Below are 72,089 nucleotides of genomic sequence, written 5' to 3'. Positions count from 1 at the left end.
TAGAATAGATATGTACAAGTAAAATAAAGTAATAAATCCGTACAAACATATATACATATACACAGGTGCTGAGGGGAAGGGAAGGAGGTAAGGCAGGGGGGGATGGAGAGGGGGAGGAGGGGGAGAGGAAGGAGGGGACTCAGTATGGGAAGGCCTCCTGGAGGAGGTGACTTCACTTCTCTGTGCCTCAGTTACCTCATCTGGAAAATGGGGATTAAGACTGTGAGCCCCACGTGGGGCAACCTGATCACCTTGTAACCTCCCCAGCGCTTAGAACAGTGCTTTGCACATAGTAAGCGCTTAATAAATGCGATTATTATTATTATTATTCTAGAGGTGGAGACAGACACTGATATAGATAAATTACAGATGGAGGTACAGCGAGAAGGTTGGCATAAGAGGAGCAAAATATGCAGGCTGGGTTAGGGTGGGAGGTAGGAGGGGGCAAGGTGATTAAGAGCTTTAATGTCGATGGTGAGGAGTTTCTCACTGATGCAGAATTGGCCCTGGAGTTCATTTGATTGGCAGGCGCTCCCAAAGGTTACTCTAATCTCACCCGTGATCAAGTTCCCAATACTGGGCCATAAGCTCCCTCTAGACTCTAAGCTTGCTGTGGACAGGAAATGATGATGAGGGCATTTATTAAGCACTTACTATGTGCAAAGCACTGTTCTGAGCACTGGGGAGGTTACAAGGTGATCGGGTTGTCCCACGGGGGGTTCACAATTTTAATCCCCATTTTACAAATGAGGTCACTGAGGCACAGCGAAGTTAAGTGACTTGCCCAGAGTCACACAGCTGACAATTGGCGGAGCTGGGATTTGAACCCATGACCTCTGACTCCAAAGCCCGTGCTCTTTCCGCTGAGCTGCACTATTTATTTATTTATGTATTTATGTATTTATTTATTCTACTTGTACATACCTATTCTATTTTATTTTGTTAATATGTTTGGTTTTGTTCTCTGTCTCCCCCTTCTAGACTGTGAGCCCACTGTTGGGTAGGGACTGTCTCTACATGTTGCCAAGTTGTACTTCCCAAGCGCTTAGTACAGTGCTCTGCACACAGTAAGCGCTCAATAAATACAATTGATTGATTGATTCTCAGCGCTTAGTACTGTGCTCTGCCCTCAGGAAACACTTATTAAACTCTCCCCCTTCTAGACTGTGAGCCCACTGTTGGGTAGGGACCGTCTCTATATGTTGCCAACTTGGACTTCCCAAGCACTTAGTCCAGTGCTCTGCACACAGTAAGCGCTCAATAAATACGATTGATTGATTATTAAAAAAACATTGATGGATATGGCCCATTTGCTTTATGTAATGACCCTGAGCAGGTGTGCAGTGGAAAGCAAAGAGGCTTCTGGTCGATCGGAAATAAGTTCTAACTGGAGAGTTCCATCATCATCATCATCAATCGTATTTATTTCCAGTTCCATTAGCATCACCTGGAGATTTAGGACCAAACCAGGTCCGTTCTCTACCTACTAGGCCACACTGCTTCTGGTCCCAACTCCCTCACTGTCCCCCTCTCATCAAGGAATGTGTCTGCCAGCTCCGTCCTAAGCCAAGCGCTTAGGACAGTGTCCTGCACGTAGTCAGCGCTCAATAAATACCATTGATTGATTGGCCTAATGTGTGACCTTGGGCAAATCCTTGGACTCCTCAACACTCTTTTCCCAATCAGTAAAACTGGAATAATGATATCCACCTTTGCCTACCTCTTAAAAATATTGTGAAGAGAAAAAGATTTTGGACAAAGTTTATCAGTAATAATTCAGCAGATGGTAACATCCCTGTTTGCAACTGCTGAGAAGCTTTTTATTTTTTTTTTGGAAAGTTGGAAAAAAAACATGCTTCCACTCTTAGAAAATGAAATCATGCTCCTTTGATTATTAATTGCGTTGTGACTTTGAAGTGTCCACATGCATTTTCTGTACCATCTGTACTCCCTTTATTTTCCTGTTTGCCTGTACTTCTTTTGAAAAATAGGATTAATATGGATGGCAGACCCAACTGGGTTTGGGATGAATTAAATGAGTTAAAACTTTTTTCTGACACCTTGCATTTAGCAAACACGAACCAGATTTTTCTGAACATTGTGTTCTTCAAATGCTCTTGAAATTATGTACTTCAAGTGAAATACAGACCAGATTCTCTTAATTTATAATTAACTCAGAAGATATTATTTTATAGGACTGTTGACATTCAAGAAATATTAGAATTGGTATACATACACGTGTGTGTGTATCCAGCGCTTCAAACACTGCTTGACACATAGTAAGTGCTTAAATACCATTATAATTATTATTATTATTATGAGCAAGTGATATTTCTCAAAGTTAAAATTTCCAATGCCCAAATATTTGGATATTGTTTCAAAACTCAAGATCTTAGAAGCTTGGCTGGGAAAAAATGCATTCTCCCCTGAAATGCCGAATTCTGCTTCTAACTTTGTGTTTAAGAACAAACTATAATTTGACTCAAAGCCACTCCTCAGTAAACTGATGGAAAGCACCATTGCGTGTACTTAAAGCATGAGCTAAAATCGTTTGGATATTGCTGAGATATCTGTCTCTAAAAGAGATGAGTGAGGTCCTTACATGCAGCAATATGAGGAAAAAAAAGAGGCCTCTTGGGTCAGTCAGGCCCAATTGTATTGAGTGTTTATTGTGTGCAGACCACTGTACTAAGTGCTGCAACATGTGATTGGAAAGAGCATAGGCCAGGGTAACTTCATTCATTCATTCACTCAGTCATATTTATTGAGCACTTGCTGTGTGCAGAGCATTCATTCATTAATTCAATCGTATTTACTGAGCGCTTACTGTGTGCAGAGCTCTCTACTAAGCGCTTGGGAAGTACAAGTTGGCAACATATAGAGACGGTCCCTACCCAACAACGGGCTCACAGTCAAAAGGGGGAGACAGACAACAAAACCAAACATATTAACAAAATAAAATAAATAGAATAGTAAATATGTACAAGTAAAATAGAGTAATAAATCTGTACAAACATATATACAGGTGCTGTGGGGAGGGGAAGGAGGTAGGGCGGGGAGGATTCATTCATTCATTCAGTCATATTTATTGAGCGCTTACTGTGTGCAGAGCACTGGACTAAGCGCTTGGGAATTACAAGTTGGCAACATACAGAGACGGTCCCTACCCAACAGCGGGTTCACAGTCTAGAAGGGGGAGACAGACAACAAAGCAAAACATATTAACTAAAGAAAATAAGTAGAATAAATATGTACAACTAAAATAAATAAATAGAGTAATAAATATGTACAAACATATATACATATACAGGTGCTGTGGGGAGGGGAAGAAGGTGAGGCGGGGCTGATGGGGAGGGGGAGGAGGGGGAAAGGAAGGAGGGGGCTCAGTCTGGGACATGCCCAAAGTCACACACTTCTCTGATGGGTGGCTTTGGACAAGTCACTTCACTTCTCTATGCCTCATTTCTCTCGTCTGCATATTGGGGATTCAAACTGTGAGCCCCATGTCGCGCAGGGTCTGTGTCCAGCCTGATTTGCTTGTCTTCACCCCGGTGCTTAGTATAGTGCCTGGCACAAAGCGAGCGCTTAACAAGTACCACAATTATTATTATAACTAGAATTATTATTATTACATAGTAAACATTTAACAAATGACATTAGAAATAAAGGGAAGCACTCAATAAATACCGTTGTTTGATTGATTGATTGGTTGCTGGGGGCCATTTGTATTTGATGAGAGAGGGAAGGGCAATGAGATGGGGCTTTTCCCGCCATGCCTGGTCTCACTTATCTTTTCCAGAGATTCTGATCGCACCATTGCCAGAGTTTGTTGGGAAACTCATGAGTTTATCATTATTTCTCTCTCTAATCTCGTGTTCCGTCAGTAGAATTCAGTAAACACGAAACAGTTGATTTCATTCCTGCATTTGTTTTGTATCAGGATGTGGTCTGTTATCAGTTCCAACATTTCTTAAGGGAAAAAAAAATATAAACATGTTTCATTAGGTTCACGGAAATACTAAGATGATTTCATTAGCCATGAACTGAAGAGTTTGCTGGTGCTGGGCCTCCAACAAGCCAACGGATGGGTGGGCAAATCCCTTGGGCTGGAGAGAGTCATGGTATTTTGGCTTTCACCTTTCATATGCTTCCAATTTGCCTGGGCGACTGACAGGAAATGAGCAAGTGTTTAAAACCGTTGGTGAAATGTTTCTCCCACTCCCGTAATTCCACTTACCTGAAGACACATTGCAACCAGAGCGTAAGCCGGCAAGACCCCGCCTGGCAGGGAAATAGCACTGGGATTTCAGGAAATCCTGAATAGTCTGAGGGCTGGGGCGGGCCGCAAAAATCGCCCGGTTCTTTCTCTTGGGCGTCTGGACGTTTCTCATCCGCGTATTTGAATCGCTTTGAGGGGAGTACGTTTCTCTGTTTCAGTGAATGCAAATGAAGCCGTGTGTGTGTTGTATTTCACTGAAGTTTTTACTCTCATAGATCCTGTGTAGGACCTGAGAAAGTGGGTGGTTTCTAGTGATCTACAGCTCACAGACAAGCACTGAGAGAAGCAACATGGTCTAATGATCTAGCACAAGACAAGCAAGCAGGGAATCTGCTGGTTACCTGCTCTGTAACTTTAGGAAAGTTATTTCACTCCTGCTTGCCTCAGTGTCCTCATCTGTATTATGAGGATTGAGACTGTGAGCCCCATGAGGGACAAGGTCTGTTCTTCTCCCTTATAACTCTGGGTCCCAGGACCATGTCTGATGTGAATATCTTGTATCCGTCATAGTTCTTGGTACAGAATGAGTGTTTAATAAGTATTATTATCAACATTGTTTTTATTAATGGGACAGGAAGGAAAGCTGTAATTCAAAGAACACCAAATGGGGAGAAAGGGCAACTGTATGTGATAGCAATAATAATAATATTAATAATGATTTAAAAAGTGGTATCTGTTAAGCGCTTACTATGTGCCAGGCACTATTCTAAGCTCTGGGGTGGATACGGGCAAATCGGTTGGACACAGTCCCTTCCTAACATAGGGTTCCCAGTCTTATCTCTAGACCATGAGCTCATTCTGGGCAGGGAACATGTGTGCAAATTCTGTTGTGTTGTGCTCTCCCAAGTGCTTAGTACAGTGCTTTGCACACAGTAGGCACTCAATAAATACGATTGAATGAATGAATGTGCAGAGCACTGACCTAAGCACTTCCATCAGAGTTGGTAGACACATTCCTTGCCCACATGAGCTTACAGTCCAGAGCGGAGAAACAGACATTAATAGAAATAAATGATAGATGTGGACATAAGCACTGTGGGGCTGAGGGAAGGGTGATTAAGGGTACAATTTCAAGTGCAAAGGTGATGCAGAGGGGAGTGGGGGAAGAGGAAATGAGGATTTAATTGGGGAAGACCTCTTAGAGATGTGCTTTTAATAAGGCTAGAGTACCTAGATACCATACCTAGATATCTGTTCAGAACTCTTAAACAAAGAGAAGTAAATGCAAATTGCCAAATTTATGTAAGACATTCCATTCTTATGACCTGGGGTCAGAATTAGTCAAACATTCATCTTATAGAGTACTTGCGGGAAGTGATTAAATCAAGTAACCACCAAGAAGAACGTTGCGCTCTCTCCATTCCTGATTTGTGGTGATCTAATTTGGGAATTATGTTCTCTAATCCAGATGTTTCCTCTGTGAAGAGAAGGTTTAGAAACCTTCACCAAGCTGAAAGGGGGCGTTTGGATGACAGAGTTGCCTGCTTTCTTCCGACTGGGGACTTAGGAGCTGGGTGGTCATTACCTGTCTGTGATTTTATTCCATCCCTTATTTCACTTCTATATGTTTGACTTCTCCAGAAAGGCATTATTGACTAGGTGGGGTTATCCTCAAACAGAATAATAATTGTGGTACTTGTTCAACACTTATTATGGTGTAGGTACAAGACCGTCAGGTCAGGTAAGCTCTGTCCCTCCTGGGGCTCACAATCTAAATATGAGGTATTGACGTTTTACAGATAAAGAAACTGATGCCAGAGAAGTTAACTGACTTGCCCAAGGCCACACAGCAGTCAAGTGGCAGAGCCGGGATAAGAACCCAGGTTCTCAAACTCTCAGGGTGTGCTCTTTCCACTAGGCAACCTGCTTGTTCATTTCCTGCTTTTCTGGTAAGATCCATAGAAGATAGTCCTTCAACGACAACCCTCAATGTTGCATTTCCATGTAAACCGTTTTTAGAAATTATTTGACAGACCCACTCAATCGTTAGGATGGTGAATTCCTGGAGTAAAAATGACATTCACATTCCAATGGGCTCACTGTCACAACGTGGTTCAGACATGACACAGGTCTTCTTTTTTTTCTTTAATGTTATTTGTTACACACTTAACTATGTGCCGCACACTGTACTGAGTGCTGGAGTAGATAGAAGGCAGTCAGGTTGGAGAGTTCCTGTCCCACATAAGGCTCCCAGTCTTAATCCCCATTTTACAGATGAGGGAACTGAGGCATAGTGAGGTCACTTGCCCAAAGTCACCCAGCAGGCAAGCGGCAGAGCCAGAATTCAAACCCAGGTCCTCTGAATCCCAGGCCCTGGCTCTTTCCACTTGGCCACATTGTTTCTCACTAAATTTCTCATTACATAGGGACCCACCTCTCCCCTGTGGCTCCTGTCTTTCATCAGTCAACCTCCAGAGCATCTGGCTCTCTTCTCGGGCCTTAATGTCAGTTGTTACGACCATCTTCTGCTCACTATAGTTTTCTCCAGTTGCATTTGCTGGAAGAGAAGCCTGGAGCCCCCCACCCCATCTGTATCCTCTGCTTTTAAATCATCAAGATTAGCACTGATGCAGACTCTTCCTTCCCTCTGCTCCCAAACTAATCAGGCAAGCATCACACTCTTTTTCTTTGGAAAAGCCTGGGTAAAACATGTTCTTTGATCACATAAAAGTTATTAGTGCGTGGAAGCAAGCTTCAGAGGCTGCTATAAATACCCGGCGACTAAATTTAGCTCACTCTGCTCCGTCCAATTTCCCATTATTATTTTCCTCCCTGCTATTCTTCCCATTTGCCTCCATAGCTGGAATATGGAGTTCCTCGGTTGGGCATGTGTGAGTGGATGATGGGATGCGATTTTTCCACGTCTTTGTACTCAGTTACCCTGTCTACCCGTGGTTGATTTTAGCATCTGCCTGCACTGCTAGATTGTTTTAAGCTCCTTGAGGGCAGGGATCTTTTATCCCAAGAGCTTAGAACAGTGCTCTGCACACAGTGAGCATCATAAATTAATACTAATACTAATAATAATGGCACTTATTAAGCACTTAATATGTGCAAAGCACTGTACTAAGTGCTGGGGAGATTACACAGTGATCAGGTTATCCCATGGGGGGGCTCACAGTCTTAATCCCCACTTTACAGATGAGGTAACTGAGGCACAGAGAAGTGAAGTGACTGGCCCGTAGTCACACAGCTGATAATTGGTGGAGCTCAGATTTGAACCCCTGATCTCTGACTCCAAAGCCCGGGCTCTTTCCACTGAGCAACACTGCTTCCTCGTACTCTTCCAAGCACTTAGTACAATGCTCTGCAGGTAGTAAGCATACAATAAATACCATTGATTGATGTCGGTCTCAATAAACTGTGAGCTCTTTGTGGGCAGGTGTTGTATTTACCAACTCTGAAAACACTTAGTATGGTGCTCTGCACACAATAACTGCTCAATAAATACAATTGAATTGATAGTGATGTGCACATGAGGGGGATATGGGATTGACCTTGGGAAGAAATCAAGGTGGTTAAAGTTCTGGGGTGGCTAAGAATGATCAGTGGAATTCATTCATTCATTGAATCGTATTGAGCGCTTACTGTATGCAGAGCACTGTACTAAGCGCTTGGGAAGTACAAGTCGGGGGATATGGGATTGACGTTGGGAAGAAATCGAGGTGGTTAAAGTTCTGGGGTGGCTAAGAATGATCAGTGGAATTCATTCATTCATTCAATCATATTGAGCGCTTACTGTGTGCAGAGCACTGTACTAAGCGCTTGGGAAGTACAAGTCTGCAACATACAGAGATGGTCCCTACCCAACAACGTGCTCACAGTCTAGAAGGGGGAGACAGACAACAATACAAAACATGTGGACAGGTGTCAAGTCGTCAGAACAAATAGAATTAAAGCTAAATGCACATTATTAACAAAATAAATAGAATCGTAAATATGCACAAGTAAAATAAATAGAGTAATAAATCTGTACAAACATATATACAGGTGCTGTGGGGAGGGGAAGGAGGTAGGGCTGGGGGGGGATGGGGAGAAGGAGAGGAAAAAAGGGGCTTAGTCTGGGAAGGCCTCCTGGAGGAGGTGTCTGTTCTGTTGTACTGTCCCAAGCACTTAGAACAATTCTCCGCACACCGTAAGTGCTTAATAAATAGGATTGATTGAGGGCTGTGGAAGTGGGCTGGTTTGGGAAACTGCAAGGCTGGAAATGGTTCTTTCAGGGTCCTTTCGGAAATGCGGTCCTTTGGTAATGGGCATCCCATTCGGTGCTCAACCTTACCCCAAGTTTTGAAATAACTGATTGCCTCCTTGCATCGTGCTCAATCAATACGATTGAATTGATATCGATGTGCACATGAGGGGGACATGGGATTGACATTGGGAAGAAATCAAGGTGGTTAAAGTTCTGGGGTTGCTAAGAATGGTCAGTGTCCCCTTGCATCCTGCCACGCAGTATTTACAAGGAGCCGGAAAAGGGCCACTCTTGGCCCTTCTTCCTTCAGTTGCCAAGTTAATGGGAAAACGTACGCTTCTTTCAAAGGTTTTTCCATCATCCCGGTAAATAACAGATATACATGTGGACGTGGAAATGTAATCCAGATGCCTGTTTATGCCTCCTACATGTGACGCTAATGTGTCCTGATTAACAGTGCCTCTGCACTGGTACACATGCATGTGATTCTTTTCAGTGAACCCAAAACAGTGGTTTCAAAGCGTTTGGCAGGCGACACGGCACGTCGCCTTAAAGCACATTCTATACAGTTACATGTGTGTGCCATTACCACGTGGAAAAAAAAATCCATTTGTTTTTCTTATTGACTTAGGTTTAATTAGCACTTTCCAATTCAAAATGTGCAGCGAGTGTTTCCAGACTGTGAGCCCGTTGTTGGGTAGGGACCGCCTCTATATGTTGCCAACTTGTACTTCCCAAGCGCTTAGTACAGTGCTCTGCACACAATAAGTGCTCAATAAATACGACTGAATGAATTAACGAATAAAGAAGGATGCATGCTCTCCCAAGCGCATAGTGCAGTCTTCTGCACATAGTAAGTGCTCAATAAATACGATTGATCGATTTGAAACTCCTTTGATGAGTTTGAAATCTCAGGCACCCCTGCTTTCTCCGAAGCTAGAGGGGAACAAGGGGATGGAGTTGAAGACCAGGAAATTCAGATAAAAGTTCTGACCCAGGACCACAGGGGTTGGTATTTACTCCAACGGGGTAATGACCAGTTACCGCTCCCCAGCACAGGGGAGTTTTGACTTGTAGCAGATTGCCTTCCACTCTCTGTGCCCAAGCTAGGAATGGAATGGGTAGGCCTCTGCTTGACTCTCCCTCCTGTAGCCGAGACTGGTAGAGGACGGGAAACTCTCCAGGTGTGACCCTGAGAGGGTACTACGGGTCTAGCACTGTTTTAAACCCTTGGATTAAAACAGATTAATCAGGTTGGGGCTCACTTTCTAAGTAGGAGGGAGTAGGATTCAGCCCCCATTCTACAGCTGAGGAAACTGAGCCCCAGAGAAGTGAAGTGACTTGACCAGGGTCACACAATGAGCAATTAATAGAGCCAGGATGAAAATTCAGGTCCTCTGGTTCACGGACCCCGGCTTTTTCCGCTAGGACATGCTACTTTTCATTATGGGCAGGGACTGTCTGTTATATTGTATTCTCCCAAGCGCTTAATACACTGTTCTGTACACAGTAAGCGCTCAATAAGTACGATTGACTGACCGATTAGTATGCACAGAAAGATAAGCCAGGTAGCCACAATGTATGGCAAGTAAATAGGCTTCTGGGAGGAGATGTGATTTTCATAGGCCTTTGAAGATGGGGAGAGCGGTAGTCTGTCGCATGTGAGCCCACTGTTGGGTAGGGACTGTCTCTATATGTTGCCAATTTGTACTTCCCAAGCGCTTAGTACAGTGCTCTGCACACAGTAAGTGCTCAATAAATATGATTGATGATGATGATGATGATGGGAAGGGGAGAGAGAGCTCCCAGCAGGAGGGAGGATGTGAGCAAGGGGTCAAATATGAATACTTATCAATTGTGGAAAACCTAACAATAATAATAATTATTAGTATTATGTTATTTGATAAGTGTGTACTATGTGCAAGGCACTGGAGTGGACACAAGCAAATCGGGTTGGACACAACCCCCGTCCCACGTGGGGCTCACAGTCTTCATCCCCATTTTACAGATGAGGTAACTGAGGCCCGGAGAAGTGAAGTGATTTGCCCAAGGTCACACAGCAGACGAGTGGCAGAGTCGGGATTGGAACCCACTGGACTCAAAAGCCCCGTGCTCTATCCACTAGGCCATTCTGCTTCTCTTAAAACCAGAAGGAAAGTATGTTCCTAATTCTGCGGAAAATGGACGCATCTTCTCAGTTGATATGGCTTTGCACATCAAATGCCTATTTCCATCTTTTCATCTATACTGGAATTGGCCCACATATGTGGCAATTAAGCAAGATCCCAGAATAGAAGTGAGAACATTCCCGTCTGTGGTTCATGCCGAGGCAAGCAGACCCCAAAATAACCTTCTCCACGATTTCCCCATTCGATCACAGTCTCTCCACACAGATGGGGAAATCCACGAAAGAAAATGCGGTTAGAAAAAAGAGGCAACACTCATTGGCTTTACTGTTCTTCCCTTTGATTTGGAACACATTTGCTTTTTGCATTTGGAACTTGGCCAGATAGCCTCACTCCCTTCTCATGTGTGCTCGTGGCAGGGAAGAGAGAATCAACTTTTCTGAGGTATTTCTAACCTACCACTTCCCAAAGCCTAAAGAAGCTAATGGACCTTTCCTCCCCAAGAGCAACAGTAATGAGTAGTGCGGCCTACTGGAAAGAGCTCGGGCTTGGGATCCAGAGGACCTGGGTTCTAATCCCGACTCCACCGCTTGTCTGCTGTGTGACAAGTCGCTTCACTTCTCCGTGCCTCAGTCTCCTCGTCCGTAAAATGGCGATGAAAACCGGGAACCCTATGTGGAACAGAAAATGTGTCCAACCCGACTGTCTTGTGTCTACCCCAGTGCGTATTACAGTGCCACCGCCTAGTAAGTGCTTAGCAAATACCAACATAAATAAATTAAAAAATAAACGAGTAACAGGCAGTATTCCTTGTTCATTCATTCAATCGTATGTATTGAGCGCTTACTGTGTGCAGAGCACTGTACTAAGCGCTTGGGAAGTACAAGTTGGCAACATATAGAGACAGTCCCTACCCAAAAGCGGGCTCACAGTTTAAGTGCTTGGGAGAGTACAATATAACAATGAGCCCCCAAGGAGCTTACAGTCTATACATCCATTTCTATCGTTGGAATGCTCTTTTTAAAATGCCTAATTTTTCCCTCCACTAATTCAAGCATGATCACCCTTCAATGTGTTTTCCTCAGATATGTGAAAGAAGACTGACTTTAGTGAAATCAGATAAACGAAACCCCCTACAGCTTCAGTTGAGCTCTCAGAACCAGGGTGGGGACAAATACTGAAAGAAGAAAAATCGCAGTTTATGTATTTTTTGTCTTTCATCGACCAAATCAAGTGAAAACCTGTTAAAACCGATAAGTAATGTCATCTTACTCCATTATTAGTGGTGGCTCTGGAGGGCCAAGATGGAGCTCGCTGAGCTGAGCTGGGATGCCTAATGGTTAGTGCTGCAGTGAGCCCAACTTGATTCCCTGGGTAATCAATCAATGGTATTCATTGAGCACTTACTGTGTGCAGAGCACTGTACCAAGCAAGACAATACAATAGAGTTAGTAGGCAAATTCCCCGCCCACAACGAGCTTACAGTCTAGAGGTCAGATAATAATTAATAAAAATAATTGTGGTATTTGTTAAGTGCTTACTCTATGCCAAGCACTGTTCTAAACTCTGGGGCAGATAATAATCATAATGGTATTTGTTAAACCGAGCACTGTTCTAAGCGCTGGGGAGGATACAAGGTGATCAGGTTGTCCCACGTGGAGCTCACAGTCTTAGTCCCCATTTTACAGATGAGGGAACTGAGGCACAGAGTAGTGAAGTGACTTGCCCAAAGTCACACAGCTGACAAGTGGCGGAGCCGGGATTAGATAATTCATTCATTCAATCATCCATTCAGTCATATTTATTGAGTGCTTACTGTGTGCGGAGCACTGTACTAAGCAATAATTTGATTGGACATAGTAAGTGTACCGCCAGAGAAGTGAAGTGACTTTCTCAAGATGAGAACAGATTGTCTGAAGTCGTGAAAGGGGTGCTGATGGGTTTTTGGAGGAGTGAGCAGAGAATATACACCTCTCTCCTCCCCACACTGTACGACAGTTAGTCTGTTGTATTTACTGAGTGCTTACTGTGTGCAGAGCACTGTACTCAGTCCCTGGGAGAGTGCAGTACAACAATAAAACAGAAACATTCCCTACCTACAATGAGCTTACAACAACCATCTGTCTCCTCCTGCAATGCCTGTGCCCCACCCTCAATCAGTCGATCGACCAATCAGTGGTATCTATTGGACGGTTACTGTGTGCAGTGCACTGTACTAAGCGCTTGGGATAGGACAGTATAACAGTAAACGGACTGGTCCCCTGCCCACAACGAGCTCACAGTCCAGAGGGGAAGGCAGACAATAATAAAAATAAATAAATTCCAGATATGGACATAAGTGCTGTGGGGCTGGGGTAATTCGCCTTGTTCTTTGTGGCTCATCTCCCCAGCTTAGATTGTGAGCCCCTTATGGGTGTGGAATCTGGTTTACTTTATTTGTAATCTCTTCAAGACTTTAATTCAGGGCCTGGCACATTAGAAGAGCTCAATAGATGTTAGCTCTTAATAATAATAATCATGTGTGAAAACTGCACTGGGGGAGGTCATGTTCAATTTACATGTCAACTTGTCCAAGGGAGAGAAGAAAAATGATCTCTTGGTTGCTCTTTAGTGGAGGAATTGACACCACTGTCCAACTTGGGTCTGAACAGAGGTCCACCCCATCCTGAAGCAGAAGGATTCTCCCCTTTGAACTGAGCTGCCCTAAATCAGAGATGACTTAGTCTCTAGCCGGTAAGTTGAATTCCTCTCAGAGGAGGTTCCCAGCTGTCAGAATCCAAGCCGGGTGGGTCCTGGGGGTGGAGGGGAGGGAGAGAGGGGGAGAGAGAGACAGAAATAGAGAGAGAGAGAGAGAGAGAGAGAGAGAGAGAGAGAGAGAGAGAGAGAGAGAGATCCTCCTCTTACTTGAAGACTATGGTCCCCACCGAGAGGAGTCTGTTAAAATAATAATAATTGTAGTATTTGTTAAGCACTTACTATGTTTCAAACACTGTTTTAAGCGCTGGGGAAGATACAGGATAATCAGGTCAGACACAGTCTCTGTTCCACCCAGGGCCCACATTGTAAGTAGGAGGGAGAACGGGTATTGAATCCCCTTTTTACAGATGAGATAACTGAGGCCCAGAGAAGTGAAGTGACTTGCCCAAGTTCACACAGCGGGCACAAGGCGAAGCCGGGGTAGAACCCAGTTCCTCTGACTCCCAGCCCCGGTCTCTTTCCACTAGGCCACGCTCCTCCTCTTTGAAACTCTCTTTGTGTGCGATTGAGCCCATATGGCATTGCGAAAATAAAGGGAGCCGAACATATAATTCGTCCAGTTTTTTCAGTCAAGACTCTACTTAGCTCATTCCAGAAAAATAGCCATTTCCAGGTAAGGAGTCTCTCCGACTTCCTCTGCCTCAGGGAAACTCAGTAGCATTCAAGGAAAGAGAGATTTGCCAACAGGACCTACATTTATAGTCAAATAGGTATTTTGTCCGCAGATAAACTCACCTTAACCCCGTTCATCTACCCGTCGGCCAATACAGAATTGTTGAGAATACTAACTAAACATTCTGGAGTGGGAAGGAGTGTGGCCCAGTGGAAAGCTCCTGGGGTTGGGAGTCCTGCTGTGTGACCTCGGGAAAGTCGGGTACCTTCTCTGGGCCTTGGTTTCCCCATCTGTAAAATGGGGGTGAAATGCTTGTTCTCCCTGCTTCTTAAGCTGGGGACTGGTATGTGCGTATTTATTACTCTATTTATTTTATTTGTACATATTTATTTATTTTATTTTGTTAATATGTTTTGTTGTCTGTCTACCCCTTCTAGACTGTGAGCTCGCTGTTGGGTAGGGACTTGGACTTGGACTTCCTAAGCGCTTAGTACAGTGCTCTGCACACAGTAAGCGCTCAATAAATACGATTGAATGAATGAATGAATGTAATTAACTCCCTGTAGTTAGTGTTTATCTGCAGTGACCAAACAGCATTTGCCGGCGCTAGTCATCCCAGTTGCTGACTCTACCGCCTGAAGGAGGAATGAGGGCTTAATAGACTGAACTGCCCAATACTTTCCTTTAGCTTCATTTAGAAACTGTGAGTCACCGAAGTCGTTTCCATTCCTCCAAGATGGGTAATAAAGTTTTAGTGGGATATTGTTTATAACTTTGACTTTTAAAACCCTCTGACTCACTTGGAGAACCACATGGTTAGGGCTGAACCATGTAAAGGAACTCAACTACCAAAGGAGCAGCAGTATGGCCGAGTGGATAGAGCTCAGAAGGACCGGGGATCTAATGTCGGCTCCCCCTCTTGTCTGCTCTGTGACCCTGGGCAGTCACTTCACTTTTCCAGGCCTCAGTTAACTCATCTGGAAAATGGGGATTAAGACTGGGAGCCCCATGTGGGACAGGGACTGTGCCCAACGTGATTAACGTCTATCTACCCCAGCGCTTAGTACAGTGCCTGGCAATCAATCAATCAATCGATCATATTTATTGAGTGCTTACTGTGTGCAGAGCACTGTACTAAGCGCTTGGGAAGTACAAGTTGGCAACATATAGAGATAGTCCCTACCCAACAGTGGGCTCACAGTCTAGAAGGTGTTAAGCACATAGTAAGTGCTTAACAAATACCATAAAAAAGGTAAATTCTTCCCAGTCTCACAAAATTATTATTAAGTCACCATGTGCACACTCTTTCTCACACACAGCTGATTCGTGTACACTGCTCTGCACAAAGTAAGCTGTCAAATTTGATTGATATGGTGTTTTTATTAGAGAGTAGTGTTTTTACTGGAATATCTGTGGCCTCTTCCAAGGCCCTCAGTGTGAACTCCCTCTAAACTGTAAGCTCATTGTGGGCAGGGAATGTGTCTTTTTATTGTTGAGCTGTACGCTCCCAACTGCTTAGTACGGTGCTCTGCACACATTAAGTGCTACATAAATATGATGGAGTGAATGAACTCATCTGTTCCTCGGCGGCAGAAGTAGCTTTTTGGAGTCTGCACAGTGGCTCGCCCGCATCGTCTCTTTCTCTCTTCGGTCCTGGCCTATCGGTCAATCGATCAGTGGTGTTTTTTGATCACTGCAGAGCACTGTACTATGAGCACTCAGGAGCGTGTCATCCAGGAGAGTCGGTAGCCACATCCCCTGCCCTCAAGAAGCCCACAGTCTAGAGGGGGAGCTCCAAATCAATCTGGGATATCAATCAGTGGTTTTTATTGAGGGCTTTCGGTGTGCAGAGCTGCGTACAAAGTGCTTGGGAGGGGACAGTCGATGGGAAAAGGTAGACACTTTCCCTGCCTTCAAGGAGCTGCCATCAGCCTTTTCAGACTGTCTCTCTGGCCCAGCAATGGGGGGTTCCAAACCAGGTTTTTACAGGCCCAGAAACTGCCTTGACAGCAGGCATAAGTGAGAGGATGTCTTGTCCTGGTCACCATGTGGGAGGTGTGAGTGGTGAAAGCAGGCAGTATATACACACACGCAAACACACATGCATTCTCTCTCTCTGTTTCCCCTCCGCCCCCCGAGCTGGAAAAATGTCCACTCCCGGTCACTCTGTGGGAGGTCACACAGCAGACATGTGGCAGGGCTGGAATTAGAACCCAGGTTCTTCTGATTCCCAGGTCAGTGCTCTATCCTTACTACTGCTAATAATAATAATACCGGCATTTATTAAGCACTTACTACGTGCAAAGCACTGTTCTAAGCCCTGGGGAAGTTACAAAGTGATCAGGTTGTCCCACGGGGGGCTCACAGTCTTAATCCGCATTTGACAGATGAGGTAATAATGGTATTTGTTAAGCTCTTACTATGTGCAAGGCACTGTTCTAAGCACTGGGGGGGATACAAGGTGATCAGGTTGTCCCACGTGGGGCTCACAGTCTTCATCCCCATTTTACAGATGAGGGAACTGAGGCCCAGAGAAGTGAAGTAAGCCCGCTGCTGGGTAGGGACCGTCTCTATATGTTGCCAACTTGTACTTCCCAAGTGCTTAGTGCAGTGCTCTGAACACAGTAAGTGCTCAATAAATATGATTGATTGATTGATTGATTGATTCATCCCCATTTTACAGATGAGGTCACTGAGGCACGGAGAAGTGAAGTGACTTGCCCAAAGTCACACAGCTGACAATTGGCGGACCCGAGATTTGAACCCATGACCTCTGACTCCAAAGCCCGGGCTCTTTCCACTGAGCCACGCGGCTTCTCTTCTACTACTACTACATAAGTTTCCATCAAAATGTGCCTAAAAGAGATATGGTTGCATAGCCAGTTCATTCATTCATTCCATCGTATTTATTGAGCACTTACTGTGTGTAGAGCACTGTACTAAGAGCTTGGGAAGTCCAAGTTGACAACATATAGAGACGGTCCCTACCCAACAGTGGGCTCACAGTCTAGAAGGGGGAGACAGAGAACAAAACCAAACATATCAACAAAATAAAATAAATAGAATAAATGTGTACAAATAAAATAAATGAATAAATGGAGTAATAAATGCGTGAAAACATATATACATATATACAGGTGCTGTGGGGAGGGGAAGGAGGTAAGGTGGGGAGGGGAGAGGAAGGAGGGGGCTCCATCTGGGAAGGCCTCCTGGAGGAGGTGAGCTCTCAGTAGGGCCTTGCTAGTTGCTTAAAGCTATTTCAAAGTAGTGGGTGGCTAATCCACTTGACATTAAAGGGACCCAAGATGTCTCGGCCGAGTTGATGAGGAGGAGCTTAGGGCAGGAATATGTAGCTGGCATTTAACAAAGAGGCAGCTGAATATCAAGAATGGAGCAAACTGTTTGTTGTTTCACTCCATCATCATCATCATCATCATCAATCGTATTTATTGAGCACTTACTGTGTGCAGAGCACTGTACTAAGCGCTTGGGAAGTCCAAGTTGGCAACATATAGAGACAGTCCCTACCCAACAGTGGGCTCACAGTCTAAAAGGGGGAGACAGAGAACAAAACCAAACATACTAACAAAATAAAATAAATAGAATAGATATGTACAAGTAAAATAAATAAATACATAAATAGAGTAACAAATATGTACAAACATATATACATATATACAGGTGCAGTGGGGAAGGGAAGGAGGTAAGATGGGGGGAATGGAGAGGGGGACGAAGGGGAGAGGAAGGAAGGGGCTCCACTGCAACACACACAATGTGGGCAAGTAGCAGGGAGCACATAAAGAGCATTTTGGGCCAAATCAAACAGTCGGCTCAGCTACTCCGATCCCGGCTCCGCCACTTGTTCGCTGCGTGGCCTTGGACAAGTCACTTCACTTGTCTGTCCCTCAGTTATCTGTAAAATAATAATAATAATAATGGCATTTGTTAAGCGCTTACTATGTGCAAAGCACTGTTCTGAGCACTGGGGAGGTTACAAGGTGATCAGGTTGTCCCAAGGGGGGGCTCACAGTCTTAATCCCCATTTTCCAGATGAGGTAACAGAGGCCCAGAGAAGTTAAGTGACTTGCCCAAGGTCACACAGCATACATGTGGCAGAGCTGGCGTTCGAACCCATGACCTCTGGCTCCAAGATAACATTTTGTCCTATAAAAGTTCACCAAAGTGCAAACTGTCCCATGGCAGAGACCAAAAGTAAGAAGCTTTTACACTCACATGGCTTTCACACACACCCTCGGGGGGGGACGGGGACGGAGGGGTAGAATAGTTCATATATTAATGAACAGTATTTATTGAGCGCTTATTATGTGCAGAGTACACCACGGCAGAGTGGCTAGACATCTACCCTGCCCACAAGGAGCTTACAGTCTAGAGTTTACAGTCTATCCATGAGGTAGATCTTATCATTGGAATACTCCCAAGTGCATCAGATGGCGAGAGGGAGATATGTTGTTATGGTAACATTTTCAACATTAATCTTATTTATGACCTTCCAATCGCCAGATGAATAGCTTGAGGGGGAAAGGTTGTAGATTTTAACATCAAGTTAAAAGCAAATGAATGGGATGGGTAGTTCTTTGGAGCTAACTGGAGTCTAGATGAAACGTTCTTCCATTTTGGGAAGCTTAAGAGAATTGACTAAGGCTAGAAATTGAACTTATCCCTAACTTCCCCAAACTGTTGCAAATTTCTTACCTAGGTAGTTGGATATTAAAGTCAGCTTTTCATAGCTGGCTGTCGAAATGAAAGTTTTTAACAGTTCCTCTTGTTCTAGATTGTTGTTTGAATTGGATACTAAAATGAAAATGAAACGATTATCAGCACTAATATCATAGCATAATTTAAGGGAAATGTGTTTTCAATATGTCTATTATTCTTGGGTGACCAGTTAAAGTGAGATTATCAAAAACTCAATCATTTCCTGAAATATTACATGTGAGCACTTATCAGGCCCTAGAAATCAGCTAAACGTTAATCATTCTTCCCCGTATCATTTAAATCTAGGAATTGGACAATTCCAAATACGGAATCATGTTCTTTTGATTATTTACCTTTTTCTGTGCATAGCCTACATCTATAGTGTGGCTTCAAATAATCAATTATATTACTTCACTATTAGTCTCTCCCTAATATTCTATTAGACTTTGCCTCATATGGGCCTGGTCCTGATTATTCTGTGTTTCAAGATTTATAGAATATATGATTTATCATAATTCTACTTCATTGTAACATCTCCATAAAATAATGGAAACCTTTACAACACTTACTGCCGCACTTCTTACTATGCCCTTGTTTTGGAACTGTCTAGTTGCTTTTCAGATTACCATGGTTGCAACCATAAAAACAAAGTAAAAAGAAAAAAACTGTTGACAGTCTATGACTATATTAAAGGGTAATTCATCTTGTCCATTACTTTTCTGGTAAGTTTATAGGAATTTCGGTTCCAGGGTGATTCATCCTACTGGTATGTGGAAAATAAAGGCAGAGTTTTGAGTGCTTTTTACTGTGCCGGTGTTGGTGGAGAGGAGGAAAGATTTAACAGAAATCCACCCAAGCAGAGAGATAATTATTAGACCTCCATTTTCCTAATTCAGTAGTATTTGCACTGGTAAAAACCTTATGAATGAAATGGTTATTTCACTTGTTCGAAGGTGACAAGTACGTCGTTCAGATTGTCAGCCACCCAAGATCGGCCTAAGAATCCTATCACGAGTTCACCCGGAACATTGGATTTAATTTTGAACGTATCACTGAATCGTCTGTACCATTTGAGGGAACCGTAATAATAATAATAATAATGATGGCATTTATTAAGCGCTTACTATGTGCAAAGCACTGTTCTAAGCACTGGGGAGGTTACAAGGTGATCCGGTTGTCCTACGGGGATGCTCCCAGTCTTAATCCCCCTTTTACAGATGAGATAACTGAGGCACAGAGAAGTGAAGTGACTTGCCCAAAGTCACACAGCTGACAATTGGCAGAGCTGGGATTTGAACCCATGACCTCTGAGTCCAAAGCCCGGGCTCTTTCCACTGAGCCATGCTGCTTCTCAGAACAAGGTGCAATTCTTCTTCAGGTTTCTGTTGTGAAAACCAGAGTTTGCCACAGTCATTTAACTCATTTTCTTCTTGTATTCCCCCCCCACACAGTGCTTTGAACAGTGCTTGGCAGATAGTAAGCGCTTAATAAATGCCATCATCATCATAATAATAAAAAAGTGGAGATAACATACCTGTTTTCCCAAGTCTCGTGTGAGGAGGAGACTGAGTCCGATCTGGTGATTTTGAACCTACCTTACTTCTTAACCCAGGGCTAGGCACGTAGTAAGCATCTAATAAATGCAAGCACAAGGATTTTGACTTTGCCTTGAAAGGACAATTAGATAATTGCCTATCCCTTTAAATCCCAAACTGTTTTTATTACAGTTGGCGATTAGTTAGAAACAAAAGATCTCATTGTGTAACTAGGGTTAAAAGGAGACCCTTTTAACTAAGTTAACTCTCCTTCTGGTTTATTCTATGGATTTCGAGAAGCAGCGTGGCTCAGTGGAAAGAGCCCGGGCTTGGGAGTCAGAGGTCATGGGTTCGAATTCTGCTCCGCCGCTTGTCAGCTATGTGACTTTGGGCAAGTCACTTCACTTCTCTGGGCCTCAGTTACCTCATCTGTAATGGGAATGAAGACTGTGAGCCCCACGTGGGACAACCTGATTACCTTGTATCCCCCCAGCACTTAGAACAGTGCTTTGCACATAGTAAGCGCTTAACAAATACCATTATTATTATTATTATTATTATTATTTAGTGAGTCTGACATTAAAATCCACCATGTCAGTCCATTCTAATACCTGTGCTTTTTGTCAAATTGTTGCTATGTGCTGGGGTAGATACACTATATAGATTTCAGAAGGTCCCTTTCCTACCTGTGGCTCACAGTCTAAGGGGGAAGGAGGACAGATATCATCATCAATCGTATTTATTGAGCGCTCCAACTCCACCACCTGTCTGCTGTGTGTCTGTAAAATGGGGCTTAAGACTGTGAGCCCCAAGTGGGACAACTTGATCACCTTGTATCCCCCCCAGCGCTTAGAACAGTGCTCTGCACATAGTAAGCGCTTAACAAATGCCATCATTATTATTATTATTATTACTGTGTGCAGAGCACTGTACTAAGCGCTTGGGAAGTACAAGTTGGCAACATATAGAGACAGTCCCTACCCAACAGTGGGCTCACAGTCTAAAAGGACTATCTAATATCTAATATCAGATATCTAATCCTTATTTTACAGGGGAGGAAACTGAGGCACAGAGAAGTCAAATGACTCGCCCAAGGTGGTCACACAGCAAGAAAGTGGCAGAGCCAGCTTTAGAACTCAGGTCTCCTGGCTCCTAGGCCCCTGCTCTTCCCACTGAGTCACACTGCTTCTCCTGAGAGGTTTGTCCTTCCTGCTTTGAGGCATTCAGGTTCATGTAACCCAAGACAGAAACAGCAGCGTGGCCTTGTGAAAAGAGCCCGGGAGTCGGAGGACCTGGGTTCAAATCCCAGCTCCGCCACTTGCCCGCTGTGTGACCTTGGACAAGTCACTTCACTATGGTAAATGCTCAGGTAATACTGTTGATTGCTTGGTTTATACTGCTCTGCAGGGAAGCAGGGCGCCTAGTGGAAAGAGCGCGGACTTGGGTTCTGATTCCATGTCTGCCACTGGTCAGCTGTGTGATTTTATGCTTCACTTCTCTGGGCCTCAGTTCCCTCATCTACAAAACGGGGATTCAATAACAGCTCTCCGTCTGTGATCCCCATGTGAGACCTGATGATCGTGTACCTACCCCAGCGTCAGGTACAGTGCCTGGCACATAGTAAGCACTTAACAAATACCACAATTTTTATATAAGCAGCAGCGTGAATGTAGATGGGTAAGATTGTGGCTCAGGGGGAAAAGCCTGGGCTTTGGAGTCAGAGGTCATGGGTTCAAATCCCGGCTCCGCCAATTGCCAGCTGTGTGACTTTGGGCAAGTCACTTCACTTCTCTGTGCCTCGGTTACCTCATCCGTAAAATGGGGATTAAGACTGTGAGCCCCCCGTGGGACAACATGATCACCTTGTATCCCCCCAGTGCTTAGAACAGTGCTTTGCACATAGTAAGCACTTAACAAATACCATTATTATTATTATTATTATTATTATCATTTCCTGTGCCACAGCTTTCTCATGTGTAAAATGGGGACCAGATACCTGTTCTGTCACCTACCTAGACCGTGAGTCCCATGTGACAGGGATTGGGTCTGACCCAATTATCTCGTGTCGGCCTAATACAGTGCTTGGCCCATAGTGAGCGCCTGACAAATCCCATTATTATGAAGGAGATAGGAGGAACCAGCTGGGAATCAGGAAGGGACAGACTGTCCCACACGGGGATGCATTCCTATCATCAGGGTTTCCCTCCCGCCCTCACGGAGCCATCTTAAAACATTTAGCTAAGCACAAAGCGATTCTCTCTCAGACGACGACTTGAGTTATCCAGCCTGCTCTGAACCGTAGCCAACCGACGTCCAAGTTGTGATACACTGGCTGTGTAGGCTGAGCACAACCAGAATAAATTACTGTTTTAGCAACAGTCGCAACGAAAGACACCTTCACACATTCAATCATTCGTCTCAAAGCGCATCTAAGAAACTCTAAACGCCCCAACTTGCCGACAGATTTGCATGAGGTTGCCCACACGGCTTCACTGTGGCACAGATTTAAGTCAGGGTCGTGGTTGGGAGGTTCCAGTCTGATTTTTCGTTTTCACCGGATTTCTTTAGAGGATGTTAACAATATTTATCTAATCCGTTGGGAGCCTGAGAGGCAGAGGATCTGGGTTTTAAACCCAGCTCTGCCGTTCGTTGCCGCGTGACTTTGGACAAGTCACTTCACTTCTCCGGGCCTCAATACCCTCATCTGGAAACCGGGGATGAAGACTGTGAACCCCAAGTGGGACATGGATTGTGTCCAACCTGATTAGCTGTATCTACCCCAGTGCTTAGTGACAGTGATGATAATACAGTCACCAGCTCTTGTTGCAAAATCCTGTTCAGTGTTTATTTTCCGTCATTTTTATCCTGTCCTGAGAGTCCTTCATTTTCCAATATCAAAAAAGAGGGAAATAAATCCATAATGAAACGAACGGTATAAAAAACTTTCACCAGGAGGTTTCCAAGGGCCATTGCATATTTTCTTTGCTTCTGCTTCCTTCCCACATCCCGTTTTAACATGACATATGCCGTAGGAAATTTTTTATGAGATATCTTTTGTCAAAGAATGAAAAGCACAACTAGTTTTACCTCCATTTCCTGAAATGCTTTTTGAAGCATTACCTAGAAAAGCTCGAAATAATATGACTTGGGGGACAGTGTCTGAACATTGCGAAACATACTTTTCATTTCCTTTCTCCCCGTTTACGTAGGCTGCTGTAGCATTAATGGAAAATCTGTGCATTTCTCTTTCCAAAAACAATACCTCTGAATCCCCAGAAGTGTTAACAGAAGGTGGGAGGGACTTGGATATGAATGCATTCCAGGTCTAAAAAACGATCAAATTCCAACTGTTAGCCTGCTTTTTTTTGTAGTTAGAGCATCTGTTTTTCTGTCAAAGAAATGAGGTTCATTTTAAGGGAAAATATATCTTATCCAAAGTCTTTCAGGAATATGAAACATTTTAAACAACAGGAAAGTTCTGCTCCGTATAGAATGCAATTCATATAGCAGGTGTGCTTTAAAATCCTGGCTAATTAGAGGTTCTTTTTCAGCCATTTTTAGCATGGTGAACAGTAGTTTGGACTTTCCCAAGCGAGGACCTTCGTAGTAATGATTGTGGTATATATTACCCCCGCTTTTTAATGGTGTTTGTGAAGCAGTTAGTATGTGCCAGACATTGCACTAAGTGCTGGGGTGGATACCGATACCAGAAAATAGAGTCAGATACAGTCCCTGTTCCACATCATCTGAATCCCCAGTCCATAATGCTACTGGCTTAGATGTATGGGTTTGTGTTGTTGGAAAGGAAACGTTGTCTGGGTCTCTGGCCAAGGGGAGAAAATACGGCTGTGAATCTTCACACTGTGGTGTGCACGCTCACACAGAACAAAGCAACAAAGTGTGGTTTTCTTCTCTATGAGCAGGTAGGGACCCTGACACAGCAAGGCAACCACACAAAATGTTATGGATTTATGTCCCTGGGAAAGCCACAAGAATTCCACTGGGAAGGTTGGAGGCAGGACGTAGAGGAATAGCAACGGAACTGAAGGTCCAAATTCCACTTCTTTTCCCCATCTTCAGTGGCTGGAACTACTGGACTTTTTGTTTTTTGGGGCTCTTAAAAGGGAGACATCCAGGATTAAATCAATCGGTAGCATTTATTGAGCGCTTCTGTGTGCAGAGAACTGTACTAAGCACTTGGGAGAGTACAGTACAGTAGAGTTGGTAGACACATTCCCTGCCCACAAGAAGCTCATGATCTAGTGGGAAAGACAGGCTTTACATCAATAAATAAATTTATGGGTATGTAATAATGATGATATTTGTGAAGTGCTTACTGTGTGCCAGGAACGGTACTAAGCACTAGGATGGATACAAGCAAATTGGGTTGGACACAGTCCCAATGGGGCTCTCACAGTCCTAATCCCCATTTTACAGATGAGGTCACTAAGGCCCAGCATTTAGCTTTAATTCTATTTGTTCTGACGACTTGACACCTGTCCACATGTTTTGCTTTGTTGTCCGTCTCCCCCTTCTAGACTGTGAGCCCGTTGTTGGGTAGGGACCGTCTCTATATGTTGTACTTCCCAAGCGCTTAGTACAGTGCTCTGCACACAGTAAGCCCTCGATAAATACGATTGAATGAATGAATGAAAGTGAAGTGACTTGCCCAAGGTCACACAGCAGACGAGTGGTGGAGCCGGGATTAGAACTTCTGATTTCCGGGGCTGTGCTCTACCCACTGCTTCTCCTGATGCATACAAATGCAGTGGGGCTGAGGATTTGGGGGTGGGGGGCATCAAGTGCTTAAGGGGGATAGTTCCAATTTGCACAAATTTAGATATGAAATCCACGAGAGACAAAACCAGGGTCACTTTCCAGAAATAGAGTAGCGTTCCTGGATCTACCACCCATCTAAAAGGATCAGGATTTCCTTACGGGCATGTCTAGCTAAATTCAAGATCACCGGGATCTTTCGAAGTCCGTTTGAATTTTAGGCTAAAACAAGATCGAACACTTGGCGTGATTAGAGTTTGACCAAAGGCAACACACAGTCACCAGACTATCAGGAGAAGGGTGATAATACGTAGGATGGGCTCGGATCATTTGACCGGCCAGCCTGTTATTACCACCCTGACTCTTGGCCCATGGAGTTGCTTGGTCACTGGGAAGCGGCAGGCCTAGTGGAATCAGGAGACCTGGGTTCAAACCTCAGCTCCAGTGCGTGCCAGCTGTGTGACCTTGGGCAAGTCGCTTCAGTTCTCTGGGCTTCAGTTCCCTTATCTGTAAAATGGAGATTTAAATATAATTGGTCTGCGAGCTCCATGTGGGATTTGTTTTGTATCAACCCCAGTGCTTAAGCACAGTTCTTGGCCCTTAAATGCCAGAATTATGGGTGAATCAGGCCTCTAGACTGGAAGCTCACTGAGGGCAGGGAACCCGTATACCAACTCTCTTGTTTTGAACCTCCCAAGTGCATTATATACTACTGTGCACTCAGTAAGCACCCACTGATTGACTGATGACAGTATTCTGTACCCAATAAGCACCCAAAACTACCTTCAGTTGATTAAAGAATAGTCAAAATTATGGTGCCCAAAACTCAGAAAACAAAGGACAATGTGATATGCCTGAAAAGTAGGTTCTTATCCCAGCTCTGCCACTAGTCTGCTGTGTGAACTTGGGCAAGTCACATCACTTGTAACCTTGATCACCTTGTAACCGCCCCAGTGCTTAGAACAGTGCTTTGCACAGAGTAAGCGCTTAATAAATGCCATTATTATTATTATTATCGCTTCTCTGGGCCTCATTTACTGTATCTATAAAATGGGGATGAAGACTGTGAATCAGTCCCAAGTGTGTGCAACCTGATTAGCTTGTACCTATCCGAGCCTGGCGCGTAGCGAGCACTTGAAAATACCATGGAGGGAAAAAAAAGTGCTGTTTCCAGGGTTTAACCTGAGCTTTGAGGGTTTACAGTGGATAGTCTTCTTAAGTCTGGGGATGCCTGGTAATTGAATGAGCCATTTGGGATTTATTTGAGAAAGTTCCCCACACCTTGGGACAGCTTCAATTCCAGTGTGAATTGGATCTATTGCCTAAATGTTTAAGTCCTAAAGGCCAGTCCTAAATAGTTTATTGTTTCCAGGGATTAACCTGAGCTTTGAAGGCTTGCAGGGGATAGTCTTCTTAAGTCTGGGGATGCCTGGTAACTGAATGAACCATTTGGGATTTATCTGAGAAAGTTCCCCACATCTTGGGACAACTTCACTTCTGGTGTGAATTTGGATCTATTGCCTAAATGTGCAAATCCTAAAGTCCAGTCCTAAATAGTTTATTGTTTCCAGGGATTAACCTGAGCTTTGGGGGCTTGCAGTGATAGTCTTCTTAAGCCTGGGGATGCCTGGTAATTGAATGAACCATTTGGGATTTATTTGAGAAAGTTCTCCACACCTTAGGACAGCTTCATTTCCCATGTGAATTTGGATCTATTGCCTAAATGTCTAAATCCCAAAGGCCAGTCCTAAATAGGTCTTCAGGAAGAATGAGAGGCCGCTTTCTAATTCATCCTAGCCCATTAGATACCTCAAAGAGAGGTTCCAAACCTTGGATTGTAGTCATCGAGCCGTATTTTGAGGCAACAAGTGTAGCAGAAAGAGCCTAGATCTCAGGTTCGGGAGACTGAGGTTCCAGTCCCACATCTCCCTGTTCCGTGCCCTTCCTTCATTCAATCATATTTATTGAGCGCTTACTGTGTGCAGAGCACTGTACCAAGCACTTAGTACAGTGAGTGACTGTGAGCGACTTCAGTGAGCGACTCGACCTTCCTGGGTCCCAATTTCCACCTCTATAAAGTGATTCTAATGTCTGCTTCTCTCTGCCTCATAGGGATCTTGGGAGGCTAGAATTGGATCGTTGATGGGACTGCTCTTTGGCTCAATAAAAAGGCACCCTCCACATTCAAAGCATTAGGGCGTCAGTCAATCGTATTTATTGAATGCATACTGTTTGCAGAGCACTGTACTAAGCGCTTGGGAGAGCACGGTACAATGATAAACCGACACATTCCCAGTCCACAATGAGCGTACTCTTAGTCCTTCTAGGTCACGGGCAGATACGATTCTTTTTAAAGGCAGGAAGGTGCCCAAATGCTTCTCTCAGTCACAAAATCCGCCCAGGAAATTCTCTGTACTCTGAGATAGCTCAGCCTCTCAGATCATACGGGAGTAGCATGGCCTCGTGGATAGAGAATGGGCCAGGGTTTAAGAGGACCTGGGTTCTGAGCCCGATGCCACCACTCGTCTGCTGTGTGACCTTGGGCAAGTCACTTTGCTCCTCTGACCCTCAGTTCCCTCATCAGTGACTTCAGTGAGCGACTTGACCTTCCTGGGTCCCGATTTCCACCTCTGTAAAGTAAGTCTAATGTCAGCTTCTCTCTGCCTCAGAGGGATCTTGGGAGGCTAGAACTGGAGACTAATCAATCAATCAATCAATCAATCGTATTTATTGACCGCTTACTGTGTGCAGAGCACTGTACTAAGCGCTTGGGAAGTACAAGTTGGCAACATATAGCTGTGAGCCCCAGGTGGGACAGGGACTGTGTCCAACCTTATTAATAATAATAATAATAATAATAGTATTTGTTAAGTGCTTACTATGGGCAAGGCACTGTTCCAAGCGCTGGGGAGGTTACAAGGTGATCAGGTTGTCCCATAGGGGGCCCACAGTCTCAATCCCCATTTTACAGATGAGAACTGAGGCACAGAGAAGTGAAGTGACTTGCCCAAAGTCACACAGCTGACAAGTGGCGGAGCCAGGATTTGAACCTGTGACCTCTGACTCCGAAGCCCGGGCTCTTTCCACTGAGCCACGCTGCCTCTTATTAGCTTGTATCTACCCCAGCCCTTAAAACAGTGCCTGGCACATAGTAAGCGCTTCAAAAAAAAAAACCAAACGGTGAAAAAGAATCCTACTTAGGCTGGGCTTCTGGAAGGCACCATCTGGAGAAGCCCAAGGGGATTATGAGTGTTGCTGTCTCGGACCCTCGCGGGCAGCAGAAGTGGCCCCCGGGGTCTCCACACGAGCCCAGGTTCTGGCAGCGAGGCCGGTGGGGTCTCGGATTCCGACGAACAGTTTCCCACCTTGCGGCTGTCTCGAAGCCTACCCGCGGCATCGGGTCCAGCAGCTTGGAAAACGTTCTTTATTGTAAAAAGCATGGCACCAGGACCTCCAAACCACAGTACGGCAGGCACGGAAATAATCACTGCATGCCCCTAAATGGAGGCTTTGGGGAACCAGACTTCAGAGCACAGGCCCGGGAGTCAGAGGACTCCAGTTCTAATTCATTCATTCAATCGTATTTATTGAGCGCTTACTGTGTACTAAGCGCTTGAGAAGTACAAGTTGGCAACATAGAGAGATGGTCCCTACCCAACAGCGGGCTCACAGTCTAATTCCAGCACCGTCTCTTGCCCGCCCGCTTTGTGAACTTGGGCGAGTCGCTTAGCCTTTCTGTAGCTCAGTTTCCTCATCTGTAAAATGGGGATTTAAACCCCTGTCCTCCCTTCTACTTGGTTAGCCCCATGTGGGACAGGGACTGTGTCCAACCTGAATATCCCAGTGCTTAGTGCAGTGGTTGACACATAGGAAGCATGGAACAATTATTATTCCTATCATCGTCATCAGTGACATCCCAGGTCCACAGAGAAAGTTTGACATCATTCTGGACAATTTGTACTTCCCAAGCGCTTAGTACAGTGCTCTGCACACAGTAAGCGCTCAATAAATATGATTGATGATGATAGCCCTGAGAACCTGGCTGGGCTGGATCAGGGTTAAACATCCCTACACCATCCTTGCTATCTTCACTTCCCATCAAGACTCCCGTGTGGCTTCCAACTCTAGTCTTCTAAGCTATGAGCCCCTCTTCTAATAGTAATAATAATGATGGCATTTATTAAGCGCTTACTATGTGCAAAGCACTGTTCTAAGCGCTGGGGAGGTTACAAGGTGATCAGGTTGTCCCACGGGCGGCTCCCGGTCTCAATCCCCATAATAATAATAATAATGTTGCCATTTGTTAAGCGCTTACTATGTGCAAAGCACTGTTCTAAGCGCTTGGGGTATACAAAGTGATCAGGTTGTCCCACGTGGGGCTCACAGTCTTAATCCCCATTTTACAGATGAGGTAACTGAGGCTCAGAGAAGTTAAGTGACTTGTCCAAGGTTACACAGCAGGCATGTGGCGGAGCCAGGATTCGAACCCATGACCTCTGACTCCAAAGCCCATGCTCTTTCCACTGGGCCACGCTGCTTCTCTATTTTACAGATGAGGTAACTGAGGCATAAAGAAGTGAAGTGACTTGCCCAAAGTCACACAGCTGACAGTTGGCAGAGCTAGGATTTGAACCCATGACCTCTGACTCCAAAGCCCGGGCTCTTTCCACCGAGACACATTCTAGACTGTAAGGTCTTTGTGGGCAGGGACTCTGTTACATTGTGCCCTCCCAAGCACTTAGTTCAGTGTTCCGCACCCAGAAAGCGCTCAAAACATATGATTGATTGATTGAGGGGCCTGAACCCCATCCAATACCTGATCAGGAGCAATTAAGCTGAAAGTGGGGGACGCCTCCTGATTAACGAAGTTGGGGGACGGACGGTTCGGAACCGTCAAGTCTGCAGGGAGTGCGACCGATACTTTATTTTGAAAACGAGGCCGAGAGGACCGCTCCCCATTTTCCACTTCACAGTCCGATTCGCTGAAAGGAGATCCTCGCAGGATGACCGGATTCCTCCCCAGGATGGAGGCGAGGTGCTTTCATGCATTATAGGAGAGCTGTTGTTTGAAAACCTTTTTATTAGAAATGGATCGCGCTTATTTTCTAAATTCATACTCGGGAATCTCGGGTTCGAAACCAACAGAAACGAAGGGGAAAACGTAACAGGCAAATTAGTAGTTGTTTCATAGCGTTAAGGTACGGGAAAGCGCTGCGGCGTAACTAAGCGGGACGTCTTCGATGCGAAAACAGAGCACGTCTTGTCCCTGCAGCCCAGCTCACGGACAGCGAATACTTCTCTGGTACCCTTAAGGTGCTCCTCGGGCCAGTCGGCGTGGCTTGGGTTGAAGATGTCCCGGGTAGCGGGAGATAGCAGTGAGACCACCCTGCGTCCCGTAAACAGGAAGGGGAATCCCGGGAGCGGTGGGATGACTCCCCCACGTGTCTGGATTTCTTTTTCCGGGGGTCGTCGGGAACCCGTTCCCACCCGCCGTCATCCTTTGCGGCCTCTCCTCCCAAGCGCCTCGGCCACCTCCCGGCGAGGCCGGCTCTCCTCGTGCCTTCCTCTCCCGCGCGCCTCGGCCGTCCCTCCGGCCCCGGCGGTCCCCAGGGACCGGTCCGTTCGGTCGCGGGGGCCTCAGAGGACGTGAAGGTAGGTGGTTTGGGAGCGGCTCCCCAGCTGGTTTCTGGCGGTGCAGCCGTAGAAGCCCGCGTCCCCGGGGGTGACCCGCTGGATGAGCAGCGCGCCCTGAGGGTGGAGGAGCTTGTTCCCGTAGAGGCGGGCCCGGGGCCCCGCGCTCAGGGGCGAGCCGTCGGGGAGCCGCCAGGCGACCTCGGCCCCGGGGCCCCCCGCGGCCGCGCAGTCCAGCCGCACGCTGCTCCCCGCCCGCGAGCGGACCACCCGGGGGGCCGGGGAGGGCGTCACGGCCACGGGGACGCTGGTCAGCGCCGGGCCGCGGTCCACGGCGGCGGCCCGGCACAGATAGGTGCCGCGGTCCTCCCCCGAGGCCTCGCGCACGCTGAGGGAGCCGTTGCCGAAGAGGGTGAAGCGGCCCGCCGTCTGGGGCCGGTCCAGCAGCCGGCCGCCGGGCAGCGTCCAGGAGACCCCCACGGGCCGGCCCCCCGGGGGGCCGCAGTGGAGGAGCAGGGTCTCCCCGCCGGGGACGCTGACGGGGCGGGCGGGGCCGGGGCCCACCCCGAGCGTGACCCGGCGCTGGGCGGAGCCGGCCGGGTTGCGGGCCAGGCAGCGGTAGGGCCCCGCGTCGGCCGGCGCCAGGGCGCTGATGTGCAGCACCCCGTCCTCCTTGTGGAAGAAGCGGCCCAGGCGGCGGCCCCCGGGCACCTCGCTCCCGTCGGGGAGGACCCAGAGGACCGTGGGCTCCGGGCGGCCCTCGGCGGAGCAGTTGAGGTTGATGGTGTGGCCCGCCGCGGCCGTGATCTCCTCGTCCACGGGGTCGCGGAAGACGGGCCCGCCCTGGGGGTCCAGGACGGTCAGCTGGACCACCAGGCGGGCCTCCCCGCCCTCGTTGCGCCCGATGCACACCAGCCGCACCGAGTCGCTCTCCCGCAGGTCCCGGACGTCCAGGGTGCCGTTGCGATGCACAGTGACCCGCCGGCCGTAGTAGGGGGCGGGCAGGACCACCCCCTGGGGGAAGGCCCACAGGACGCGGGGGGGCGGGACCCCCTCGGCCCGGCAGTCGATCAGCTTGCGGCCCCCCCGGGCGGCGAGCTCGCGGACGGCGGTCACGGCGGCGGGGCTGCCGTTGATGCGGGGCCGCCGGACGCTGACGCGCACCCGGACCACCTTGCGGTCCTCGCCGGCCCCGTTGCGCACCACGCAGGTGTAGTTCCCGCCGTCGGAGCGCCGGGCCTCCCGGATGAGCAGGGTGCCGTCCCGGGACACCCGGTACTTGGCCGAGGCCGGCGGGATGGGCAGGTTGGCCGGGGACAGCCAGGTGACCGTCGGGGCGGGCTCCCCTCGGGACTCGCAGGCCACGCTCACGGCCTCCCCGTACAGCACGTCCGCCACCGAGTCGCCCTTGTTCCTGATGGCGGCCGGCTGGGCCAGAACCCGCACCCGGACCCGCATCTCGTCTCGCCCCACGGGGTTCTCCGCCAGGCAGGTGTAGTCGCCCTGCTCCCCCAGGCCCACGTCGTGAAAGTAGAGGGTCCCGTTGTGGAAGAGCTCGTAGCGCCTGGCCCCGCCGCCGCCGTCGTCCGACTGCATCAGGGCGCTGACCGTGCTGCCGTCCGGCAGGCTCCAGGAGATGTCGGGGTCCGGCAGGCCGGAGGCCACGCAGTCCACCGTCAGGGCCCCCCCGAACGCGACCCTGCGGTCGGGCTCGGCCCCGCGTTCGATCTTGGCCGGCCTCATGGCCACGTCGACCCTCAGCGCCGCCGAGTCGTCCCCGAGCTGGTTGCGGGCGACGCACAGGTAGTCGCCCGCGTCTCCGTCCGTGACCGACTGCACCAGGAGGCTGCCGTTCGCCAGCACCCTGCTTCTGGTCTCGAAACTAGCGGGGGCGAGGGGGGGCAGAAAAGAAAACCACCAGGTGAGAAGGGGCCAGCCGCCTCCGGACCACCTATCCGATCCCTGCGGCCCCGGACTAAGGTGAGCCAGCCGGTCGGTTGGTATTTACCGAGCGCTTACCGTGTGCACGCCGCTGGACCGGGCACTCGGGAGAGGACGGCAGAACTACAGACAGACTCATTCCCTGCCCACAACGAGCTTACGGTCCTCAGTCGGTCATACTTGCTGAGCCCTTCCGAGCTTACGTCTTCAGTCAGTCGTATTTATCGAGCGCTTACTCTGTGCGGAGCCTTGCTGCTGGGAAGGTCTCCTTGCTCCGGTCTGAATTTACACTGACACGGATGTCGATAGATAGACACATTCCCCACCCCCGGGGAGCTTACGTCTCCAGTCAATCGTATTTATCGAGTGCTTACTCTGTGCGGAGCCTTGCTTCTGGGAAGGTCTCCTTGCTCCGGTCTGAATTTAAACTGACACGGATGTCGATAGATAGACACATTCCCCGCCCCCGGGGAGCTTACGTCTCCAGTCAATCGTATTTATCGAGTGCTTACTCTGTGCGGAGCATTGTTTTCGGGAAGGTCTCCTTGCTCCGGTTTGAATTTAAACTGACCCAAATGTCAATAGACACATTCCCCACCCCCGGGGAGCTTACATCTCCAGTCAGTTGTATTTATCAAGTGCTTACTCTGTGCGGAGCCTTGCTTCCGATAAGGTCTCCTTGCTCTGATCTGAATTTAAACTGACCCAAATGTCAATAAATAGACACATTCCCCGCCCCCAGGGAGCTTACGTCTTCAATCGTATTTATCGAGCGCTTACTTTTCATTCAATCGTATTTATTGAGCGCTTACTGTGTGCAGAGCACTGTACTAAGCGTTTGGGAAGTACAAGTTGGCAACACGTTGGTTTAGTCATCCAGATTTAGTCTCTGCCTTTAGCTCAGCTATTCAGAGTGGCTTCTCCCCGCCCCCGGGGCTTGACCGTATTTTCTGCCCACATCCCTTTCCGCCCTGAACACCGAGCGAAAGGCTACAGGTGGAGGGACTCTTGGGTGCTCTCCCATGTGCTTAGAACAGTGCTCTTCCCCCACTAGGTGCTCGGTAAATGCTATTAATGACGGTGACCGATTTATCAAAATCCTTCCAGCAAGATATCGGGAGAGCCTCTGGAGGATAGAGCACAGGACTGGGAGCCGGGAGACTTGGGTCCCTTATCCACTGGGACACCGTGGCCAAAGTGTGTCCCTTCGTAGCGTGGCCTAGTGTCTGGAGCCCGGACCAAGGAGCCGAAGGACCTGGGTTCTAGTCCCGGCTCCGCCACTCGTCTGCCGGGTGACCTCGGGCAACTCGCTAGACTTCTCGGTGCCTTAGTTTCCTCATCTTGTAAAGTGGAGATCAAACACTTGTTTCTCCTTCCTACTTTGACTGTGGGACCGGGACGGGGTCTGACCTTATTGTATTATATCTTATATACGATGATAATAATGATAACGGCATTTGTTAAGCGCTTACTATGTGCGAAGCACTATATGATGAGAAGCAGTGTGGCCTGGTGGAAGGCGCCCAGGCTTGGGAGTCAGAGTTCATGTGTCCTCATCCTGACTCTGCCGCTTGTCAGCTGTGTGACTTTGGGCAAGTCACTTAACTTCTCTTTGCCTCCGTTAATTCATCTGTAAAATGGGGATTAAGACGGTGAGCCCCATGGGGGACAACCTGATTACCTTGTATCTACCCCAGCGATTAGAACAGTGGTTGGCACATAGTAAGCACTGAACAAACACCATCATCATCACATCTACTCCAGGGCTTAGTACAGTGTCTAAGTGGGAAGCAGCGTGGCTCAAGGGAAAATGTACGGGCTTTGGAGTCAGAGGTCATGGGTTCAAATTCCGGCTCCGCCAACTGTCAGCTGTGTGACTTTGGGCAAGTCACTTCACTTCTCTGTGCCTCAATTACCTCATCTGGAAAATGGGGATTAAGATTGTGAGCGCCCCCCGTGGGACACCCTGATCACCTTGTAGCCTCCCAGCGCTTAGAACGATGCTTTGCACATAGTAAGCACTTAATAAATGCCATTATTATTATTATTATTATTATTAAGTGGCAGCAGCCTGGCCTAGTGGAAAGAGCCCGGGCCTGGGATTCAGAGGCCTGGGTTCCAATCCCGGCTCCGCCACTTTCCCGCTGGGTGAATCTGGGCTAGTCACTTCCCTTCTCTGGCCCTCAGGTCCCTCATCTGTCAAAATGGGATTAACCAATCAATCAATTGTACTTATTGAGCGCTGACTGTGTGCAGAGCACTGTACTAAGTGCTTGGGAAGTACAAGCTGGCAACAAAGAGTGTGAGCCCAAGGTGGGACAGGGACTGTGTCCAACCCGATTACCCTGTATCCCCCCCCAGCACTTAGAAGAGCGCTCGTCACGTAGAAAGTGCCTAACAAGTACCATAATTATTATAATTATGGCTTCCCCTGTGCCTTGGTCTCTTCCACTGTAAAATGGGGATTTCAATGCCCGTTCTCCCTCCTGCTCGGACTGTGAGTCCCCATGTGGGACGGGGACCTTATCCGGCCCGAGGGGTTCGTACCCGTCCCGTGTTAGAACGGTGCTCCGCCCGGAATAGGCGCTTAACCAAAGCGCTTAAGAAATACCCCGGCGCCGTCACTGGTCCCCATCATCCACTCCCTGCTGGATGAACCGTCCCTCACCTGAAGAGCGAGCCGACGGTCCTCTTGGAAGGCAGCCGCCACGAGATCCTCGGCAGGGGGTCCCCCGCAGCGGAACAGTCGAGGCGCAGGGTGCCCCCGTACGTGACGTCCGTCTGGCGGGGGGAGGTCCGGGTGATCTTGGCCCCGGCCCCGCCCCGGCGGACCGAGAGGCGGACGGTCCTCCGGGCGACCCCCACGGAGTTGGCCGCCAGGCACTCGTAGGTCCCGCTGTCCTCGGGGGCCACGTGGCGCAGGTAGAGAGTCCCGTTGGGGAAGACGAACACGTTCCCGTTGGCGAACTGGGAAGGCCGGATCTGGGTCCCGTCGAGGAGCCGCCAGCGGACGGCGGCGGGAGGGGCGGCCTTGGCCGAGCAGTGGATGTTGACGCCGAACCCGGGGGGCAGGGAGATGTTCTCCCGCTTCTCCTGCTGGATGATGGGAGGCAGGGCGGCCACGTGCAGGCGGACGGCCAGGCTGTCCGTCCCGGCCGCGTTGCCCGCCACGCACTTGTACACTCCCCGGTCGGAGAAGGCGGCCTCCTTGATGGACAGGGTCCGGTTCTGGTGGAGCGTGATCCGCGCCTCGGCCGCGGAAACCGTCTGCCAGACCTTCCGGTCAGGGAAGATCCAGGAGATGTGCGGCGGGGGGACCCCGTCGGCCAGGCACTCCATGTTGATGGTGTCCCCCAGGTAGACCGTGACGTCCCGGGAGTGGGCGGCGGTCACCTTGGGCGGCCGGGCGCCGACCGACAGCGCCACTGCCATCTTGTCCAGCCCGTGCAGGTTGCTCGCCGTGCACAGGTAGCGCCCGCCGTCCTGGGGCTGAGCCTTTCGGATGACGAAGGTGCCGTTTTTCAAGACTTCGAAGCGGTGGGTCTTCGTGTTGGGGGTCATCAGGGCTCCTAAGAGGAGGAGAAGGAGGAAGATGAGAAGCGGCCTGGCCCGGTGGAAAGAGCCCGGGCCTGGGGATCAGCAGCCCTGCAGTTTAAACCCCGCTCGTAATATCAATCAATCAATCAATCGTATTTATTGAGCGCTTACTGTGTGCCGAGCACTGTAGTAAGCGCTTGGGAAGTACAAGTTGGCGACATATAGAGACGGTCCCTACCCAACAGTGGGCTCACAGTCTAAAAGGGGGAGAATAATAATAATAATAATAATAATAACGGTATTTGTTAAGCGCTTACTACGTGCAAAGCTCTGTTCTAAGTGCTTGGGAAGTACAAGTTGGTGACATATAGAGACAGTCCCTACCCAACAGTGGGCTCACAGTCTAAAACGGGGAGAATAATAATAATAATAATAATAATAATAATAACGGTATTTGTTAAGCGCTTACTACGTGCAGAGCACTCTTCTAAGCGCTGGGGAGGTTAGAAGGTGATCAGGTTGTCCACGGGGGGGCTCACAGTTTTAATTCCCATTTTACAGATGAGGTCACTGAGGCCCAGAGAAGTGAAGTGACTTGCCCAAAGTCACACAGCTGACAGTTGGCAGAGCTGGGATTTGAACCCGTGACCTCTGAGTCCAAAGTCCAGGCTCTTTCCACTGAGCCACGGTGCTTCTCCTAATACGCTCATCTGCTGTGAGGTCTTGGGCAAGTTACTTGCCCAAGAAGCAGCACGGCTCAGTGGAGAGAGCCCGGGCTTTGGAGTCAGAGGTCATGGGTTCAAATCCCGGCTCCACCAATCGTCAGCTGTGTGACTTTGGGCAAGTCACTTCACTTCTCTGGGCCTCATCTGTAAAATGGGGATGAAGACCGTGAGCCCCCAGTGGAACAACCTGATCCGCTTGTAACCTCCCCAGCGCTTAGAACAGTGCTTGGCACATAGTAAGCGCTTACAAAATGCCATTATTATTATGATGATAATCCCGGCTCTGCCTCTTGTCTGCTGTATGACCTTGGGCAAGTCACTTCACTTCTCCGGGCCTCAGTGACCTCATCCGTAAAATGGGGATTAAGACCGGGAGCCCCGTGTCGGGCAGGGACTGTGTCCAACCTGATTTGCTTGTATTCTCCCCGTCCCCACTCCTAGTGCTTAGTTCAGTGCCTGGCACATAGTAAGCGCTTAGCAAATACCACAGTTACAGTATTATTACTAACTTCTCTGGGTGTCAGTTGAAGATTGTGAACCCTATGTGTCCAACCCGATTATCTTGTGTTCACCCTAGCGCTTAGAACAGTGCTCGGCACATAATAATAATAATAATGATGATGGCCTTTGTTAAGCGCTTACTATGTGCAAAGCACTGTTCTAAGCGCTGGGGGGGATACAAGGTGATTAGGTTGTCCCACGTGGGGCTCACAGTCTTCATCCCCATTTTACAGATGAGGTAACTGACGTAAGCTCGTTGCAGGCAGGGAATCTGACTTCATTTTTCTGTGTTTCCCAAATGCCTAGTAAGTGCAGCACGCAAAGTGGACACTTATTAAATTCTACCATCACCATTACTACTGCAGCTACTATTACTACTACTACTGCCAATCAATCAGTGGTATTTAACTACTACTAATAATAATGATAGCATTTATTAAGTGCTTACTATGTGCAAAGCACTGTTCTAAGCTCTGAAAGCAGTAAGCAATGGTAGTAGTATTGAATAATAGTAGTAGTAGTAAGTACTAGAAGTAGTAGCGTGGCTCAGTGGAAAGAGCTCGGGCTTTGGAGTCAGAGGTCATGGGTTCAAATCCCGCCTCCGCCAATTGCCAGCTGTGTGACTTTGGGCAGGTCACTTCACTTCTCTGGGCCTCAGTGACCTCATCTGTAAAATGGGGATGAAGGCCGGGAGCCCCCCGTGGGACAACCCGGTCACCTTGTAACGTGCCCAGCGCTTAGAACAGTGCTTTGCACATAGTAAGCGCTTAGTAAATGCCATCATTATTACCACTTTTACCCCAACTACTACATCTTCCCTGATACTCCCATCATGCAGATATCTCCCCGTTATACCTGTGGAAATCTGGGTCCACGTGACGAAAGGCTTGGGTTCTCCCGTCGCCTCACACGGGAGAACCACATCCGTCTCCGCCAGGACGGATAACGTCGGAGCAGATTTGGTTATGATGTGGGGCTTCTCTCCAAGGGGCCAGAAATTACTTGCAGGTTGACCTCCGCCGAAGGTACTGGGCCCAAATGGGAGTTTAAAATTCCCGGAGTGGCCGCGCCTGGATGAGGGGACGGTGGGCGTCGTCTGGGGGATGAGGTTTGGGAAACGGTAAGTCGGAGAAGCGGTCTTCAGACCGGATGCGGGCGAGGGGGTGGGAGTCGGCGGTGGGGTCGTCGGGGGCGGGGGTCCGCTCGGGACCTCGGGTAGGGTCTGCTGAGTGGCCTTTCGGTGGAAGGGTCCTGGCGTCACCTTCCTCTCCCTTTTATTCACTAGGGGGAGGATGGTGGGGGCCTGGGGTTTGGAGGGGACCCCAGGTCGGGCGAAGGTCCTGTTTTGATTAAACAAGAAAGGGAAACGGCCCCCGGCGTAATAGGGGATTCCCGCGCTGGGCATCCTTCTGGCTGACTCCGTGGGATCGGGAAGGTGGTTGTTGGCCAAAGCGTTTGGGTTGCCGTGGAAACGGTTCTGCCCCGGATGACCAAATCGACTGGGAAAGACCGGTTTGGGCCTGGATGTCGGAAGCGCCGTAGTAGTAGTAGCAGAAGTGGTAGTAGTAGTAATAGTTATTGTCGGAGGAATGGGCGTTTTTCCCTCCGCTCCAGCCCGGGACAGGTATGCCGTTATGCTGGGTTTGTTGGTAAAGCGAAGAGGAGGCTGGGAAGTAACGCGATGGAGGAATGAACCTCGTGCGGTCGGGGAAGGTGACGTGGTGGCGACCCTTGATGGGATGGATTTCGGAGGAGGCAAAGCCGGGCGCTGATGGAAGAAGGGAACGACTCCGAGGTGAGGGTGAGAATTTGGAGCCCGCGATAAGCTGTTGTTCGACCCCTTCCCGGGAACCTCCTGAAACCGTTCTTGTTTGGGAGGGACGTTAATTACGTTCTGGTTGGAAGAAGAAGTGGGAGCTCCATTTGGCTTCAAAACAAACGTGGCCTCCTCGCCGTCGGCTTCAGAGTTTTCGTTTTCTGGGGTCCCAACGTGGTTAAATATAGTATTTTCTTTGGACTCCTTCGTCGCCGGCCGAGTAGAGGAGCTCACGGTACTTGAAAAAACCATCGATGGGGTCGTGACGGGCTTAGCGAAAGGCTTTACGACGGTGGGTGAGATTGGAGGTACTGACTTTTCAAGCTTTGCGTGCGTAGAGGTAGGAGGGCCGTGAAAATCCTGAGAGGATCTATTCCGTTCGTCCTCTGCGGCCAATGTGGTTTTCTTGAAATCTTGTCTCGAAGAAACCTCCGGTGCATCGGTCGTCACCTTCCCCGTAGATTGATGTCGTGTGTTGCCGTAGGGAGTGAATACGGTGGGCCTTTCATTGCGCCGAGATGGTTCAGAGGCGGTGGGTGTTGGGTCAGCTTTAGTAGGCAAATCGGTTGGAGGTAATACTCGGAAAACTGGCGTTTCTTTAGCCATTTTCCCAGAGTCGCCCACTGGCACACCAGAAAGCAGGACTGAGGAGGAAATCGATGGAGTCACCTGTGGCGTAACGGATGTTGACGATGATAATGGTGCAGATGCTGCCGATGATGATGATGAAGATATCGGTGGTGATGACATTGATGACGGCGAGGCCCAGCTGGTTGGAGTCGGAGAACCTGGAAGGGATTCCTCCTCAGACTCGGAAACTGGCAAATTCTCAGAGCTGGAAGGCGTCCCGACGCTGTCAAAAAATATACCGGGGACCAAAGTGGCCGTTTGGAAGTCGTCGACGTCGGCGGTCGCATCGGGCCTCTTCACCTCCTCTTCTTCCGAAACACTAAACGGTGTTTCCCAGCTAGGCTCTTGGGATGGAAGGCGTTCTGAGGTAGCGGTTGGCCGTCCTTTACGATTCATTCCCTCAGGCGGGTCCACAGCTTGGAGAGGAACCGTGACGGGAGATGGCAGCACGGCAGCGGGGCTAGTAGACAGAGGTCCAGGTGTAGTTTCGGCTGGAGCACTTGGCCGAGTTTCAAAAGTCCTCGGTAGCAAAGTAGTTCTTGCCCCTTTATTTTTGGATGGCCTTTTCTTTCCCCTCCTACGGGAAGCTGATTTGGTCACTGCTGCTGCTAAATCTCCACCCTTGGCCAACATATCTGGAACGCTGGTTCTGTCCCAGAACACAGAAGCCGAAGTGGGCGCATTAGCTACCCCTTTGAGAATCGTCGACCACGTCGGACTAGAAGCCGTAACTGCCGGGGCCAAGGCTGTGGGCCGGACACGTTTTCGCCCCTGACGAAGCCTGTTGGGTCTCAACCGTCTCCTCCCGTGGGGCCTCCTTCGCAGATGCTGGGTAACTGAAGAGCTAGGCGTCGTCAACTCCCCGTCGGGCATCGCCGTCGGCTCCGGAGTGCTCCGTCCGTCCTTCGAGACGGTAGGCGGGATTGAGTCGGGACCTTTCAGGGAAGCGACGGGATTTGCATTTGTCGGGCGGAGCGGAAACCCCGTTACGGTGACGGCTTCCAAATCGTGCCTCCTTTTCCCGCTCGAGGATTCTGTTTCTGAGGTCCCGTCCTCCCATCCCATCGGAAGCCCCCCGTCCGTGTTCTGGTCAACTGACAGATGGGGGGGAGAGGTGACCCAACTTTCAGTAATTTTGAGGCGGTATGGGGGGATCTGCGGGTTTGGAGACCCTGAGACGCGGTCCTCTCCGGGGACCGAGTCTTCAAATGGCGGAGCTGAAGAGAAAACCCAACTGGGGTGAGGAGTCCTGAAGTCGTCATTGCCGACCGGAACGAGGTCGGCTGGAGGGAAAGGCGAGGTGCCAGAATGGGCGCCGGCCCCTCCGTCAGGCCGGGAATCAGTCGCGGCTGCAGGGTTGAAGTACGTGAAAGTCTCGGTCTCTGCCAGGCCACTGGAATCCAACGGCAGCTCTTCAGGAAGAGCCGGGCTTGCCCGACCTCCGTCGTCTCCCGCGGAGGAGCTCCCCGTCCTCGCTTCCTCAGCGTATGGCCCGCGGGGGGAGGTTGCCGTGTGGCATGCTCCGGATGTGGGAGGAGTCGTCCCCATAGGTTCTGTCCTGAGAGAAGGAGCATCCGTAGCGTAGGCGCCCTCGGACTCTCCCGGAAACGGGAAACGGACGGGCTCGTGCGTTTCCGGGCTGATGGGCTTCAGTTCGGATCCGGGGGTTCGGAAGCGTCTTTGATCATCTTCGCTCTCGGCCAGAGGACCTACGGGGGAGACCAGCTCATCTTCGCCGAGGAAGGAGGCGTCTGAGGAGGCCTCCTCCGGCGGCGGGGTCATCCCTGCGTCAGGTTTCACTGGGGGGCTCGGCACGGGAAGGGGCGGCGTGACTTTCTGTCTCGCCGTCGGCGCTGTCGTCGTCGGGACCGGGGAGGAGACGAGGGGTCCTCCGGTGCCCCTAGGAAGGTTCCGCCCACGCACCTTAGCCAAAATGTCGGCCCAGTGCTGCGGATTGATTTGCTTGTTCGCCATATTGATCCTTCGCCGAGATTCAAACCCCCTTCTGCCCTCTGCCACGTTGCTCTCTGGGGCTCTTTCCACGCCCTTCCAGAATTTCATCTTCCTCCGACCTTTCTGGTTCTTCTTCGCCGGCGACCCCGGCTCGTCATCGTTTCTCCGCGCAGCGGCCCCCCCCGGGGCCTCTCGATCCGAGGGTCCCTCGGACGGATCCCCCCCGTCTCCGGCCCCGGACCCCCCCTCGTCGTCGATAACGTCCGCCCTCGTCCGGGGGGACGTCTGGGGACCCGAATGCTTCTTCGGTTTGCCTCCGTTGGCCGGCCTGTGGCGTCCTTTCCTCCTCACCGTCACCTTCACCGTGAAACGGTCCATCCCCTGCCGATTGACGGCCACGCATCGGTAGTACCCGGTATCGGTGACTTGGCCGCTGGGGATGAGTAGAGTTCCGTTTCCCAAAAGGAAGCCACGCGAGGAGTTGGAGGAGTCACTGAGCACCTCTTTGCTGGGGAGGATCCAGCTGAGCTGGGCTTCGGGGATGGCCAGAGCTCCACAGGGCAGCGTGATGGGCTCCCCGGCGCGTTTTTCAATGGCGAACACCTCGCCGCCTCCCGGCCCGACCTCCGGAGGCTGGACGGAGACCCGATAGGCCACGCTGTCGGTCTCGTCCCTTACGCGGGCCACGCACCGGTACGGGCCGGAATCCGGGTAGCCCGCGGCTCTCAGGACGAGACGACCATCTTCGCGGACCGAAAACCTGCCGTCCCGACCTTCGGACGGGGCTCTCCAGGCGGAGCCGTCTGGAAGGACCCAGAGGATCTCCGGGCTCTCGGAAGCCCTCACGTGGCACCTCAGCTCGAATTCGGAGCCCGCCAGCACCGCCCGAGCTCCAGCCGCGCTTTCGTCTTGCTCGATCATCACCCAGCTCCCGCTGCCCCGCCCGCCGACGTCTTTGGTGGAGACGATCTGGGAAAACCGGGTGGAGAAGGAGAGCAGAACCTTCTCCGCCATGCTCCGGAGCCGGTTGAACCGCAGGTCAACGGACGGTTGCATCACCCAGTCGGGCCTGGCGACCACGCGAGCTCTGACCCCCGTGTAGTAGAGGGCATCGTGATCCGCGTCTTGCCGGTAGCGGTAGCCGCTGGAGGGGTTTTGGCCGAGCGTCTGCTCTTGTCGCAGTTTGACCGGGACCTCGCTGTAATACGCGATGAGCTTCCACAGCTTCTCATAGTTTTCCCTGTTCATCGGGCATTCGAAATCCAGGGCGATGGTCGCGTTGATGTCGATTTCATACGGATCGCTCTGGTTCCAGTGGACTTGGGACAGGTTCACCGGCTTTTTGATAGCACAGGTCAGGTCCGCCTTATTCCCGTGTTCATCCGTCATATTGAGGGTGACGTTCCACGGAGAGGACTGAAACGCGTCCGCAGAGAGCCAACTGTTGCCGTCGTCCTCCTCCTCCTCTCCCTCCTCCTCCTCCTCTTCCTCCTCCTCCTCCTCCTGTTCCCTGCTGCTGCTGCTGCTGCTGTTCAGCTTCAGGGGGGATTGTATGAGAGGCTTAACGCACGTGAGGTCTTTCAAAGTTTGAATCTCCTGTTTGTGCAGCTGCTTGGGACTGGAACATAGGGAGCAGAGCTGGCCTCCCTCATAGGCTTTGTCCTTTTTGCATTTCAAAACCCCTAAAATTCAAACAGGCAAAAGTTCAGTTAGTTGGGGAACCAGAAAGCCACGGGGTTTCAGGGAAAGAACTAGACTGAAAGACGTATCTGGGGGTATCCCTAGCGACTGGGTCTTCTGAGGCAAATGGCATTTGAATTGACCGATCGTATTTAGTGAACACCTGCGTGCAGAACACTGTAATAATAATAATAGTAATAATCATGGTATTGAGCGCTTACTACGTGTCAAGCACCGTTCTAAGCTCCGGGATAGATATAAGGCAATCAGGATGGCACAGTCCCTGTCCCACAAGGAGCTCACGGTTCTAATCCCCATTTTACAGATGAGGGAACTGAGGCCCAGAGAAGTGAAGTGACTGGCCCAGGGTCACACAGCAGACAAGTGGCAGAGCGGGATTAGACTCCCAAGCCCGCGTTCTGGCCAATAGGCCATGCTGTACTACGCACTTGGGAAAGTTCAAAGGGAGTGGGAGAAGAGGAAGTGAAGGCTTAACTGGGGAAGGCCTCTTGGAGGAGATGTCGTTTAGTCATTCGGTCAGTCGTATGTATTGGGCGTATTTATTTATTTATAATACAGTGCTCTGCACATAGTAAGCGCTCAATAAATACCACTGATTAACTGATCGACAAACCAGAAACAGAACCACCTATCCCAGGTAGGGACCCCAAACCCCCAACCCAAAGGAACGTAGCCATGGGGAGAGACCGGAGGCTGAACGAAGCCAACCGTGCTATCGGTTTCCCTCTTGGTAGGCAGAGGGTCTTCCTGTATGAGCATAAAATAGAGAGGCAGGGCTCGTCAGTCGACACCACCCCAGGTCTGTCCATAATGAAGGTAATAATAGTAATGACGATGGCATTTATTAAGCGCTTACTATGGGCAAAGCACCGTTCCAAGTGCTAGGGAGGTTACAAGATGATCGGGTTGTCCCACGGTGGGCTCACAGTCTTAGTCCCCATTTTACAGACTGTAAAATTTTACAGCAGACTTCTAGACTGTGAGCCCGCTGTTGGGTAGGGACTGTCTCTATGTGTTGCCGACTTGTACTTCCCAAGCTGCTCTGCACACAGTAAGCGCTCAATAAATACGATTGATTGATTTACAGATGAGGTAACTGAGGCCCAGAGAAGTTAAGTGACTTGCCCAAAGTCACCCAGCTGACAGTTGGCAGGGCGGGGATTTGAACCCATGACCTCTGACTCCAAAGCCCGGGCTCTCTTCCACTGAGCCAAGCTGCTTCTCAGGATTCAGCAGCGGTATAACAAACTCGTCTGGGACACACCCGCCCGAACGCGGCGCAGAGTCGGCCGCGTTTCCCTCCACCCCTACCTCCGAAGGCCGCGTCCCACTGGAGGAGCCACTTAAGGCGGCAGTCGCAGGCCCACGGGTTGCCGTGGAGGTACACGTTCTCCAGGAGGGGCATGCCGTAGAACAGCCCCGCGGGCAGCGTCCGGATGGCGTTGTCCGAGAGGTACAGGTGCCGGACGGTCGAGAGTCGGAAATGGCCCAGGAGGGAAAACGTGGAGAAGGTGCCGGGGTGCAGCTGCCGGAGCCGGTTCCCCTCCAGGTGCAGCAGCCGCAGAGACGTCAAGCCGCCGAAGGCCCGCGGGTGGATGAATTCAATCTTGTTGTGGTCAAGGTGCAGCCTCATCAGGCTGGCGAGCCCCCGAAACGTCTCCCCCGTGATAACTTGGAGCTGGTTGTAGCTGAACTTGAAGACCTTGAAAGGAAAGATCGCGGGCGTGAGCCGTGACCGCTTGACGCCCGTCCACGCGTTTGCTTTTGTTGTCTGTCTCCCCTTTCTAGACTGTGAGCCCGTCGTTGGGTAGGAACCGTCTCTATATGTCGCCGACTTGGACTTCCCAAGTGCTTAGTACAGGGCTCCGCGCACAGTAAGTGCGCGATAAATACGGTTGAATGAACGAATGAATCCAAAAAGGAATGGAGAGGCACTTGGTTGTTTTGGGGTTTTTTTTCATCATCATCATCATCATCATCATCAATCATATTTATTGAGCGCTTACTGTGTGCAGAGCACTGTACTGAGCGCTTGGGAAGTCCAAGTTGGCAACATAGAGAGACAGTCCCTACCCAACAGTGGGCTCACAGTCTAGAAGGGGGAGACAGAGAACAAAGCTAAACATACTAACAAAATAAAATAAATAGAATAGATATGTACAAGTAAAATAAATAAATATATGTCGCCGACTTGTACTTCCCAAGTGCTTAGTACAGGGCTCCGCGCACAGTAAGTGCGCAATAAATACGGTTGAATGAACAAATGAATCCAAAAAGGAATGGAGAGGCACTTGGTTGTTTTGGGTTTTTTTTTTATGGTACTAGTTCGGCGCTTACTGTGTGCCCGGCACTGTACTAAGCACTGAGGCAGATACAAGCTAATCGGGTTGGACACGGTCCCTGTTCCACATAATAGTTAACTGTAATGATTGTGGTACTTGTTAAGTGCTTATGCTCGGCCAAACACTGTTCTAAGCACTGGGGAAAATACAAGTTGATGATGATGATGGCATTTATTAAATGCTTACTATGTGCAAAGCACTCTTCTAAGCGCTGGGGAGGTTACAAGCCCCCTCTTTCCTGTCCCCCTCCTCCCCCTCCCCATCCCCCCCGCCTTACCTCCTTCCCCTCCCCACAGCACCTGTATATATGGATATATGTTTGTACATATTTATTACTCTATTTATTTTATTTTGTTAATATGTTTTGTTTTGTTGTCTGTCTCCCCCTTCTAGACTGTGAGCCTGCTGTTGGGTAGGGACTGTCTCTATATGTTGCCAACTTGGACTTCCCAAGCGCTTAGTCCAGTGCTCTGCACACAGTAAGCGCTCAATAAATACGATTGAATGACTGAATGAATGAATGAAAACAAGGTGATCAGGTTGTCCCACGGGGGGCTCCCAGTCTTAATCCCCATTTTACAGATGAGGGAACTGAGGCCCAGAGAAGTGACTTGCCCAGAGTCACACAGCCGACAATTGCCGGAGCCGGGATTTGAACCCATGACCCCTGACTCCAAAGCCCGGGCTCTTTCCACTGAGCCACGCTGCTTCCCCTAATCAAGTTAATCAGGTTGGACCCAGTCCCCGTCCCACATGGGGCTCACAGTCGTAAGCCCCTTTTTACTACGTACTAAGCGCTTGGGAGAGGATGGTATAACAGAGTTGGTCGATGCGTCCCCCTGCCCACAGCGAGCTTACCATCTAGAGGTACGTTCAGTCTATCAATGAATGGGATTTATTGGCTGCTTAATGTCTACAGTGGGAAGCAGCGTGGCTCAGTGGAAGGAGCCCGGGCTTTGGAGTCAGAGGTCATGGGTTCGAACCCCGGCCCCACCACGTGTCTGCTGTGTGACCTTGGGCAAGTCACTTAACTTCTCGGAGCCTCAGTTACCTCATCTGTAAAATGGGGATGAAGCCTGTGAGCTCCACGCGGGACAACCTGAATACCTTGTATCCCCCCCCAGCGCTTAGAACAGTGCTTTGCACATAGTAAGCGCTTAACAAATGCCATCATTATTATTATTATTATTACAGAGCACTGTATTATGCGCCTGGGAGAGGACAGTATACCAAGAGCTGGTAGACATGTCCTCTGACCACAAATAGCTTACAGATGAGGTGATGGAGGCCCAGAGCAGTGAAGTGACTTGCCGAAGTCACACAGCAGACAAGCGGCGAAGCCGGGATTGGAACCCAGGCCCTTATGACCCCCAGATCCGGGCTCTCTCCGTTAGGCCCACTGTTGGGTAGGGACTGTCTCTATATGTTGCCAACTTGTACTTCCCAAGCGCTTAGTACAGTGCTCTGCACACAGTAAGCGCTCAATAAATACGATTGATGATGATGATGATAGGCGTCGGAGAGCATCTGCGTTGACGGTCGGACGAAGGGATGCCAACCAGAGACAGTTGCTGCGGTCTAATCAGCATTCTGGAGGAATCGTAGTGACTGATGCTCATAGTGGCCGAAGCTTACCTGGAGGGAGATTAGATCTTTTAAGGCCCCGTTCGGTATGCTCGGGATGTTATTCCCGTGGATCATGAGAAGCTCCAATTTAGTGAGGCCGGCAAAGGAGTTCTCTGAGATGGACTGGATGCTATTAAACCTGGAGAATGAAAACAGCGGCAAGTCAGTCTCGGATTAGAACAGTGCTTGGCACATAGTAAGTGCTTAATAAATGCCATTATTATTATTGTTATGAATAGTAATAATCATAATAATAAAGGAAAACTGACCCAGCCCACCCAGGTGCATGGTTTAAGCCCTGAAACATTGGAGTAGCCTACCGATTGATCAGTCATATTTATTGAGCTCTTACTGGATGCAGAGCACCGTACGAAGCGCTTGGGAGAGGATGGTATAACAGAGTTGGTCGATGCGTCCCCCTGCCCACAGCGAGTTTACAATCTAGAGGTACCTTCAGTCTACCAATGAATGGGATTTATTGGCTGCTTAATGTCTACAGAGCACTGTATTATGCGCCTGGGAGAGGACAGTATACCAAGAGCTGGTAGACACGTCCCCTGACTACAGCCAGCTTACAGTCTAGAGGTATGTTCGGTCCATTAATGAATGGCATTCATTCATTCATTCAGTCGTATTTATTGAGCGCTTACTGTGTGCAGAGCACTGTACTAAGCGCTTGGGAAGTACAAAGCGCTTGGCAGGCTCACTGTTTGCAAAGCGCTGAACTGAGCAGTTGGAAGCACAGCCTGGTCTCTCGGAGATTTTTGCCTAATCTGTAAAATGGGATAAGGCATCCATTCTCTCTCTCTTCTTAGACTGTGGGACAGGGACTGTGTCCAATCTGATTATCTTTTTTTTAAAAAAAAAGTGGTATCTGTTAAGCACTTACTATGTGCCAAGCACTGTTCTAAGCACTAGGCCAGATACAATCAATCAGGCAGGACACGGTCCCCGTCCCTCGTGGGGCTCACAGTCCAAGCAGGAGGGAGAACAGGTATTCAATCCCCATTTTCCAGGTGAGGTTCCCGAGGCACTGAGAAGTGAAGTGACTTGTCCAAGGTCACACAGCAGGCACGCGGAGGAGCTGGAAGTAGAACCCAGCTTTTCAGACTCCCGGACCTGTGCTCTTTCCACTAGGCTGTTACCTTATAGCTACTCTAGAACCTAGTAATAATAATAATAATAATAATAATGGCATTTATTAAGCGCTTACTATATGCAAAGCACCGTTCTAAGTGCTGGGGAGGTTACAAGGTGATCAGGTTGCCCCATGGGGGGCTCACAGTCTTAATCCCCATTTTCCAGATGAGGTAACTGAAGCACAGAGAAGTTAAGTGACTTGCCCAAAGTCACACAGCTGACAAGTGGCGGAGCCGGGATTTGAACCCATGACCTCTGACTCCAAAGCCCGGGCTCTTTCCACTGAGCCACGCTGTTAGTACAGTATCTGGCACATGGTAAGTTCTTAGCAAGTATTGTAATCACTATTGTTCTGCACATACTAAGCACTCAATAAGTAACATCGATTGATCCATTCAGAGCCAAAGGATTCATTCATTCATTCATTCAATCGTATTTATTGAGCGCTTACTGTGTGCAGAGCACTGTACTAAGCGCTTGGGAAGTACAAGTTAGCAACCTACAGATTAATTCACAGCTGTAGAAATCTGGCACTGGAGGGGAAATTATACCAGGAACCTCTCCTATGATACAATTTGAAAGCGGGTTCAGGTCTTCCCAACTAAATGTACCCGAGACAGCCTGAGGCTTTTTAAAAAAAAATTTCTCCTTTTCAAGTATTGTGAGGATTAGCCAACTCCCTGGATTTTCCAACTTCAATTTTCGTCCGGCCCCATGGTCATGAACTAACAGATTTCCCTTAGCCCACCCCCTATGCATTCTCATCCCACGGGAATTTGGCTGGAAACCAGGGTTCCAGCGAACAAGTCAGCATATTCTTCCCCTTTAAAGTGGTCCTTAAAGCCAGCCTTCCAGCTGCAAACTCCCAGAAATTTGATCCCCAATTCGAACCTCAAACCGGTCGCTTCTGTGAGTTCAAAGACCCCCGAATGTTAATGGTAATGTTGCCATTATGAAATAAGGCCGTCTGGTTACCAGAAGAGCCCAGATGACATTGCTGATTTGTACTTCCCAAGCGCTCAGTACAGTGCTCCGCACACAGTAAGCGCTCAATAAATACGATTGATGATGATGATGATGATGATTATCACCGGGGACCTCCCTGTCATTGGTTTGTATGGAGGCAGGTCTTAAACACGGCCCCTTCGGGTGGTCCTGGAGTGGCATCTCCCCCCGCCCCCCCGAGATGTCCTACACACTTCTGAGGTTGTTGCAAAAATCAAGAATCAGCAACCAAAAACAGGCGATGGTGCACCCAAATAGAGTCAGAAGGACCCGGGTTCTAATCTTGCCTAGGCCGCAGTTGACCTTGGGCAAGTCACTTAACGTCTCTGGGCCTCATTTCCCTCATCTGGAAAACGGGGATTAAGAGTGTGAGCCCCCCACCGTGGGACAGGGGCTGCGTCCTGTCCGACCTGATTAACTCGTATCTGCCCCAGTGCTTAGAAAGTGCTTGGTACGTAGTAAGCGCTTGACAAGTACCATGATTAGTTGGCGGCTCATTGGAAAGACCACGGGCTTTGGAGTCAGAGGTTATGGGTTCAAATCCCAGCTCCTCCAATTGTCAGCTGTGTGACTTTGGGCAAGTCACTTCACTTCTCTGGGCCTCAGTTAGCTTCATCTGTAAAATGGGGATTAAGACCGTGAACCCCAAGTGGGACAACCTGATCACCTTGTATCCTCCCCAGCGCTTAGAACAGTGCTTTGCACATAGTAAGCATTTAACAAATGCCATCATTGTTATTATTATTATTACTGTTAGGTGTCTAAAGGACCTAATTTTCCCCCAGTAAATGGTGCTGCTTCCACGACCCACTGAATGTATTTTGAGTGCCACTGAATCCTCCCAAAATTGAGAAAGGGTTGCACTGGGAAGCTCGGCTGATGAAGTAAGATCCTCTAGGGTGCGGATCTGTGTTTTGGGCAGAATGAAGAAGCCACACAGACTTCACAATTACCCAGATTTAAAACATCCCCACATCTGCCAGGGCCGCCATTCACTCTCGTAATGTACTCTCCCAAGCACTCAGTACAGTGCTCCACACACAGTAAGTGCTCAGTAAATACGACTGAATGAATGAACGAGTGATTTGGCCATGACAGGGAAGCAGCGTGGCTCAGTTGAAAGAACCCGGGCTTTGGAGTCAGAGGTCATGGGTTCAAATGCCGGCTCTGCCAATTGCCAGCTGTGTGACTTTGGGCAAGTCACTTGACCTCAAGTTAGCTCATCTGTAAAATGGGGATTAAGACTGTGAGCCCCCCGTGGGACAACCTGATCACCTTGTAACCTCCCCAGCGCTTAGAACAGTGCTTTGCACACAGTAAGCGCTTAATAAATGCTATTATTATTATTATATGTATCCGTGACCGGAGAAAGTCTCCTCGGTAGAAGGGACCAATGTAATACGCCTAGAAATCCAAGACTCACGGGACCAGACAAAGTTTTAGGCCGTGGGATCATCATCATCATCATCATCAATCGTATTTATTGAGCGCTTACTGTGTGCAGAGCAATGTACTGAGGGCTTGGGAAGTACAAGTTGGCAACATATAGAGACAGTCCCTACCCAACAGTGGGCTCACAGTCTAAAAGATCAATGGAAGGTCCTCGTACCTTGACAAAGAGTCAATCTCGGTTTCAAGAACCGCTCCGCTAGATCATGAGATCTCCTCCCCTCAGCTTGAACTGCCTCCTGCCCCACTGAATGAAATCGAGCCGGTCCGGCTACGCTTAAAATTCACAGATTCCAAGGGTCTAGTGCTTTTTAGTGGGGCGGAAGGGGGAGAACCTACCTATCGTCTCCATAGCCGACGGCCAGAACCTAAAGAAAAGAAGGAAGAGAAAGAGAGAAGGGAAGATCCAAGTTATCGAGGCATCAGAAGGCGAAAAAAGAAAAATGGGAAAGGACAGTAAAGTTAGAAATAGCTAGCAGGGGCAATCGGCATGGCTAAGTGGAATGCGCACAGGTCTGGGAATCAGGAGGCCTGGGTTCTAATCCCAGCTTCAATCAATCAATCGTATTTATTGAGCGCTGACTGTGTGCAGAGCACTGTACTAAGCGCTTGGGAAGTCCAAGTTGGCAACATATAGAGACGGTCCCTACCCAACAGTGGGCTCACAGTCTAGAAGGGGGAGACAAAGAACAGAACAAAATATATTAACAAAATAAAATAGAATAGATATGTACAAGTAAAATAAATAAATAAATAGAGTAATAAATCCATACAAACATATTTACATATATACAGGTGCTGTGGGGAAGGGAAGGAGGTAAGGCGGTGGGGATGGAGAGGGGGAGGAGCGGGAGGCTTCACTACATGCCTGCTAGGGCTAGTCACTGTTTTTGCTTTTAATAGTATCTGTTAAGCTTTTCCTATGAGGCCAGACACTTTACTAAGTGCTGGAGTAGATTCATTCATTCAATCATATTTATTGAGCACTTACTGTGTGCAGAGCACTGTACTAAACGCTTAGGTAGTACAAGTCGGCAACATATAGAGATGGTCCTGGGCTCACAGTCTAGTAGATTCAAGATAATCAGGTTAGACACAGTCCACGTCCCACGTGGGGCTCACAGTCTTAATCCCCATTTTACAGATGAGGGAAGTGAGGCCCAGAGAAGTGACTTGCCCACAGTGTCACGGAAGACAAGTGGCGCGGCTGGGATTAGAACCCAGGTCCTCTCAGGCCCCGGCTCTATCCACCACATCGAGCTGCTTCGCTACAGCAGAGTTAGGGGACTCACTCCCTGCCCAGAAAGACCCTCTCTGAGATAGTCTAAAATCTTTATTCGAGAGTTTTCTCTCCCCCTTCTAGACTGTGAGCCCGCTGTTGGGTAGGGAACGTCTCTATATGTTGCCAACTTGTACATCCCAAGCGCTTAGTACAGTGCTCTGCACACAGTAAGTGCTCAATAAATACGATTGATTGATTGATTGATTGATTGAATGACACCAGTCTCCCAATACTGATAGAATTTTCAAGGCTATTTTCAATCCTAGTTGGGGCTTTCTTACCAGCCGAATGGGCCTGCCCTGCTTTAATCAATCAATCAATCGTATTTATTGAGCGCTTACTGTGTGCAGGGCACTGTACTAAGCGCTTGGGAAGTACAGGTTGGCAACATATAGAGACAGTCCCTACCCAACAGTGGGCTCACAGTCTAGAAGAGTACTTTAGACTACAGTCTTTAGAGTACTTTTGATTTATAAAAGGCTTATGACGACTGCTCTACTGTTGGGTAGTCCTGGAAACTTTCTGAACTGGTGTCAGACTCTGTATGAAAGGCCAAAGTTTGTTCAGTTTGGTTAGCACAGCGAATCCGGACTGGATGGCAGTCATTGCCAAGATGGTGATCGGCTGGACGGGTTGACATATTTGAAAGGCAGGGGAAAGAAACAGGGGCTCCTCTTCTTCCCTTGTCCCCGAGATAATCGTAATAACGATGACGGGTTTGTTAAGTGTTCCCTATGTGCCAAGCACTGTTCTAAGCGCTGCAGTAGATACAGGGTAATCAGGTTGTCCCACGTGCGGCTCACAGTCTTCATCCCCATTTTACAGATGAGGGAACTGAGGCCCAGAGAAGTGAAGCGGCGTGGCTCAGTGGAAAGAGCCCGGGCTTTGGAGTCAGAGGGCATGGGTTCGAATTCCGACTCCGCCACATGTCCGCTGTGTGACCTTGGGCAAGTCACTTAACTTCTCAGTTACCTCATCTGGAAAATGGGGATGAAGACTGTGAGCCCCACGTGGGACAACTTGATCACCTTGTATCCCCCCCGCAGCCCTTAGAACAGTGCTCTGCACATAGAAAGCGCTTAACAAATGCCATCATCATTATTATTATTATTATTATTATTATTATTACTTGCCCAAAGTCACACAGCTGACAAATGGTGGAGCCTGGATTAGAACCCGCGTCCTCTGACTCCCAAGCCCGTGGTCTTTCCACTAATCAATCAATCAATCAATCGTATTTATTGAGCGCTTACTGTGTGCAGAGCACTGTACTAAGCGCTTGGGAAGTACAAGCTGGCAACATATAGAGACAGTCCCTACCCAACAATGGGCTCACAGTCTAGAAAGCCACCCTGCTTCTGCCTTCCCCCCGGCTCTGCCCTTCTCCTCCTCACCCCCGCCAGATGGTAAACTCGTTGTGGGCAAAGAACGGGTCTGCTAATTCTGTTGTAGTAATAATAAAAATTGAGGTATTTATCAAGCGCTTACTATGTGTCAGTTAAAGTACTAAGCACTGGGGTGGATACAAGCAAATCAGGTTGGACACAGTCCCTGTCCCACATGGGGCTCCGGTCTTAATCCCCACTTTACAGATGAGGTAACTGAGGCCCAGAGAAGTGAAGTGACTTGCCCAGGGTCACCCAGCAGACAAGTGGACAAGCTGAGAACCAGGTCCTTCTGAATCCCAGGCCCGGGCTCTAACTATTCGGCCACACTGCTTCCCTCGGCTCTAGTTAATAATAATAATCGCATTTATTAAGCGCTTACTATATGCAAAGTGCTGTTCTAAGCACTGGGGAGGATACAAGTTGATCAGGTTGTCCCACGAGGGGCTCACAGTTTTAATCCCCATTTTACAGATGAGGTAACTGAGTCCCAGAGAAGTGAAGTGACTTGCCCAGAGTCACACAGCTGACAAGCGGCAGAGCAGGGATTTGAACCCATGACCTTTGACTCCAAAGCCCGGGCTCGTTCCACTGAGCCACGCTGCTTCTCTGAATGAAGCTATACGTTACTTCAGGAGCCCGGGCTTTGGAGTCCGAGGTTGTGGGTTCAAATTCCAACTCCGACAATTGTGAGCCGTGTGACTTCGGGCAAGTCACTTCACTTCTCTGGGCCTCAGCTCCCTTATCTGGAAAATGGGGATGAAGACTGTGAGCCCCCAATGGGACAACCTGATCACCCTGTAACCTCCCCAGCGCTTAGAACAGTGCTTTGCACATAGTAAACGCTTAATAAATGCTATTGTTATTATTATTATTATTCAGGCCAGAAAGGCGTTGCCGGAACCACGATTTTCCGCAGAAAATCCTTTTTACGGATCTGTCCGTCGGACACCTGATGATGTTTACTTTTTCTTCTTACATTTGGAAAGCAATTGATGGAGAAACCTCTGAGACTCTCAAAGGAAGAAATGGGAGATCTCTTCATTATGCGCTACTTGGCTACGTTGAAGGCAGCTGTGGTGTAATGAAATTTTTCCTCAGACAACTGCCAACTTCCTCAACTTTTCCTTGAAAGTTCTACGTTCTCACAGTGGTGTTAAAAGGCATTTTACTCTCCAAGTTATTTAAATATTTGACCTCCACATCTTCTCTCTGTTAGGCCAGTTCATGCCTTGCCAGTTGTATTCTCAAATAAGAGTAGTTTTCTTCTCAACTGAGAAGCAGCCTGGCCGAGCGGAAAGAGCAAGGGCCCGGGAGTTATTCATTCATTCATTCATTCATTCATTCATCCATCCAATCGTATTTATTGAGCGCTTACTGTGTGCAGAGCACTGTACTAAGCGCTTGGGAAGTACAAGTTGGCAACGTATAGAGACGGTCCCTACCCGACAGTGGGCTCACAGTCTAGAAAGGGACAGAGAACAAAACAAAACATATTAACAAAATAAAATAAATAGAATAAATATGTACAAATAAAATAGAGTAATAAATACATACAAACATATATACATATATACAGGTGCTGTGGGGCGGGGAAGGAGGTAAGGCGGGGGGGATGGAGAGGGAGAGGAAGGAGGATCCGGGCTCTCCGCTGGGCTCTTCAGTCCCCAACTAGGATTGAAAATGGCCTTGAAAAGTCTATCAGTATTGGGAGACCGGTCTCATCCAAGAACAGAACTCTCCGCTCCTCCGCTTGTCCTCTCTGTGACCTTGGGCAAGCCACGTCACTTCTCCGTGCCTCAGTTTCCTCATCTGTGAAAGTGGGGATTAAATCCTCCTCCCTCCTACTTAGACTGTGAGCCCCACGGGAGACAGGGATAGAGGGTTCAATCTCACCTCCTTCCCTTCCCCACAGCACCTGTATATATGTATATATGTTTGTATGTATTTATTACTCTATTTATTTATTTATCTTACTTGTACATATCTATTCTATTTATTTTATTTTGTTAGTATGTTTGGTTTTGTTCTCTGTCTCCCCCTTTTAGACTGTGAGCCCACTGTTGGGTAGGGACCATCTCTCTAGGTTGCCAACTTGGACTTCCCAAGCGCTTAGTACAGTGCTCTGCACACAGTAAGCGCTCAATAAATATGATTGATTGATTGATTGATTCACTTCTCTGTGCCTCAGTTCCCTCAGCTGTAAAATGGGGATGGAGACTTGTGAGCCCCGTGTGGGACGGAGACTGTGATCCCCATGTGGGACAGACTGTGTCCAACCTGAAGAGCTTGTATCTATTCCAGTGCTTAGAACAGTGCTTGGCACATAGTAAGCGTTTAAAAAGTACTATTATTATTATTATTATTATTAAGGTAAGTGCTAATTAGGAACCTTAAAAAAAACACTACTAAAATATCCCCAACAAAACACCACATCAAAGTGAAATGAGTCAGATCACACCTGTTAGCTGAAGGTTGTAGAACCAAGTTCTGGCGATGACCGTCTCTGTATGTTGCCAACTTGTACTTCCCAAGCGCTTAGTACAGTGCTCTGCACACAGTAAGTGCTCAATCAATACGATTGATTGAATGAATGAATGAATCCGAAAACTCTATTTACTCTACATGACTCTATTTATTTATTTATTTTACTTGTACATATTTATTCTACTTATTTGATTTGGTTAATATGTTTGGTTTTGTCCTCTGTCTCCCCCTTCTAGACTGTGAGCCCGCTGTTGGGTAGAGACCATCTCTATACGTTGCCGACCTGTACTTCCCAAGCGCTTAGTACTGTGCTCTGCACACAGTAAGCGCTCAATAAATACGATTGAATGAATGAATGAATCCGAAAACTCTGTTTACTCTACATGACTCTATTTATTTATTTTACTTGTACATATTTATTCTACTTATTTGATTTGGTTAATATGTTTTGTTTTGTTCTCTGTCTCCCCCTCCTAGACTGTGAGCCCACTGTTGGGTAGGGACCGTCTCTATACATTGCCGACTTGGACTTTCCAAGCGCTTAGTCCAGTGCTCTGCACACAGTAAGCGCTCAATAAATACGATTGAATGAATGAATGAATGAATCCGAAAACTCTACTTACTCTACATGACTCTATTTATTTATTTATTTTACTTGTACATATTTATTCTACTTATTTGATTTGGTTAATATGTTTTGTTTTGTTCTCTGTCTCCCCCTTCTAGACTGTGAGCCTGCTGTTGGGTAGGGACCGTCTCTATACGTTGCCGACTTGTACTTCCCAAGTGCGTAGTACAGTGCTCTGCACACAGTAGGCGCTCAATAAATACGATTGAATGAATGAATGAAGGAATGAAAACGTATTTGGGGGCCTTAAAAGTATATTCGCCGTACTCGAGGCAGGTATGGAAAATCACCAACCCCGCCAACCAGCCAAGTAACTAACTGAAGAGAGAGATGCTCGGTGAAACTGCAATACAGACCCCAAGTTGATTCTTTCCACGTGCTTGGAGATCGTCGCCGGCACCGAGGCTAAAGATCGAAACGTGCAGTGAACTTCAGTAGGGATGTAGCAGGTGCACTGGTGAGGACACGCTCGCGTCTCCTGAGGGTGTCCCAGATAGATTATCAGCACCGACGACAGGACCCACCAATCGGCCCTCTTCTGCATCTTGGCAGATTTCATCACGGCCGGGCTCCACCTGTTCATGACGTCCCCAAATTTAAAAAAAAGAAAGAAAAGACTTTCAGCGACTGCACAGCATCGCTACCTTCCCCCAAACCCCTTACCGGCTATCTCACCGACCGGTTTTTGTGGTACAATTTAGAAAATCTCTTCTTAAATGAGTAGAATGGTTATCTGTTTCTTGGAAATCTCTCACAATTTAGAAAATCTCCTCTTAAATGAGTAGAATGGTTATCCGTCTCTTGGAAATCTCTCACGTTGGACAGTTCGGCCCTTTAGGAGATCAGCTAGGCAAAATACTGTGAGATGTTTTTCTTGTTACTGTATACAGTGAGAAAAGTGTCTTTGGGATCCAATGTACTATGATACGATAGCATTTATTTATTAAGCGCTTAGTATGTGCAATGCACTGTTCTAAGCGCGGGGGAGGTTACAGGGTGATCAGGTTGTCCCCACGGGGGACTCAGAGTCTTAATCCCCATTTGACAGATGAGGGAACTGAGGCCCAGAGAAGTGAAGCGACTTGTCCAAAGTCACACAGCTGACAAATGGCCAAGCCGGGATTTGAACCCATGACCTCTGACTCCAAAGGCCGTGCTTTTTCCACTGAGCCACGCTGCTTCTCTAAAGCCTCCAGCCCCCGGTATTCCCAGGCAGTCTCCCATCCAAGCACTCACCAGGCCTCACCGGGCCCGTGTTCTAGCCACTAAGCCACGCCGCCTCGACTACGCTCTGGGGTAGCTCCCAAATAGGTTGGACACAATCCCCGCCGCAGGTGGGGCGCAGCAGAGTGTCCCTCCCCATTGTACAGAGGCGGGAATCGAGGCCCAGAGAACAATAATAATAATAATATTTGTTAAGCGCTTACTATGTGTCAAGCACTGTTCTAAACGCTGGGGTAGATAGAAGGCAATTAGGTTGCCCCCCGTGGGGCTCACAGTCTTAATCTCCATTTTCCAGATGAGGTCACTGAGGCCCAGAGAATAATAATAATAATAATGTTGGTATTTGTTAAGCGCTTACTATGTGCCAAGCCCCGTTCTAAGCACTGGAGTAGATACAAGGTGATCAGGTTGTCCTATGCGGGGGCTCACAGTCTTAATCCCCATTTTCCAGAAGAGGGAACTGAGGCACAGAGAATAATAATGATGTTGGTATTTGTTAAGCGCTTACTATGTGCCAAGCACTGTTCTAAGCACTGGAGTAGATACAAGGTGATCAGGTTGTCCTACGGGGGGCTCACAGTCTTAATCCCCATTTTCCAGATGAGGTCACTGAGGCACAGAAAATAATAATAATAATAATATTGGTATTTGTTAAGCGCTTACTATGTGCCAAGCACTGTTCTAAGCACTGGAGTAGATACAAGGTGATCAGGTTGTCCTACGGGGGGCTCACAGTCTTAATCCCCATTTTCCAGATGAGGTCACTGAGGCACAGAGAATAATAATAATAATAATAATAATAATAATAATACTAATGTTGATATTTGTTAAGCACTTACTATGTGCCAAGCCCTGTTCTAAGCACTGGAGTAATAATAATAATAATGTTGGCATTTGTTAAGCACTTACTATGTGCAAAGCACTGTTCTAAGCACTTGGGGGGATAAAAAGTGATCAGGTTGTCCCACGTGGGGCTCACAGTCTTCATCCCCATTTTACAGATGAGGGAACTGAGGCTCAGAGAAGTGAAGTGACTTGCCCAAGGTCACAGAGCAGGCATGTGGCGGAGCAGGATTCGAACCCATGACCTCTGACTCCAAAGCCCGGACTCTTTCCACTGAACCACGGTAGATACAAGGTGATCAGGTTGTCCTATGGGGGGCTCACAGTCTTAATCCCCATTTTCCAGAAGAGGGAACTGAGGCCCAGGGAATAATAATAATAATAATAATGTTGGTATTTGTTAAGACCCAGAGAAGTGAAGTGACTTGCCCAAAGTCACACAGCGGATGCACAGCGGATGCACAGCGGTGTCAGCATTCGAACCCACGACCTCCGACTCCAAAGCCCGGGCTCTTTCCACTGAGCCCCGCTGCTTTTCCAAGTCAAGTGACTTGGCCAAGGACACGGGGCAGACGAGGGGCAGAGCCAGGTCGTAACGAATCCCACTCTAAACAGCGTTATGATTAATAATAATAATAATATTGGTATTTGTGAAGCGCTTACTATGTGCCCAGCACTGTTCTAAGCCCTGGGGTAGATACAAGGTCATAATAATAATAATAATAACGATAGCATTTATTAAGCGCTTACTATGTGCCAAGCACTGTTCTAAACCCTGGGGTAGATACAAGGTCATAATAATAATAATAACGACAGCATTTATTAAGCACTTACTATGTGCAAAGCACTGTTCTAAGCCCTGGGGTAGATACAAGGTCATAATAATAATGATAATAGCATTTATTAAGCGCTTACTATGTGCAAAGCACTGTTCTAAGCCCTGGGGTAGATACAAGGTCATAATAATAATGATAATAGCATTTATTAAGCGCTTACTATGTGCAAAGCACTGTTCTAAGCCCTGGGGTAGATACAAGGTCATAATAATAATAATGATAGCATTTATTAAGCGCTTACTATATGCAAAGCACTGTTCTAAGCCCTGGGGTAGATACAAGGTCATAATAATAATAATGATAGCATTTATTAAGCGCTTACTATATGCAAAGCACTGTTCTAAGCCCTGGGGTAGATACAAGGTCATAATAATAATAATGATAGCATTTATTAAGTGCTTACTATGTGCAAAGCACTGTTCTAAGCCCTGGGGTAGATACAAGGTCATAATAATAATAATGATAGCATTTATTAAGCGCTTACTGTGTGCAAAGCACTGTTCTAAGCCCTGGGGTAGATACAAGGTCATAATAATAATAATGATAATAATGATAGCATTTATTAAGCGCTTACAATGTGCCAAGCACTGTTCTAAGCCCTGGGGTAAATACAAGGTCATAATAATAATAATAATGATAGCATTTATTAAGCACTTATTATGTGCCAAGCACTGTTCTAAGCCCTGGGGTAGATACAAGGTCATAATAATAATAATAATGATAGCATTTATTAAGCGCTTACTATGTGCAAAGCACTGTCTAAGCCCTGGGGTAAGTACAAGGTCATAATAATAATAATAACGATAGCATTTATTAAGCACTTACTATGTGCCAAGCACTGTTCTAAGCCCTGGGCTAAATACAAGGTCATAATAATAATAATAATGATAGCATTTATTAAGTGCTTACTGTGTGCCAAGCACTGTTCTAAGCCCTGGGGTAGATACAAGGTCATAATAATTATAATAATGATAGCATTTATTAAGCGCTTACTATGTGCAAAGCACTGTTCTAAGCCCTGGGGTAGATACAAGGTCATACTAATAATAACAACGATAGCATTTATTAAGCGCTTACTATGTGCAAAGCACTGTTCTAAGCGCTGGGGAGGTTACAAGGTGATCAGGTTGTCCCACGGGGGGCTCGCAGTCTCCATCCCCATTTTGCAGATGAGGAAACTGAGGCCCAGCGAAGTGAAGTGACTTGCCCAAAGTCACACGGCTGACAATGGTCGGAGTCGGGATTTGAACCCACGACCTCGGACTCCAAAGCCACTCTTTCCACTGAGCCACGCGGGACTCACAGTCTTAATCCCCATTTTACGGAGGAGGTGACTGAGGCACAAAGAATAATAATAATAAATACTAATAATGTATTTGTTAATGTGCCAAGCACCGTTCAAAGCGCTGAGGAAGAATACAAGGTAATCGGGTTGTCCCACGGGGGGCTCCCAGTCTTCATCCCCATTTTCCAGATGAGGAAACTGAGGCACTAAGAATAATAATAATAATGTTGGTATTTGTTAATGTGCCAAGCACCGTTCTTAGGGCTGGGGAGGGATAGAAGGTAATCAGGTTGTCCCACGGGGGGCTCCCAGGCTTCATCCCCATTTTCCAGATGAGGAAACTGAGGCACAAAGAATAATAATAATAATAATGTTGGTATTTGTTAATGTGCCAAGCACTGTTCCAAGCGCTGGGAAGGGATACAAGGTGATCAGGTTGTCCCACGGGGGGCTCCCAGGCTTCATCCCCATTTTCCAGATGAGGTCACTGAGGCACAGAGAATATTGATAATAATAATAATATTGTTGGTATTTGTTAAGCGCTTACTATGTGCCAAGCCCTGTTCTAAGCGCCGGGGGGGATACAAGGCGATCAGCTTGTCCCACGGGGGGCTCACAGTCTTCATCCCCATTTTACAGATGAGGTCACTGAGGCACAAAGAATGATAATAATAAAAATAATGCTGGTATTTGTTAAGCGCTTACTATGTGCCAAGCACTGTTCTAAGCGCTGCGGGGGATACAGGGCGATCAGGTTGTCCCCCGTGGGGCTCCCAGTCTTCATCCCCATTTTCCAGATGAGGTCACTGAGGCACAGAAAGTAATAATGATAATGATGCTGGTATTTGTTAAGCGCTTAGTATGTGCCAAGCCCTGTTCTAAGCGCTGGGGGGGATACAAGGCAATCAGGTTGTCCCCCGTGGGGCTCCCAGTCTTCATCCCCATTTTCCAGATGAGGTCACTGAGGCACAGAAAGTAATAATGATAATGATGCTGGTATTTGTTAAGCGCTTAGTATGTGCCAAGCCCTGTTCTAAGCGCTGGGGGGGATACAAGGCAATCAGGTTGCCCCCCGTGGGGCTCCCAGTCTTCATCCCCATTTTCCAGATGAGGTCACTGAGGCACAAAGAATAGTAATAATAATGATGCTGGTATTTGTTAAGCGCTTAGTATGTGCAGAGCACTGTTCTAAGCGCGGGGGGGGGATACAAGGCGATCAGGTTGTCCCCCGTGGGGCTCCCAGTCTTCATCCCCATTTTCCAATCAATCAATCAATCAATCAATCGTATTTATTGAGCGCTTACTGTGTGCAGAGCACTGCATTAAGCGCTTGGGAAGTACGAGTTGGCAACATATACAGTCCCTATCCAAAGAGGAACAAATAATAATAATAATAATAATAATAATGCTGGTATTTGTTACGCGCTTAGTATGTGCCAAGCACTGTTCTAAGCGCTGAGGGGGATACAAGGCGATCAGGTTGTCCCCCGTGGGGCTCCCAGTCTTCATCCCCATTTTCCAGATGAGGTCACTGAGGCACAAAGAATAATAATAATAATGATGCTGGTATTTGTTCAGCGCTTACTATGTGCCAAGCACTGTTCTAAGCGCGGGGGGGATACAAGGCAATCAGGCTGTCCCCCGTGGGGCTCCCAGTCTTCATCCCCATTTTCCAGATGAGGTCACTGAGGCACAGAAAGTAATAATAATAATGATGCTGGTATTTGTTAAGTGCTTAGTATGTGCCAAGCACTGTTCTAAGCACTGGGGGGGATACAAGGCAATCAGGTTGTCCCCCGTGGGGCTCCCAGTCTTCATCCCCATTTTGCAGATGAGGTCACTGAGGCACAGAGTATAATAAAATGTTGGTATTTGCTCATGTGCCAAGCACCGCTCTAATAATAATAAGAAGAAGAATGGCATTTATTAAGCGCTTACTATGTGCCAAGCACTGTTCTAAGCGCTGGGGAGGTTACAAGGTGATCAATTTGGCCCCCGGGGGGCTCCCAGTCTTCATCCCCATTTTCCAGATGAGGTCACCGAGGCACAAAGAATAATAAAATGTTGGTATTTGTTCATGTGCCAAGCACCGCTCTAATAATAATAATAATAATAATGGCATTTATTAAGCGCTTACTATGTGCCAAGCACTGTTCTAAGCGCTGGGGAGGTTACAAGGTGATCAAGTTGGCCCCCGGGGGGCTCCCAGTCTTCATCCCCATTTTCCAGATGAGGTCACCAAGGCACAAAGAAGAATAAAATGTTGGTATTTGTTCATGTGCCAAGCACCGCTCTAATAATAATAATAATGATGGCATTTATTAAGCGCTTACTACGTGCCAAGCACTGTTCTAAGCGCTGGGGAGGTTACAAGGCAATCAGGTTGTCCCCCGTGGGGCTCCCAGTCTTCATCCCCATTTTCCAGATGAGGTCACCGAGGCACAAAGAAGAATAAAATGTTGGTATTTGTTCATGTGCCAAGCACCGCTCTAATAATAATAATGATGATGGCATTTATTAAGCGCTTACTACGTGCCAAGCACTGTTCTAAGCGCTGGGGAGGTTACAAGGTGATCAAGTTTTAGACTGTGAGCCCACTGTTGGGTAGGGTCTGTCTCTATATGTTGCCAATTTGTACTTCCCAAGCGCTTAGCCCAGTGCTCTGCACATAGTAAGCGCTCAATAAATACGATTGATGATGATGATGATGATGAAGTTGGCCCCCGGGGGAGCTCCCGGTCTTCATCCCCATTTTCCAGATGAGGGAACCGAGGCCCCGAGAAGCCCAAGGTCACCCAGCAGAGAAGCGGCGGAGCCGGGGTTGGAGCCCGCAGACCCCCCCCCCCGGCCCCCGGGAGGGGGGCTTGTAGTTCCGCAGCGCTCAGTACAGTGCTCAGCACCCAGTAAGAGCCCAATCAGTACGATTGAGGGATTGAGAGGGGGGTCCCCCCCGCCGCCCCGCGAAGACCGAAGGTGCGTACCGTTGTCGTTCCCGCAGCAGCCGGTCCCGGGCCGGCCCCCGACCATCGCGCCGCCCCCGGCCTGCCTCGGTTTCCCCGTCCGCACCCCGGCTGTTTGGACGCCCCCCTGCTCCTCCTGCCAGCCGCCAAGCTGCAAGCAGGCAGGGACGGCTGGGGAGGAGCCCCGCAGCTCCGCCCTCCAGCCGGGGGCGGGGGCCAGTAGACTAGACCCCCCAACGGGCCCCGAGCACCACAGGACCCGCCGCCTTGGGGGGCTGGAACCAGTCGCTTCACTTCTCTGGGCCTCAGTTCCCCCCTCTGGAAAATGGGGGTGAAGACTGGGAGCCCCACGGGGGGCAACCTCAGCACCTTGTGCTCCCCCAGCGCTTAGAACGGTGCTTGGCACATAGTAAGCGCTTAATAATAATAATAATAATGATGGCATTTCAATCAATCAATCAATCATATTTATTGAGCGCTTACTATGTGCAGAGCACTGTACTAAGCGCTTGGGAAGTACAAGTTGGCAACATTTAGAGACAGTCCCTACCCAACATTGGGCTCACAGTCTAAAATGCTCACAGGCATTTGTTAAGCGCTTACTATCATCAATTATCATCATCATCCGTTGTATTTCCCCAGTGCTTAGAACAGTGCTTTGCACATAGTTAAGTGCTTAATAAATGCCATTATTATTATTATTATTAATAATAAACACCAAACACCAAAAATATTCTATTTATTTTATTTTGTTAGTAGGTTTGTTTTTGTTCTCTGTCTCCCCCTTTTAGACTGTGAGCCCACTGTTGGGTAGGGACTGTCTCTAGATGTTGCCAATTTGTACTTCCCAAGCGCTTAGTACAGTGCTCTGCACATAGTAAGCGCTCAATAAATACGTTTGATGATGATGATGATGATATGCTATGGAAACAGAGTGGCCTAGTGGAAAGACAACAGCCTGGGAGTCGGAGGATCTGAGTTGTAATCCTACCTCCACCTGAGCCTGCTGTGTGACCTTGGATAAGTCACTTCTCTTCTCTGGGCCTCAGTTACCTCATCTGTAAAATGGGGTTAAGACTGTGAGCCACGTGTGGAACATTGTGGCCACCCTGATTATCTCCAGTGCTTAGTACAGGGCCTGACACATAGTGAGGACTTAAACACCAATGGAAAAAGAAAACAGAATTTAATACAGCAAGCTTAAATTGGAGCAAATGAAACCCAGGAGGATAAAATCAAAACTGTCTTAGATGCTTTGAAACAACTCAGTAATTATAAGCATATATTGAATGATCATCATCATCATCATCAATCGTATTTATTGAGCGCTTACTGTGTGCAGAGCGCTGTACTAAGCACTTGGGAAGTCCAAGTTGGCAACATATAGAGACGGTCCCTACCCAACAGTGGGCTCACAGTCTAGAAGGGGGAGACGGAGAACAAAACCAAACATACTAACCAAATAAAATAAATAGAATAGATATGTACAAGTAAAATAAAGAAATTAAATAAATAGAGTAATAAATATGTACAAACATATATACAGGTGCAGTGGGGAAGGGAAGGAGGTAAGATGGGGGGATGGAGAGGGGGACGAGGGGGAGAGGAAGGAAGGGGTTTGCACTTTGCACTTTGCTTTGCACTTTACTATGTGCAAAGCACTGTTCTAAGCGCTGGGGGGATACAGTGTGATCAAGTTGTCCCACGGGGGGCTCACAGTCTTCATCCCCATTTTTACAGATGAGGTAACTGAGGCTCAGAGAAGCGAAGTGACTTGCCCAAGGTCACACAGCAGACTGGTGGTGGAGCCGGGATTCGAACCCATGACCTCTGACTCCAAAGCCCGGGCTCTTTCCACTGAGCCACGCTGCTTCGCGCTGCTTAATAATAATAACAATAATGGCATTAATCAAGTGCTTACTATATGCCAAGCACTGTTCTAAGCGCTGGGGAGTTTAATCAATCAATCGTATTTATTGAGCGCTTACTGTGTGCAGAGCACTGTAGCGTGGCTCAGTGGGAAAAGCCCGGGCTTTGGAGTCAGAGGTCATGGGTTCGAATCCCGGCTCCACCACAAGTCTGCTGTGTGACCTTGGGCAAGTCACTTAACTTCTCTGAGCCTCAGTTACCTCATCTTTAAAATTGGGTATTAAGACTGTGAGCCCTACGTGGGACAACTTGATCACATTTTATCCCCCCAGCGCTTAGAACAGTGCTTTGCACGTAGTAAGCGCTTAACAAATGCCATTATTATTATTATTATTACTAAGCGCTCCCTCTCCCTCTCCCCCTCCCCCTCGTCCCCCTCTCCATCCCCCATCTTACTTCCTTCCTTTCCCCACTGCACCTGTATATATGTATATATGTTTGTACATATTTATTACTCTATTTATTTATTTATTTATTTTACTTGTACATATCTATTCTATTTATTTTATTTTGTTAGTATGTTGGGTTTTGTTCTCCATCTCCCCCTTTTAGACTGTGAGCCCGCTGTTGGGTAGGGACTGTCTCTATATGTTGCCAACTGGTACTTCCCAAGCGCTTAGTCCAGTGCTCTGCACACAGTAAGCGCTCAATAAATACGATTGATTGATTGATTGAGGAGAAATCCCCCCCGCCTTACCTCCTTCCCCTCCCCACAGCACCTGTATATATGTAAATATGTTTGTACGTATTTATTACTTGATTTTATTTTTGTACATATTTATTCTATTTATTTTATTTAGTTAATATGTTCTGTCTTGTTGTCTGTCTCCCCCTCTAGACGGTAAGATTGCTGTGGGAAGCAGCAATGAGCAGCGTGGCTCAGTGGAAAGAGCCCGGGCTTTGGAGTCAGAGGTCATGGGTTCGTATCCCAGCTCCGCCAATTGTCAGCTGTGTGACTTTGGGCAAGTCACTTAGCTTCTCTGTGCCTCAGTTCCCTCATCTGTAAAATGGGGATTAAGATTGTGAGCCCCACGTGGGACAACCTGATCACTGTGTAACCTCCCCAGCACTTAGAACAGTGCTTTGATGATGATGATGATGGCATTTGTTAAGCGCTTACTATGTGCAAAGTGCTGGGGAGGGTAAACAAGGTAATGAGGTTGTCCCATGTGGGGCTCAAAGTCTTAATCCCCATTTTACAGATGAGGTAACTGAGGCTCAGAGAAGTTAAGTGACTTACCCAAGGTCACACAGCAGACATGTGGCAGAGTCAGGATTCGAACCTACGATCTCTGACTCCAAAGCCCACGCTCTTTCCACTGAGCCACGCTGTAAGCGCTTAATAAATCCCATTATTATTACTATTGTGGGCAGGGAACGTGTCTGTTATATTGTTGTATAGTCCAGTGCTCTGCACGCGGTAAGCGCTCAATAAATGTGATTGACTGACTAGTCACTGAGCCTCTACCGTGTGTGTAAAACGCTGTCCTAGACGCTCAGAAAGCAGACGAGACTTCTGGCTGGATTTTCAGAGTTACTCGTTGAAAACACTGGCCCCGACTCAGGAAAGAATCTAGCAGAAAATTAGCATTTGTTCGGTGGGATAAATTGCCCCTTTCAAATACCGTTACTTTAGAGCATAAATGGCAATTTTATTTCTTTCCACTACACCGCAAGCTACATAAGGACAAGGATCATATCTGCCAACTCTACATGAGAAGCAGCGTGGCTCAGTGGAAAGAGCCCGGGCTTTGGATTCAGAGGTTAGAGGTTCAAATCCCGGCTCCGCCGCTTGTCAGCTGTGCGACTTTGGGCAAGTCACTTCACTGCTCTGGGCCTCAGTTACCTCCTCTGCAAAATGGGGATTAAGACGGTGAGCCCGCCGTGGGACAACCTGATCACCTTGCAACCTCCCCAGTGCTTAGAACAGTGCTTTGCACATAGTAAGTGCTTGCTAAATGCCATCCTTATTATTATTATTATTTCGTACTCTTCCAAACAGTACACTTCTCTGCACACAGTAAGTGATAAATAAATACTATTGAGGGATGGATTGATTAACAGATATTTTATGTCCTTAAATTATCTATATTAATGTCTGTCTCCCTCTCTAGTCCGTGAGCTTGCTGTGGGTAGAGATCATATCTATCAACTCTGTGGTATTATACTCTCCCATGAACAGTAAGCGCTCAATAAATAGCACCGACTGACTGACTGATTGTAAAGCTAAATGCACTAAACTACCTAAAGTCTCCCTTCTGTATCTTGCGTTGGCCTCCTGGCTAGGGCACGGGCCTGGGTGTCGAAGGACCTGAGTTCTAATTCCAGTCTGCTGTGTGATGTTGGGCAAGTCACTTCATTTCTCTGTGCCTCGGTTACCTCGTCTGTGAAACGGGGATTAAGACTGTGAACCCCATTTGGGACAGGGAGTGTGTCCAACCTGATATGTTTGGTTTTGTTGTCTGTCTCCCGCTGTGAGCCTGCTGATGATGATCCGAAAACTCTATTTACTCTATATGACTCTATTTATTTATTTCTTTTACTTGTACATATCTATTCTACTTATTTTATTTTGTTAATATGTTTTGTTTTGTTCTCTGTCTCCCCCCTCTAGACTGTGAGCCCGCTGTTGGGTAGGGACCGTCTCTAGATGCTGCCAACTTGTACTTCCCAAGCGCTTAGTACAGTGCTCTGCACACAGGAAGCGCTCAATAAATACGATGGAATGAATGATCAAGTAATCAATCAATGGTATTTAGAGGTGATGGTATTTGTTAAGTGCTTATGTGCCAGGCACTGTACTAAGCGCTGGGGTGGATACAAGAAAATCAGATTGGACACAATCCCTGTCCCACGTGGGGCTCCCGGCCTCAATCCCCATTTTACAGATGAGGGAACTTGAGGCCCGGAGAAGTGAAGTGACTTGGCGAGGTCACACGGCAGACAAGTGGCGGAGCCTGGATTAGAACCCATGACCTGAGTCCCAGGCCCGGGCTCTATCTACTAGACCACGCTACTCTCCCAAGCATTTAGTTCAGTGCTCTGCACCCAGTAAGAGCTCAGTGAATACCATTGATTACGCCAATGTCTGTCTCCCACTCTAGACTGTCAGCTCATTGTGGGCAGGAAAAGTGTCTTAAACGTGTTTTAAGACTGTGAGCCCCCCGTGGGACAACCTGATCACCTTGTAACCTCCCCAGCGCTTAGAACAGTGCTTTGGACATAGTAAGTGCTTAATAAATGCTATCATTATTATTGTTATTATTATTATTATTATTATTACCAACTCCGTCATATCGTACTCTCCCAAGCTCTTAGGACAGTGCTCTGTACAGAGAGAGGGCTCAATAAATGCTATTATTATTATTATTATTATTATTATTATTATTACCAACTCCGTCATATCATACTCTCCCAAGCGCTTAGGACAATGCTCTGTTCAGAGAGAGGGCTCAATAAATGCTATTATTATTATTATTATTACCAACTCCATCATATTGTACTCTCCCAAGTGCTTAGGACAGTGCTCTGTACAGAGAGAGGGCTCAATAAATGCTATTATTATTATTATTATTACCAACTCCGTCATATCGTACTGTCCCAAGCACTTAGGACAGTGCCATGTACAGAGAGAGGGCTCAATAAATGCTATTATTATTATTATTATTATTATTACCAACTCCATCATATCGTACTCTCCCAAGCGCTTAGGACAGTGCTCTGTACAGAGAGAGGGCTCAATAAACTACAACTGATAGAAGGATCCTTTTTCTCTTTTCTCGTGCAGTTGGGGGAAAGGCGGAAATACCTTTTGCCAGGAGGCTGACATGGGGCTAGTTCGAATTTGTCTAAACAGTGCATGACCTGGAAAACTTTCATTTCTGGGGCTGGAATTCTGTTCTCTTTTCATAAGCACAAAGTGAATCCCCCTGAGAGTGAAAGATTCAGGTTCCTATGGAAACCGGCTACAAACACCGCGTGGGTGCCTCTCAGGTCGAGGAGCTAGTGGATAGAGTGCGGGCCTGGGACTCACAATCAATCAATCAATCAATCAATCAATCGTATTTATTGAGCACTTACTGTGTGCAGAGCACTGTACTAAGCGCTTGGGAAGTACAAGTTGGCAACATATAGAGACGGTCCCTACCCAACAGTGGGCTCACAGTCTAGAAGGGGGAGACAGAGAACAAAACCAAACATATTAACAAAATAAAATAAATAGATAAAAAAAATAAATAGAAATAATTAGACTGTGAGCCCACTGTTGGGTAGGGACTGTCTCTATATGTTGCCAACTTGTACTTCCCAAACGCTTAGTACAGTGCTCTGCACACAGTAAGTGCCCCATAAATACGATTGATGATGATGATGATGATGATCATTATTATTATTAATCCCCAGTTTACAGTTGAGGCACCTGAGGTGCAGAGTGGTAGAGTGACTTGCCCAAGGTCACCCAGCAGACAAGTGGCGGAGGCGGGATTAGAATCCAGGTCCTTCCTACTCCCAGGCCCAGCCTCTCTCCACTAGGCCACACTGCTTCTCTATGGGTTTCAAAGTGTGAGCAGAATTTACCTATAAATATATTCCCATTTACCTAGAAATCTATTCCCACTTACCTTTAAATATATTCCCACAAACACCCCAAGTCCGACCTGGCTTTAGCAATCAGCTCTGATGATGTTGCCAACTTGTACTTCCCAAGCGCTTCGTCCAGTGCTCTGCACCCAGTAAGCGCTCAATAAATACGATTGATTGATTGATTGATTGATTATTCAGCCGAGTTCTGTATCCTTAGGAGACATAAAGGACTCAGGTGTCCTGTTACATCCCAGTTGCCAATGGAGAGTAAACATCTCCGACTCTTTTAGGTGGGTGACGGCTGGATAACATGTTCATTCCGAAACCTCTGCCCCGAGGCTGCAATGTCTTAATCGTTTCCCCATTTTGAAATTGTGGTGAGGAACGTATCTCTCCCGGACGATCGCTTTCTGTGGTTTTCCGTCTGTGAGCGTCTTGAAAGTGCACGTGGGCCACTTTGATAGAATGAAAAAGACTCCACGTGACAGACTCAAGCTGGGACGCGAACAGATTCCCCCTTGGCAATGGGGTCCGGGGGAACTAGAATCAATCAATCAATCGTATTTATCGAGAGCTTACCGTGTGCAGAGCACTGGACTAAGCGCTTGGGAAGTCCAAGTTGACAACATCTAGAGACGGTCCCTACCCAACAGTGGGCTCACAGTCTAGGAGGGGGAGACAGAGAACAAAACCAAACATATTTAGAACAGACCGAGATGGCGACTCTTCCTTCCTCTCCCCCTCGTCCCCCTCTCCATCCCCCCATCTTACCTCCTTCCCTTCCCCACAGCACCTGTATATATGTATATATGTTTGTACATATTTATTACTCTATTTATTTATTTATTTTATTCGTGCATATCTATTCTATTTATTTTATTTTGTTAGTACATTTGGTTTTGTTCTCTGTCTCCCCCTTTTAGACTGTGAGCCCACTGATGGGTAGGGACTGTCTCTATATGTTGCCAATTTGTACTTCCCAAGCACTTAGTACAGTGCTCTGCACATAGTAAGCGCTCAATAAATACGATTGATGATGATGATGACTCGGGTCCGGGCCCTGGCTTGGCTCCATTTCGGAAATCACTCATCCCGTCCCAATCTCTGGTAATTTCTTTTTCTCAAGTCAGCGAGGGGCTGGGCAGGAGTGAAAAGGGCAGGGTGAGGTGAGAAGCGGCATGGCCTAATGGATGGAGCCCGGGCCTGGGACCTGGGTTTTCATCCCAACTCCACCACTTTTTCATTCAATCGTATTTATTGAGCGCTTACTGTGTGCAGAGCACTGTACTAAGCACTTGGGAAGTACACATTGGGAACCACTTGTCTGCTGTGTGACCTTGGGCAGGTCACGTCCCTGCTCTGGGCCTCAGTCTCCTCATCCGTGAAGTGAGGATACCCGCTCTCCGTCCCACTTTGGCCGTGAGCCCCAGTGTGAGAGAGGGACTGCGTTTGATCTGATTAACTTATACCAACCCCGGTGCTTAGAATGGTGTTTACCGCCTAGTAAGCACTTGCCAAATACCATTAAAAAAAGATGCAGGAACGACTTGGCTTGGATCCTCCAAACTGGGATAATAATAACAATAATAATGGCATTTATTAAGCGCTTACTATGTGCAAAGCACTGTTCTAAGCACTGGGAGGCTACAAGGTGATCA

The 72,089-nt window shown here is 48.0% G+C and overlaps 1 protein-coding gene across 1 annotated transcript; it reads right to left on the bottom strand.

Annotated features, from left to right (window-relative positions):
* Positions 1 to 30,380: 30,380 nt before the first annotated feature.
* MXRA5 (matrix remodeling associated 5) lies at positions 30,381 to 63,990 on the bottom strand. Its single transcript, XM_038757160.1, has 7 exons — positions 63,943 to 63,990; positions 57,130 to 57,348; positions 47,407 to 47,536; positions 44,741 to 45,131; positions 38,185 to 43,410; positions 35,235 to 36,135; positions 30,381 to 32,507 (listed from the first exon to the last, which is right to left on the bottom strand). The coding sequence occupies exons 2-7, from the start codon at positions 57,330 to 57,332 to the stop codon at positions 30,632 to 30,634; spliced, it is 8,727 nt and encodes a 2,908-aa protein (XP_038613088.1). The 5' UTR covers positions 57,333 to 57,348; positions 63,943 to 63,990; the 3' UTR covers positions 30,381 to 30,631.
* Positions 63,991 to 72,089: the final 8,099 nt, after the last annotated feature.

Source organism: Tachyglossus aculeatus, chromosome 15, assembly GCF_015852505.1.
Source record: "Tachyglossus aculeatus isolate mTacAcu1 chromosome 15, mTacAcu1.pri, whole genome shotgun sequence".
NCBI lineage: Eukaryota > Metazoa > Chordata > Mammalia > Monotremata > Tachyglossidae > Tachyglossus > Tachyglossus aculeatus.
Note: the sequence above shows the minus strand (reverse complement) of the source record. Positions and strands in the feature narration are given on the sequence as shown.

Bases quoted from the DNA above. Each gene is read 5' to 3' on its own strand.
- MXRA5 (XM_038757160.1), bottom strand. From the start codon at position 57,332: ATGAAATCTGCCAAGATGCAGAAGAGGGCCGATTGGTGGGTCCTGTCG. The intron at 36,136-38,184 runs GTATAACGGGGA...TCCTCCTCTTAG, and splicing joins GTGGACCCAGATTTCCACAG to GAGCCCTGATGACCCCCAAC. The intron at 32,508-35,234 runs GTGAGGGACGGT...CGCCCCCGCTAG, and splicing joins ACCGTCGGCTCGCTCTTCAG to TTTCGAGACCAGAAGCAGGG.